The 72089-nt window shown below is 33.5% G+C and overlaps 2 protein-coding genes across 2 annotated transcripts; one reads left to right on the forward strand and one right to left on the reverse strand.

Annotated features, from left to right (window-relative positions):
• Positions 1-2823: 2823 nt before the first annotated feature.
• Positions 2824-24827, reverse strand: LOC129800236 (long-chain fatty acid transport protein 1). The gene is made up of 7 exons (XM_055844502.1): positions 24554-24827; positions 19225-19448; positions 18776-19164; positions 18096-18547; positions 7434-7626; positions 7154-7371; positions 2824-3526 (listed from the first exon to the last, which is right to left on the reverse strand). Exons 2-7 carry the CDS (start codon positions 19428-19430, stop codon positions 2996-2998), a joined length of 1989 nt encoding a protein of 662 aa, XP_055700477.1. The 5' UTR covers positions 19431-19448; positions 24554-24827; the 3' UTR covers positions 2824-2995.
• A 14033-nt stretch (positions 24828-38860) lies between these two features.
• On the forward strand, positions 38861-44760 carry LOC129800237 (CCAAT/enhancer-binding protein). Its single transcript, XM_055844504.1, has one exon. The coding sequence runs from the start codon at positions 39706-39708 to the stop codon at positions 40837-40839; it is 1134 nt and encodes a 377-aa protein (XP_055700479.1). The 5' UTR covers positions 38861-39705; the 3' UTR covers positions 40840-44760.
• The last annotated feature ends 27329 nt before the right edge of the window (positions 44761-72089 follow it).

Below are 72089 nucleotides of genomic sequence, written 5' to 3' on the forward strand. Positions count from 1 at the left end.
AAATGCTCGTGAACACACAGAAAAGTGTTCGTAAAATTTTGTCATTTGTTCGTAAATCTTTGTCAGACAAATAAAAATGTGCGAACAAATGTTAATAAAGGAACAAAATGTGCTTAACAAGTGCTCAAGTTACGAACATTGTTCGTATAAAATGTTCAAAATTTTACGAAATTTTTTGTGGTCTATACGATTTGCGAGCATTCTGTAAGTCTCCAGTAGGAATACACAAACATTTACGAAATATATTTTTTCTGTGTAAACGGATTAATGTGATCCATTTTATGAGAAATTAACCATATGAACTTCTGCTGTAATTCAGAAATAATAATAATAGTGGCACAACGTTACATAGAGGAACTTGGGCGTTTTCGTAATATCAAGGGCAGTGAAGCTCCCTGGATGCAATTCGAAATTCGAAGACCTTTAACGTTGGAAAAATTCCCGGTAAGCTAGAGTGCATTCGAACCCGAGACTTTTGCATTACAGAGCGAGTGCTCTACCATTTGACCCATTGAGTTCCCCTTATAAGTCAGTATTATAATTAATAAAATAATTAGTTCAAGGACAGCCAAGTTTTACATTTTCAATTTCATTATGTAATAAATAATACAGGCTCTTCTCAGCTAAAGAATGCTTCGACTTTAATATTGCAATCGTATATGAGTAATTCAATCGCTGGGTATAATACTCTAAATTTTGATTTAATTTCGAAATTTCGAATTTTTAAGGGGTCTATCTGAAATGAATTAGGGGTCTATCCATGAATACTTGCAATTTTGATCGAATAGTATTTAAAGTCAATAGCAAAAACTAATCCGTTAGAGGCTCTCGGAGCAGGAATGATCATGAAGGCTAAACTGTCAAAGTCGATAATGCCTAATTTAAAACAGTATTTTCATTAACTTAAAATTTCAAAGTATATCTTATGGATCAATCAATTAAAAAATAAGCAATATACTCTTTCCGTACAGAAGTAGATCTTGAAAAATTCGAAAATCTATTTGAAGATCCAAAAAAGAGACTTTCTTACTTCTTCATACTTTCGCAAGGTGGCGGAAGTTATATCCTGTTCGAATTTCGAAGTGCTCAAGTGTCAAAATGTGACAGTCTTCACATTGTTGTGAGGAAAAAAACTAAACAACGACGTTTACTGTTCTTGTCCCAGTATTTAATCACTCCATAATCACTGAGTAACTCTTTTGCGAGCTTTTTAGTGTGATATTTGATAAATTTTCCCCACCATGTTCGAAAATTTAGTATGGAAATTCGAAATTGAATTTGAATTCTTCGAACTTAAACGACTTTTTGTGCAAATAGAGTTCCATTTACCTTTCATCCAAGACACTATTGGACAATCAAAATCTACTTCTGATCGGGCTCACTAAAGATTTTTAAATTGTAAAATGCGTTTAAAAATATACCATAAATTAATACTCTCTTCAAGATGGAAGGCGAAAAACTCATTAGGAAAGTTTCGAACGACATTGCGATTGATACACACTGAGACCAAACAGAAGTAGATTTTTATTCTCCAATAGTGTCTTGGATAAAAGGTAAATAGAACTCTATTTGCGCAAAAAGTCGTTGAAGTTCGAAGAATTCTAATTCAATTTCGAATTTTCATACTAAATTTTCGAACAAGGTGGGGAAAATTTATCAAATATCACATTAAAAAGCCGGCAAAAGAGTTACTCAGTGATTATGGAGTGATTAAATACTGTGGCAAGGACAGTAAGTCGTTGTTCTGTTTTTTTCCTCACAACAATGTGAAGACCGTCAAATTTTGACACTTAGCACTTCGAAATATGAACAGGATGTAACTTCCGCCACCTTACGAAAGTATTAAGTGCGAAAGAAGTAAGAAAGTGTCTTTTTTGGATCTTCAAATAGATTTTCGAATTTTTCAATATCTACTTCTGAACGGAAAACTAACTTTACAGCAGGAGTTTGAATCGCGAATAATGTTTTGTATAAAAAATAAATGGAACTCTATTTGCAGAAAATGTCGTTGATGCTCGTTGAATTCAAACTCAATTTTGAATTTTCTAGAATCACACCCTGACCGACAGAATGCCGTGAAAAAATGGTTTTCCAATTATCGCAAAAACATCTTTTGGAAAAATAGCGCAAAAGACAAAAGTGATTTTAAAACGCGTGATACCTTTTATAAATGGTTAAAACAAGTAGATGGAAATTCCGTCTAAACACTGATATGCACTTTTTTGTGTATGGTGTAGTTTACTTATTAATTAAATTAGCAATTTTAGTGTTAGCCTATGTATTTCCCTATAGTTACACAAATTATCGATATACATAGGTGATGAGGAAGTTACGACAAGTCCTGATCCAAACGACGAAATGTTTGCCTAGGAAAAAATTAGCAAAGATTCCTAAGATTTTAGCACACGAAATTAGTTCAAAGTAAAACACAAATCACCAATGCCTAAAGATAGACTTCCAAGTAAATGAATACCTTTCCCTAGACTTTGTCAATGTTTTCAATATCCTTTCAATTCGCTGTTCTTCCGATTTTCCAGTCAAAGTGGAGTTTAAAGATTTTGAGAGACTAAAAGATGAGGCAGATGCTTGTGGTTTTCCCTCAATCTATTTGACGTTTTCAATTCAAAAATCAACTCTCAGACACAGTCTGTGTGTTTGTGACAAAAAAGGATATTAACTTCCCTCTCCTTGTGCATATTAAATTTTCCTCCATCTACCGCACATCACTCGCAGCACTTTTCCCCCACTCTGTGATCCTTTTGTGCAGCATTTTACCAGTGAAAATTGAATTTATTCGCTTCTCTATAAAAATTCTCGGCTGAATTTTTTTCTATATACATTTTTTAAGTGTTTTTATTTATTAACTACCTCTTCATCACCATACAAAAAAATTATGTAGTTCACCAGAAATACTCTTGTACAAGTCACTTAAAAATAAGTCCTTGTGCAACTGAGTAACAACAAAAACAGTGACCAAGTAGGGAAGAAATTAAAGTCACAGCCTGGCATTTCCACTCTGGATCTTCTCGTAGTCGTCCTTCGTGAAAAGCCTATAAACTCCGTCTGGATGGAGGAAGTAAATTGGATCTTGAACTTTCTCAAGATCAAACCCGTCAGTTTGTAGTCCTAACTTCTTCATCTTAAACGTCCCAGTCATTGACAGTTCATTCATTAGACGAACAAAAACTGGCCTAGCGTATGCCGGAAGACATCCTCTGACACCATTTGATAGATTCTCCAAGCTGATTTCTCTCTGAGGATCTACTATAGCTGCCATTCCAGCTCGACCTTCAACATGAGGGATCTCTACACCGTACACAACACAATCGTGCAGGCCTACAATATTGCTTATGACAGCTTCAACTTCAGACGTTGACACATTTTCACCTCGCCACCTGAAGGTGTCTCCAGTTCGGTCCCGGAAGAAGAAGTAACCGTAGATATCACGAACTAAGATGTCTCCAGAATTGAAGTAAGCATCGCCTTTCTTGAAGACATCCCTCAAAATCTTTTTCTCTGATGCTTTCTGAAAAAAGAAATGATACAAGTCTCAATTCTGTATTCAATAACAGGGTCTACAAATATATTATTTAAGGACATGCGTCTGTATCTCATTTTTACAATATCTACACTTTATACTTAAGCTTGTTCTAGGCTACCCCATACTATCTGGTGTTCAATCTTATTAGTGATTTATGAATTTCAAGATATTCAGTCTTTCAGATTGTAGCCAAGGCGTTCGATATACTACGACAAAACGGTCATAAAACTTAAACTAAGCTCGTCTAATGATTTCCAGTAAATCTTTGAACCTAACCTATCTAAGGTAATCCAATATGTGGACTACAAATATGTTAAATTAGAAATATAAATGTATTACAGTCAAATAGACTCAGATGAACTCAGACGGATCTTCGTGAATATTTAGTCTAAAAGAATTTGGCAGCAAAGATTTATCACGAACTCTTGTACACAGGGCCTACGGTCATAGAAGCCCTTTGCATAAATTTCCTTTACCTAATTCTTTAATTCATTTTCAATTGCTTATCCTAATTAGAGTTGCGGGCCTATGACATCCAGATTAGCAGCCTAGGATTCAAGGCAACATCCTGAATTTGATTCAGTCACATTGCCCTACGTCTGCCACGAGGTCGCTATGTATATACTGTATGTATACTGTATGTATACTGTAATGTATATACATACTATATACTATGACAGGGCAATACTAGGCAATATGACTATACTATCGAAGTCAGGGGGGTGACATTAGCTCTGAAAAATGTGACCAGATTTAGTGTAATTTTTTTTCCTGTTTTCGTACACATTTCATGAGATATCGCCAAAATTTCGTAGATTGCCAATTTAGGGTTTTCGGTTGCCTCTTCGTTATTAAATTGGCTTTTATTTTGTATTGGTATTTTTTGCTAATTTATTCTACAATGACAGTAAACAGCTAATAAACTCAAAACTTTTTTCGGCTCGCTAGAAACATATGGGAAACATAGGAAATGTCATGCCCGTGATCGAAGTTGTGATCTCTCAATCCAACGGAGCAACTCGATTTCTATTAGCTCCTCAGGAACGGCTAGATTCCCTTTCGTTTCGAACGGATAGATTCGATCTCGGTAAGCGATTTTGGAGATTTCTAATCTCGGCAGCTTATACTTGCAATCTTACTCCTTCATTCATTACCCCAATCTCATGACCAGGTGAGAATAGGAATGAACAAGGCTTTGAAAACCGATAATGCAGTAGAACGACTAAGCTCTGCCTTCCTAATCACGCTTCTGCCAATCTTCCTCAATACGGTAGAAGGCTGACCAATGCTGTACGAGAGTTCTGTGTCTATCCTGTAAACTACATGTCGAAGTTTTATGTTAGAAGGAGTGAGAGAGTATGGTCTCTCTTAAGAAAATTAGGCGCCACACGTTCTAGCATCCAACCAGATTCCTCTGAGAGACCAAAAATCCACACGCCTTCTTCTCTGACGTTCTAGACCGTACTAGCTCTTTTGGCTCTCCAACTTAAAGGTATTCTTACAAGGACCCAGAAGGCAATTACACCGCAGCAGCTTAGTAGCGGCCCAAGAACATATTTACGTAATCGTTCACTGCCAAATATTGTAGGCTAAATATTCTCGAGGCTAAACCTGGGTTTATTAGAAATTGAAGGGAAAGTAATTTTGCAGCTCACGGATCGTACCGATTTGTCGATGTTTGCAAGGATCGCTCCGATTTGTTTATTTTTTGCAAAAACCGAGCCAAGCTTCGTATTTATGCAAAAATCATACCATTCTCTTGATCATTCGATCTCTCGAAAGATCGAACCGATCTTTTTCAAACTTTTTGGCTATCATTCGAACTGTCGTCAAGGTAATTAAGATTAAGCTTTGTCAATGGGTTAGCTTAATTCTTTCAGATCAGCTGCGTCCAAGCTACTTGTTTAGAACTGTTATTCAACCCCATTCCTTCACTCTATCTTTACCCCCAAGGCGGACCTCCAGCTCTAAATCTCGACATCTATGTGCCAATTGCAAACACATAGTGCCGTTACTATATCATAATAAATCAGCCTTGGTTGGACCAGTTTCAGTGAATGTGTATATGTATATTTGTATTGATAGATCTCATGCCGAAACTCGTTTATCCAGGGGGCTGACATTAGCTCTGAAAAATGTGACCGGTTTTAGTGTAAATTTTTCCCTGTTTTCGTACACATTTCACAAGATATCTCCAAAAAACGTAGGTTGCAAATTTGGTGTTTTTGGTTGCATATTCTATATTAAATTGGCTTTCATTTTGTATTTGTATTATTTTCTAATTCATTCTACAATGACAGAAAACAACTACTAAACTCAAAAGTTTTTTCGGCACACTAGGAACATGTGGAAGACATAGGAAACGTCATGCCCCTGCGTTTATCTATCACCCTCTTTATTTAGGCGGATCATTGTCAATGCATTGGCATTACTTTTCATTCATTCACTGGACTAATTTGATACGGCAGTTGAAAAATCTGCAACTGTCGAATTTCGAACCCGAGGCTTCATACTAATCGACCGACTTACTAATCTGTCGGTCTCTGCAAAGACCGTACTGGTCTTATAATTTTTGGTACCAAATTGTCTACCGATTTATCTAATTGCCGTTCATAGTTCACTACTACAGACCCTTATCTACATCTCTTGTATGTCTAAAATAGGAAAATTTGTTCACGCAAAAATGACGTGAAATATCTTTAAATTCACCTACAAAAAATTGCAAAAAATCACCTGAAAGCTAAGGTAAAGCTTATGATAACGCTCTTTGAGCTTTTCTGGTATTTCGGTCATCATCATAAGGTACTTCTTTCATTCAATGTATTTATCAGCAAAGTTGTATTAAAACGTATTGGGACCTACGGGATGCGAATTTAGATAACGGCCCATAAATCTATTTTAAGCCCCCTACACAGATTTGAGTCCAAATTATTGCGAATCTCTATCTATGCTCTGCACCACCTTATATCAGAAACGAGGTAATCCATTGAGACCTAGACTTTGATATCGTAGAAGATTAAATTCATAAAGCTTGCCGCAAGTAAATTTTCCTTCAGATAAAAATTGATAGGACGCTCAGAAGTATTGACGTGCAAATTTTGTTCAACGCGTTCAACGTAACAGTCAACTTTCGACATAAAACCTTGTGGTATATAATCTTAATAACGGTTTCTAAAAGTTAAAGATTGAAAAGACTTCAAAGTGCTTTTTTTCTCACTAGATTTGGACAAGTTTAAATACCTTTTGATTTTTTTGGAAGCCTAGAACTTTCTAAATCGTTTTCAAAAACGGTTATGAAGAACCGATAAAAATATTTTATCCATAATTATTCAATTGTATGACTTTCGCGCGTTTATGGACAATTAATAGACATGTCTCTAAATCATGGAAACGATTCAAATCGGTTATATTCCACAACAATTTCGAGATTACCAAAATATTTGCGAATCAATGCACTTGGTTTTAGTTGTTTGAATATGTTTAAGCTTCTGACAACTAAAAAATGCGATTGGGCCAAAATAATTAAATTGATTAAATATTCAATTATTGTACATCTGGATTATGCCTAATAAATTCTCTTCTAATACAAATCTTACTCAACGATTGACGTACCTTATCAGAGTATCCCCCAAAAGCTCTCAATGGATTTTTTCTTGCAATTTTACCAAGGAAAACTCCGGCTTCTCCTGGCTTGCATTTAATGCACCAGCCCTCTTTATTCCTCAGGGGCTCCCCTGTATCTTCGTCGCATTTTATCAATGCAACAGGATACAAAAATGCTGCATACTCTGGAAGAAATCCAACAGCTCCCACCGTATTGTCGATATTGGCTGCAAAATCAAAAGAAAACCTTTAAAATCTCTTTCAGTCAGAGGGAAATCATTCAAGAGACCTAAATTGGAGTTTCCCTCCGTAGACCCGTACACCTCTCCGATATCTTGGATATTGAATCTAGCCACAAATTGTGGCCAGATTTGTGGTCTTAATCCATTTCCAAACATCAATCGCACAGAGTGGCCAGTGTCATGAGGTTTATCTGGCATCGACAGGAGATATCGGCAAATTTCTCCGATGTACTGGGCAGCCTGTTGGGAGATACAAGTGGCAAATCCTTCAGTGTCATCCTCATTTTAACCCATATATTGGCAATTTTTGCGACAATCGAAAACAGATATACAAGGAAAGTGGCATGGCGTGGAAATTGATGGGAGAGAGTCACGTTTCCATGAAGAACATGAACTTGAACTCGACAATTGAATGATTGGTCCGGTGATACATTAAGTGAATTCTTGATTATTGATACAGCTATACTTAGAACATGTGTCTGTTCTATATAAAACTCTAAAAAAAAGACAATCAATGGGCTGGGTGGAATATCTTTCTATAATTTTTTTTATTGTGTATACTGAACAGTTTATAATGATATTTATTTATGACTAATGATATTCATATTTTGCACCTATTATAACGTAAGATATTTGAAATGACTTGAACAAGTTTAAAAATACTTTTTTTGTTTACTCATATTTTTTTTAGCAGTTAACTGAAAATTTAATATTTGAGCTTAAATACGTTAAAGTGTGACTCTCAAACGAAAGGGAAGCTACAATTAAAAAAAAGTAGGAGAAGTCTTTCAGGCTTCACACACTCTGGCTTCGAACATTTCATATTTTTTTCCATATTCATTTAATGTATCTGACCTATCTATAGCAATATTGGTCAATAATAAATCAAATTTGATCATTGCTCAATTTAAGATCTTTAGAAAGAAAAAGTTCATAATTAAAGTCATAGTAAAGGGAAAGAAAATAGTCTTATTTTACTTTAAAAGAAGAATCACTAACCAAAGTTTAAACTCTTGCTCATTTATTTTTTGCAAAAAGTGATTCAGCCAGGGTCTGGCTTAAGGAACTAGTAAGTTAATAGGAATGTTTACTATTCAATGCACTGCGAACATCTCAATAAAATTGTTCATAAAACTATTCAGGCTATAACATTTATATAAACGCTTGTACTACCTCCGCTAGAGAGGCTAGTATCCTAGAAATAAGTATCACAATACAATTAAATTGTGATACTTATCAACGTCTGATGTATTCAATTTTTTAAAGAGTTTCAGGACTAGACTCTTTGACTCATTCTTTCTACTGATTTTATAAAGCTGATGATTAGTATAAAGCTGTTCAAACTTGTCAGACCTTCCAAAACTTTTTAATGTGCCCAAATATGATATCATTCGCGTAAAAAATACGTTCTCTAGAGATTTTTAACCATTGATCTTGGAAAATATTAAGAAGTCGCGTCGGTCACGTAGTTTGACCTTTAAAAACCGTTATAAGGAACGAGTCAATGGTATTTTCATATAAAAACGAAACGTCTACCTAGGTAACCTCTAAAAAAAATATATCCTAAAACGAAAAAGGGTGGAAGAGCCTCCCAGGCTTTGCGAAATGCTTGAATTCGTGACTTAGATACTATACCTTAAAAGTATTTTCCCATCATCAACGGTTTACCGGTTGTCAACCGATATAAACCGATTCTTAAAATACACAAAAGATTCCCAAAATAGTTTTAAGAGTAATAGAATTGATTTTCGTGCGAAAATTACTTATCGCTTCATTACCTGTTTAGGTTTAGAACCGTTTTGAACCGATTCACAAATCACTCAAAATATTCTTCAAAATACACCTCAAGAGCAATATAATTGAGTTTCGAAAAAAATTTGTATTAGATTGGAATTCATTGGAACCGGGTTAGTTTTATCAGAAATTCCAATACCTTTCCTACAAGACTAAACATGATACCATTAGGTAAAAAAAATACGCTCTCTAGAGCCTTTTTTGCTTTTGACTTTGAAAAACCGGTATTAGGAATGATTTAACTGTATTATCGTTTAAGGACAAAATGTCCACCTGGATGATCTCTAAAACATACCCCAATATTAAATAATATCGCACGACGCGTTTTCGAGCAGTGCTAAAAGAAACTTGGTTTTGGAGGGGAAGGAGAGCGGCGGGCGAAAAATAAGTGGCATGTGAATGATCCTTGGGTCGTCTTATATGGGGGTCCCCCGAAGGTATCAAGTTTTTATTTCTAAGCGCTTGGGATCTAGGCGTATAGTAACTGCCGGATGGACAGACCGACAAACAGCATGACGTCAGATAACTCAATACTTCATATTTACAAAATTCTACCACAATGTGACTCCTTAAGGGATAAGGAGTGGAAAGTCGAAATACATTTAAATGAAAATATCAGTAAATGAAGCTTACTTGTTGTACTTTTAGTGCTTAACCCTTTAACGACGAGATACTTTTTACGGACTGAAAATCAACAATAAAAATTAAACTGGGAAAAATAATCAACGATAAGTCTTACATCGAACCTTGGAAAGTCCAACAGAGTCTGATTCGGTCTATTTTGTGCTTCTACACTGAGAAAAAAAAGGGGGTGCGATTAACTTACTTTCCTCATAAATTTAACACTTTTTAGGTGTAAAAATATATCAACATTTTTTAATGTTAATTTTACACCTTTTTAAGGGTAAAAAACATAGAAATGGGTAACTTTAACCCATAATACACCTAAAAAGCATAATATTAACACCGATTTCTGATCAATACTGCAGGATAAAACAAACATTTCCGGAATGTTATTTTAACTTTTTCTGATTTCCCTCAGTGTATGAATGATAGGGACAAAAATACCCCAAAAATGTAAGTAATTTTTTTGACAATACCAATGAATTGTTGTGTTACCAAATTGGGCACAACACTGTATGAGATAATACAATTATTTTGCATTGTATCCCAACCGGGCTCACCAGATCTGGGATTAATAAAGTACGGCACTCTAAAACCAGACCTGGAGCTGGTTACATCTTTTTTTCTTCCACTCTCTCCCAAAAATTATCGCCTCATTTTCCATCATTGGTGTCAGAAGTGTTAGTGCAAAAAAACCCACAAATTATAATTATTCATTAAAGAAAGTGCAACAATCTTAATGAATAATAAGCGCACAAGCTTCCACCTAAGAGATAAGGTGATTAAAGTGAGTGAAAATCAAAAATCCTCCTCCGAAAAGGCCCACGTGCCGACACAGGCCCACGTGCCCACTCCAGAACAATCTCAGGGTTCCACAAGCGATCCTGAAACCACAGCTTTTAATAAAAGCAAAAAAACCCTCCGCTCACCACCATCTACACGTGCTACATCAGAAAGCGCAATAAATATCACATCCACCTCCATCTCTACATCCAACTCTCTCATCTCGACTACCAGTATCTTCAGCTCCAATTTCTTCAGTTCAACACTTCAAAGAACTCCTGAAAAAGCCATCCCTCTCTCATTGGGAGTTACACCTATCATCGAACAAATAAAAGCTCTCTCCGACAGTCAAATTCCTATTTCGGCATCTTCAACGGATACAGTCTTCAGCTACGACGAACACCCCACCATCCTTGAGCTCACCGGTGATAACAACGCATCTACCATGGCTTTAGTACCGTTTTCAGACATATACAAAGATATTCCAAAATGTACAGGTGAGCCCCATGTCGTATATCATTTTGTTTCCATTTGTGATGGGCTTTATGATCAATTTTTTGCTGAAAGTGCTCCTTCAAAAGATAAAGAATTTATTCGATTGTTAATGATTAAATTAAGCCCTGATTTATATCTAAATATTCGCGGAGAGTCACTTTCTACATATCCGGAATTCAAGGCTGCTCTTCTTTCTGCAGTCTCCCCGGAAGTCTCTCTTCCTGACGCAATAACTGCTTTGCAAAAAATATCCATTGGTGCGAAAGAGACCCTCAAACTTTTTGGACAAAGAGTTACTGAGGCTCTCTCCGTACTTAACATTGCTTATTCTTCTCAATTGGGTGGAAATTTACCACAGACACTAAGAGAGAGTAATGTGAGATTGGCGATCGATGCCTATGCAAATAATATCCGTGATAACGATACTCGCATCTTGCTATTGGCAAAGAATTTTTCAAACCTTTCTTCTGCGATTTTGTTCGCCGAAAGCCGTCTCAAGGTGCATGGGCAACAGAACGAAACGCGAGATTCCAATAAAGTCTCTCCGAATAATTCTAATCTCGATCAGACTAATCCTACTAATACTCCGCAATTCTCACAGAATGTCTCTAATAGAAATGTCGGTGGAATTCCCTTTTTTCGATCCAATTGGCCCAATACAAGTGGAGCACAACAGAACTCAAGTTCGAGAAATTTTTCTTCCACAAATATTGGAAACGGTGGAAACCAAACCCAAAATTTATCACAAAATCGCGGTTTCAACAATTCCAGACAAAATCTGAATAATTCCGGACAGGGATTAAATAGTTCTGCTCAGGCTTCAGGAAATCGAGAACGTACAGTTTTCATTCCCAGGGGTGGTCAATTCGACTCCACTGCGCTGTATAATGAGCAAGAAATTTTTGCTCAAGACGATTGTCCGGATGCGGGAAACGTGACTCGGTCGGCAGGCCAACTGCTGGATTACCTGCCGACCGAGAGGGATTAATAATTGTTCCAAGCTACTTTGTGGAGAATCCACCCAATCCTCATCTCATACACATATTTTCTTCTGCGAATCCAAATAAGACTTTTACGATCCTTATTGATAATGGCTCGTCATTATCATTTTTTAAAATAAATTGTCTTCACCCTGACACTCTAGTTAGTGTGAACGAACGTCATATGATTGGAGGTATAACTGAAGGAAAAACAATTACCTTGGGGACTATCAGTACCAAGATTGGATTTGATTCGCCAGAAATTCTCCCAATTATAGCCAAATTTCACATTCTCCCTGAAAGTCACTTTCCATTCGACGGAATTATTGGACGTGACCTTTTGCACCTATGGGATGCCGTTATATATATGAGAGAGAAACGCGTATTCTTTAAGAGTTTGCAAATCGCCGTGCCATTTATTGAAATCGATCAAATGCGAGAAGTCCCGTCGTCTAATGCAAAGACAAATTTATCTGGCGTTAAAAAAGACCCCAAAAGCATTCCGCCGAATCAGTGCCAAGAAAACGCGAATCATCCGCCATCAATGTTACAAAAGACTGTAGAGAAGAACTTGTATACCACCCCAACGGATTTGGTAGGATACTCTCAACAAGTTTCAAAGTTTCATCTTCATCCTAATGGAGAAACCCTAGTAGAATTTACATTTTCTACCAATTCACCCTTGGTTTGTCACCAAAAAGCGTTGGATGAAGACAATACTATTTTTATTCCCGATTGTGTCATTGCGCCGGTGAACTACAAGGCCAAAGTTCCGATAATTAATACCAATGGCTACGCAATTGATTTGCTCAATATAAATCCCCCTTCGACAGAACCCTTATCAAATTATGAATCCTTTACCATGGATAGTCAGCTGGTAAATCATTCGTTAGTAGAAAGAAACCGAGGAGATATTATATTTGAGCAAATTCAGTTAAATCGATCTCTGGATTCCCAGTATAAGGGTAGATTACGCGAAATGTGTGAAAAGTATAACGCGACTTTTCATTTAGAAGGAGATGCATTGTCTCATGTAATCGGTGAAGAATACAAGATAGAGACTTATCCAGAAGCAGATATCGTGAATGAAAAATCTTATCGTATACCATTTCACCAGCGTCCAGAAGCGAAAAGGCAATTACAAACAATGCTTGATAGCAAAATCATTCGACCTAGCTGTAGCCCTTATAACTCTCCGTTGCTACTCGTCCCAAAAAAACCTGATGCTCACGGAAATAAACAATGGCGGATAGTAGTGGACTTTAGAAGACTAAATGATATCACGGTCAAGGATAAATATCCCTTAGCTTCGATTGAAGATATTTTCGATCAATTGGGTAATAGCAAATATTACAGTACATTGGATCTGGCTTCTGGCTTTTTCCAGATGAAGCTATCTGAAGATAGTAAACATAAGACGGCATTTAATGCTCTCGGACAGCATTTTGAATTTGAACGTCTTGCATTCGGATTAAGTTGTGCACCAGCAGCCTTTTCTCGTCTAATTCGGAATGCTTTGGGAGATTTACTGGAAGGGACATGCTTCGCTTATATCGACGATATAGTAGTTTATTCCTCGTCAGTCTCGGACCACCTTTCAAAGTTAGAGACCGTTCTACAACGTTTAAGTGAGCATAAACTACAACTAAATCCAGGGAAATGTAAGATTCTCGAGACAAAACTAGTTTATTTGGGGTTCGTCATTTCTTCCGAAGGGCTTAGGCCAGATCCGAAAAAGACAGAAGCAGTTTCGAACTTTCCGGTACCGACGTGTGTTAAGGAAGTCAAGTCTTTTTTGGGGTTGGCGTCGTATTATCGTAGGTTTATTGCAGACTTTGCGGAGATCGCGTACCCCCTCACCAACCTCATTCACTTATGTAACGAGGCCAAGAAGAATCAAGATCTTACAAACCCGAAAAGAAATAATTTTCCTTGGACACCTGATTGCCAATCTAGTTTTGACTCCTTGAAAGAAAAACTGACCTCCTTCCCCGTGCTAGCCTACCCAGATTTCGATAAAGAGTTTACCCTAACTACAGACGCCAGCAATTACGCGATTGGAGCCATTCTATCACAGGAGGGTAAAGTTATTTCTTATGGAAGTAGGGTTCTGAAAAAGGCGGAAAAGAACTATTCAACTATAGAAAAGGAGGCGTTAGCGGTGTACTTTTTCATAACGTATTATCGGGTCTATCTGTTAGGAAAGGAATTCACAGTAGTTTCCGATCACCAACCCCTGCAATGGATTTATAATAAGAAAAATCCTTCTAGTAGAATCATTCGCTGGAGATTGCAGTTGTCAGAATTCACGTTTAAAGTGGTTTATAAAAAAGGCGAGTTGAATACAAATGCTGATGCACTCTCCCGTCTGCCGATCAAAGATTCCGAAAAGTTGGACCTCGAATGTCTCTTTTGTGGCGAAAACCCTAACATTAATACCGTACCAATCACTTCCTCACATGAATTAGACTCGCATGTAGTAACTCGATCTCAAACTCGTGCATTGGAGAAAATAATAAAACCTGAAGAAGACTCCCCTAGTTCTTACGAAGATTATGAAAAATTTGTTTCGCTTCGAGAAGTTGACGTTCCTGATATTGTGACAGAACAACAGGAAGAATTCATAGGTATGAAAGAAAAAGGCCATCAGTTTCTTGTTATCTGTAGCGATAACACGATCGAGGACTTTCCAAATTTCAATAAAACATTAGTTGATGACGCCCTGGGCAAGTTACAAAAATATAAACTTAACATGGTAGAAGTTCGTGGAGTTCATTTTATATTCGGAAAACTAGGCCAGATCTCGAAAGTAACTTACCCATCGCTGTTCCGTCTCCTTATCGAATTAAAAGAATTCTGCATTGCACAAAACATTCGAGAGATAAAATTATGTAAAAGTAATATAACTTTCCCACAATTCGAGTATTTACTCGTGAAAAGGATGATAAATTACGTCTTTAAGGCAGCGAATATTCAAATAACAATCTATTTTAACCAAGTTAAACGGCTTCACGATCCCGAAGAAATTCAAGATGTCATCAAGGAGTTTCACGAAAACCCACTATATGGCCATCGAGGGGTAACGGGCACTCATTTACGAATTAAGGATAAATATATTTTCAAGAACATGCGTCGAATCGTAGCTAGGTACATTAATCGTTGCGAGACGTGTCAGAAAAATAAAATATCCCGTAGCACTCGTATGCCGCTTAAACTAACAACGACTCCACCGTATCCATTTTTTCGTATCACAATGGATGTTTTAGGACCGTTATCCGAAACACACAAACAGAACAAATATATATTAGTGATTCAAGACGAGTTATCTAAATATCTCGTTGCAGAATCTATGACAGACCAAACTGCTAATACCGTCGCGGAAACATTCGTAAATCGATTTGTTTGCGTGTTCGGAGCGCCCATCCAGATATGCAGTGATCAAGGGGGCTGCTTCAATTCGGCTACTTTTAAACATGTTTGCAAATTATTAAATATCAACAAAAAGTTTGCAACCCCTTTCCATCCCCAAACGTCTGGAACTGTTGAGCGATCAAACAGAACTATTGGCGAGTACCTTAGAATTTATACTAAAAATGGTAAAAGGGATTGGGATACCATTCTACCGATGGCAGTAGCCGCCTACAATTCCGCTGTACACCAGTCGCACAATATGACCCCTCACGAGATTATTTTTGGCGAAAAATTCGACATCACGTCTTTCAATCAACCTCACGTCGAGCCCAATTATTGCTATGATGATTTTGTCACAGAATTAAGACGAAAACTAAGCTATTCTCAAAAAATTGCTGCAGAACGATTGAATATCGTAAAAGAAAAAAGTAAGACCTACTACGATAACTCTACTAACCCAGTGACCTTCAAAGTGGGAGATCAAGTCCTGCTTCTTAACAAATCGCTACCAAAAATTGGAGAAAGCTCTAAACTACTTGAACGTCGTAAAGGTCCATACACCGTAACTAAAATAGTTACTCCCCTGACCACTACTATCAAAATAAATAACAAGGAGAAGACTTACCACAATAACCTTTTAAAACTATATAAAGAGTAAAGGAAAATAGCATAGATTGCCAGTCTTGTATTCTCTTAAGGTGTACGTGTGAAATGGTACTCCATTGGGATGCTCTAAATTCGCGATGATCGAAACTATTTGAAATGAAAAGCTGAACGATGAGCAATTTTGAACACCTCAAATTTTATAATTATTTTTCGTTTAATCGATTTGCACAAATTTTAATTGTTGGTGAAGGTATAAAAAGGGGCTTATTGACAACAAAAAATACATGAATTGATAAGTAAAAACAAAATTGAAAGGAAAATATTATTTGTAACTGAAATGAGGAAATAAAATAAAATAAAATAAATAATAAAATAAAGAATATTAAGGGAAGTTTAATATAACTGAAATTTATTTGATTAGTTAAGAAAATTGTAATACTAAAATTAATAAATACAGAATACTAAAATTATGTATAATTACAAAAAAGGAGCAGGAAAAAAAACATAACAATATTGTAAAAAAAAGCCCAAGTAGGTACTAATGATGTAAAAAAAATGTAATACTTTTTTTCCGATGCCCTCTGCATCTTCCTAAGAAGGGAGAGGTGTTGTGTTACCAAATTGGGCACAACACTGTATGAGATAATACAATTATTTTGCATTGTATCCCAACCGGGCTCACCAGATCTGGGATTAATAAAGTACGGCACTCTAAAACCAGACCTGGAGCTGGTTACATCTTTTTTTCTTCCACTCTCTCCCAAAAATTATCGCCTCATTTTCCATCAGAATAATATTTTTCGCTTTAATGAAAAATATTACGTATGAGTATTGTAGTTTTTATTGCCAAAAAGATTTTGCTTAAGAAAATTGGAAGTATAAAAAATAAATAAAATCAATTATGAATTTGAGAATTTAAAAATTCGCCATTTTTAAGCTTAAATATTTACTACATTGCAAATAGGTAGGGACTTGCAAAAAATATTCTAGATTCTTTCTACCTTCTACTTTACAATTATGTACAGACATTAGAAAAAAATAACTTTAGGTAGTCAGGAAAAATTATGTTCTTTATGGGACACCGGTGTTCCAATCGTCCTTACGGCGTTATCACACTTGCACATTAAAATTTTTATGTGATTCACATTAATTGTCGCTTGTGAGCGTCCAAATATGTTATTTGTGTCTTTGAGTCACTTAATATTTGGGTTTTTTTTCTATTTAATGATAAAGAAGTGGACTTGGCCTGCAAAAATAAGTTTAAATTTACCGAAAGCATAAATATTTTTCACATTAAAAAATTAAAGAGAAAATTGCATTAATTTTTCGCATTAATTCTATAAATCAATTTATATCAAATTTTGCGGGCCAAGTCTACCTTTTTATCAAGAAATAGATCAAATTTTGAGTATTTTAAATATAAAATGATTCAAACACACAAATTGCACATTTGAACTCTCACCAGCGACAATTTATGTGAAACATATTAAAATTTTAATGTGCAAGTGTGATAACACAGTTAAAGGGTTAAGAGCTTTAATAAAATATAAATACGGAAAATAAAGCTGTTTTTTTTTAGTGTTGGTGACACAAGTCACCTTCTATCAACTACAGGGTATTTTTGTGTTCTTTAAAATCTGTTATAAGTCGGTAATCATAAGAAATACGGTAAGCTATACCACACTTTTCGTAATGCTCGAATCATTATTTCCAATTACCTAGATATATTATATTAATTTTTGAAATATTCTGTTTTTTATCTAGGTTCTAGAGTTCTAGAGCTTTTTTTTACATATTTTTATATGCCCACTTTTGCCCACTTCAGGATCAGTGTGGTTGACCTGAAAGCCTGTGATTGACTAAGACTGAATGTGTTAGTCTCTCGAACTTTAAAAACTATCAGCCCATCAACAGCAATTACGACAGTTACACTCTCGTGCTCTTGACACGTGAGGTCAGGCAATTAGCAACTGAACCTTCACTTATTAGTTTTTTTTGTTTATTATTCACACTTACCGTTGCTTTGCACTTTATGCAGTCAGTCCAAAAGTTTGAAGCTGAGAATCTCTTTCGTAGCACCATCGTCGTTCCCAGAAGGAAAACCGTTCCTAGACCAACCATTCCACCAGCCGTATGGTAGAGCGGCAAAGGATTGTAGATAATATCGGAACGTCTTACGCCATTCATAAATCCACATCCACAAACGAAGAACATGTACCTAGCGTTAGTTATGACTGCAGCTTTGGGGAGCCCTGTGGTTCCTGATGTGTAAATGTAGACCATCTTATCCACTGCCTTGCCTTTGTTCATCTGCTCAGTTGGAGAATCCGTTGATGCAGCAGTCAAAGCATCTGTTAAGCCTATGGTACCGGACATCTGAGGTAGGTTTTGCTTAACCTGCATCGGATCGTGATGCTGATAGATCGGTAGTTTAGCTATATCTTCCTCATTTCGGATCTCTTCCATTGCTGTGCGAAATCTTGGTTTTAGTATTTAATCGGATTTTAGCCAACGTAAGGCCGGCTTCAGACCTAAGGTTTAGCCCAGTTCCCAATGGTCTCCAAGTTCAAAATAGCAACCAATTTTATTGGTTTTTCAAAAGTGACAATTTTTAAAAAAAAATCTTGATTAAGAAGAAATTAGAGAAGTTAAGCCATATGGCTAAGCCTTAGGTCTGCAGCCCGTATAACTCTTACCATCGATTAATTCAGTTCCAACGATCACTGCTTTTGCGTCAGCAATTCTAATCGAATGAAGAAGAACATCTCGACGGAGGTTTGTATTGATAAGCGCAGTGATAACACCAATCTTAGATAATCCAAGCCACATGCACCCATACTCCGGTTTATTCTCCATTAGCAGGGCTATTGTATCTCCTCGATGGAAGCCCAACGCGTGGAAGTAGTTAGCCACTTGATTGCTAAGATTTTCAACATCCTGGAAGGTCATAATGTGATCGTCGATTTGCAGAGCTTTCTTGTTTGGATGACGACGGACAACGCTCTGGAAGACATGGCCTACAGTCCAACCAGCCCTGTCCCATTTCTTCAAGTAGTAGTTAAGCTTAACATAACGAACTAGAAGTCTGAAATAAAGCAATGTTTGAATAAATCTTCAAATCTTTGTTTTACACACAATTACTTACTTAAGATCTCTCGGGAGGGTTTTCCCGATGACGAATACGATTGTTGGACGGTTTCCCGTAAGAAGAAACCAACCGATTAGGAACACAATGGCCTGGGCTATAAGATTTTCACCACAAAGGAGGGAAATAGTCACAGACACGGCTAAAATCACGCCGATCGACACGGCTTTCTGCTTATCGCTCAGTTGCGTTATCACCTCAACCATTTCGTCGTGTCTCACAATCTGCAAATATGAAGAATACTTGAAATTGTTTCACTTAAGAAGACATAAAAGGCTAAAATGAAGAAAAAATCACCCAACTCTGCGAAGAAATCATCAGGTAGTTGTAAAAAATGAATTTTATGTGATCATGAACTTTCGGGAGATTTTATTGTTAAAGTGTTGAGCTTGTTGGATTGTGAGATATTGAAGAAAAATGTCCAAAAAGTAAACAAATAACTCAACCGAGACTCATAAATTAATACTCAGAAGACCGCACTTAGCATTAGATAGTGACACATTTAGTTAACTCTAAACTTACCACGTGTATAAAGAGCTTAAAATTAAGTTAGAAAAAGTTTTTCATTTTTCTTCCAGAAAAACTGCTTAAAAAATCTACTTTTATGCACACTAAGAAACAATAAATAAAGCCATAAACAATGATAATGGACCGACTGCTAGGTAATTACGATATAAATATTAAGATAATTTAAGTAAGTAGCGTGATAATGCTGGTTTTACATCTTTGTTTAATGATTCTTTTTATATATGATTTTTTATTCCTTTCTTTTTAATCGCTCGACAAAGTTAATATACATTTGCTTGACTAATTTAGAGCATAAACTTCCGTACAAATTATTCAGATTGTGTTCAAGCGTAAAATGTCATTCGATTAAAAAACTAAACACTGTAGAGGAAAGTACTCTACCTTCGAACGTTCATGCCTTCGAATAAAGTGAATTTCTTTTGTTTTTCGTAAGAGATTTACACTAAATCATCACGAAATTATCAACAATTGATAATAAGCTATCTAATATTTAATAGAAATGTGTAAGTCTCTTAGGAAAACTAAAAGAAAATTCACATTATTCGAAGGCATGAACGTTCGAAGGGAGAGTACTTTCCCCTACTAAATTCCTGTGTCTGGGTCGATAGGAAGGATCTAAAAAAATATTAACTTTAACATGAAAAGAAAACTAACGCTCTGAATTAATAAGATTTTTTTTTAAATTATAAGTTTTAATTAATGAATTAATGGATTAGAAAAAATATACTAAAAAAGATTCTGTAATATAACAAATTTTTTTAAAAAAGGAACTCTAGGAAAAAGAAAGTTATCAGCTATGGCTTTAGTTGGAATAATAAAAGATCACAGATATTTTCATCGAAGATGAAATGAATTTCATACAACCTAAAAATAAAATAATCTTATATTACCAATACTAGGGGTGAAGAAGTGTGATTAGCGAGCGAACTAGTGAGTGCAAGATCGGTTGATCGTACCGATCAATTTTGATGAACGGCTGATTGTCCGATTATACTCCATGATCGGCTGACCTACAGCCATAGTAAATTGTGAGTGGTAGATTTGTTTACTCTCTAATCTATACGATGATAATTTTAAAGTTTACCTAATTCCATATAAGGCGTTAGGAGTCTTATTAGGTTACTATAGGGCGTAGCGGTTAGTCGACTTAGCGTTCCATAGCTTTTCTGACCTTTAAACCTAACGAAACTGAATCAATTTATTTTTAGATTTTTTTTTATTTTCGTTCATTTTCAGAAAAAAAACAGTTCAAATTTATTTTTCTAGGATCTAAGATCCTTTATTGGTGAAGATCCAGTAGGACGGAGGAATCACGTGTTATGTAACGGTAAACCACAGTATTTAAATTGATATCACGGATATCTCTAGAATCGGCACCGATTACTCCCATAAGCATTCCTACACTGAGAAAAAAAGAGGATGCGATTAACTTTTTTCCTCATAAATTTAACACTTTTTAGGTGTAAAAATATATCAACATTTTTTAATGTTAATTTTATACCTTTTTTAGGGTAAAATTAACATGAATAAGGGTAATTTTAACCCCCAATTACACCTAAAAAGGGTAATATTTAAACCGATTTTAGATCAATACTGCAGGATAAAATTAACATTTCCGAAATGTTATTTTAACTTTTTCAGATTTCTCTCAGTGTAATGTTAGACAAATACTTACTCCAACTAAGGAATATCATAGGCAGGAGTAACGGGTGTTAGCTTAGTTAATGTTGATGCTCGATAGGATGTAGTCGTGTTCAGAGGAACTTTATGAGTTCTGAGAGGGTCACTGACGGCCTACCTTTAACTCACTGAGATAAATCCTAAAAAGTTAAAATAACTTTCCGAAAATGTTTATTTTACCCTGCAGTATTGATCCGAAATCGGTGTAAATATTATGCTTTTTAGGTGTTTTAGGGGTTAAAGTTACTCTTTTTCATGATAATTTTATCCTTAAAAAGGTGTAAAATTAACATTGAAAAATGTTGATATATTTTTACACATAAAAAGTGTTAAAATTATAAAAAAAAAGTTAATCGCACCCTCTTTTTTTCTCAGTGCTCAAGGAATCGGTCTTTATTGTACGATACCAGATCTTAATAAGTTGTTCTAATTAAAATTTGATATTTCCCGAAAATATCAAAAACCAAGCTTCTGATAGAGTACAATTTCAAGGTTCAAGTTAAGAAAAAAAAATAGGCTTGTCCGAAAGTATAGAAGTAAAATTATCCTTTATTTTTACTGCTAGAACTCAACTCAATTTATATAATCCACTATTTTCGACCTGAAGCACAAACGGTAAGAGATATCGACTTCCGATTTTCGTTGACCCTTCAAAAAAAAAACATTTTATCTCCAGACTTTTTTCTATTTCGGTTCCTAGATTTTTTTTCCATTTTCGAATACGTTTTGGAGGTAGTCAAGGTGAATATTTCGTTCATAGCCACATTACAGAAAAACCTTTCGACTTTGAAATTACGAAGGTCCAAACTTACTTTGGATGGCCTATTTTTCAACGGATTTCATGAAGTTTGGATTTTTTTTACATTCCTTAAAAATTATAACCCAGCTGTACGAGATTTAATCGGTACTGAATCGGTAAAGTACCCGTAAATGATTTACCAAGGGGGAGATATTAGGGTTGGAAGTGGTGTACGGTTGAGAATGAAGTGCTTGGAAGTCTTTGGAAGTGGAAGTGCCCGGTTATAAAATATTTTCTGCCTAATTCCATATTTTTAAGACTACGCTACTTTTAGTTAAGATTTTTAATTCAAGCGGCAGTGTAATTTGAAAAGATCTTTTTTGACATTTTACAAGTTCGGTTATGACAATGCAATGGAGCAAGTATGCTCAAATTTATTACAGCTTAATTTATGTTGTAATTTTTCCGAGGAAATATTCAGCTGAGTAATAATTTTCTTTAATTTTTACAGGTATTTCGAATTCATATAATTGCTCACAAATATTGACATAGCTATTGTAATTGACTTTGAATCAATTTGATATTCTTTTTTGTTTAATAATTTATCGTAATATGTATTGGATGATTGCATAAATTCGTGGGACTTTTTCGCGCGACTTCCGGGACTTTTGGGGTGTCCCATAGAACACATCGATCATTTTTTTGTTTACGTTTTTGTATATGCTGGAAAGGTTTTAGTGTATTACGCCTCTTCAAAAGTATTCTTCAAGAAGATCGATTTGTGCTATTGAGAACTTTAACAAAATTTAATTAATGTTTGCGTAATTTAGAATAAATCTAAGTGATGGACTTTTTTAGAGACTCTATTTTCCAAAAGTAGCTTCACTGGTCTATTAGGAAAATTCAAAATATGTTGATACCCCTTCGTAAAACAAATCTAATATTAAATTACTGAAAGTTATGCAAGAATATTCTGTCACTAGAAATTAAAATATAAGCAAAATGTTAGAAATATGCGGAATAATAAATTTCTTCAGATATTTTTTAATGTTTTCCTTATTAGATTTCTCATAAGATTAAATAAATTTTTGATTAGTGAGTGTAAGAAGTGCATGAAGTGCAGGAAGTGCTGGAAGTATTGCAGCATTTTCGAGAGTGTTGCGAAGTTTTGGAAGTTCGCAGGGCTATTCCATGCAAATTGTGGAAGTGCCTGGAAGTGGTGTACACATTTTCACCCTAATATCTCCCCCTTATGATTTATCTTTCTTAAATATACATTTTTATTTGTCCGTATACTTGTTACTCATGCCAAATCATTCTGAAATGCATTCTTCTTAAACAAATTTCTATTTCGGAATGGTTTTTTTTTTGCATCAACTTAATCAGTTGTAAACAGATAATGCACCCAAAAACCATGCAAAAAGTTAATTCACGAAGAACTCTTTGTCGTGAGTTCGAGCACTCTGCAAAGCTAGAACGCTTTGCATTTTTTTTTAATTATACTTACATTTTCTCATCTGAATTTTTTTAAGGAACACCTGTGGTAATGTGGCAAATCAAAGATTTTGAAATTCAGTTGAAGTTTTTTTAGCTAAAGTAAAGTTAATGTTTAATTTTATAAAAAAAAATATAACCCCATTTGCAATTCATTGGCATCAATAATGTTCATCAGTAAAGTTACCATCATTCTCATTATTTCTCTTCTTTTTTTTATAATTTGTATACAAAAAGTAATAATTTGTAAGATTTTTTTTGTTTTAAAAATTGTGCCATTAATAACAGCAATGAGCAATTCATTCACAAGTCTCAGTTGAAATTCTTCATTTCACCTTCTGAACCATCCATCTCAATACCTACAACTTCTGAATCGCCTTGAATACCACCTTAAAACCTCATTGTCGGCAAACAAAAAACCCGTGGAAAGAGTAATGAAATCGTTCCTTTTCACAATAAAATAGAACTACATACAGTTGCTTTGCAATTCAAATAAACTGTTTAGGAGCGTCATAAGAACATCAAGAGCAAGTGATAATTATGAAGGGTTCAAAATGGAATTGGTGCTGGAAAAATGGGAAATTTTGCGGGAGAAATTGCAAAACTGAAAGCATTAATGAATCTCGGATTATCTGGTTTATTGTGATCACTGACTGGGCTGTTTATTTTGTGAACAAGCTTTAATGTGTGAATGTATATTAACACAGAAAAAAAAATCGGCATGAGATGATTGAGGAAGCAACTTTGGACTTAAATTATCACTTCAATGGCTATGAAATACTTTTTTTGTCACAACATCAATCATATTTTTGAGCACTAGCGAAAGCTGATAGTGAAAGGAGACCGCGGAAAAAAATTTCTGGAGGAATTATCTCAAATTTCACTTACATTTCATATTAAAACACAGAGAGAAAAGGGTTTAAGATCCCTATGCACTGATAGAAAATCCTTCACTCAACTCTATTTTCTGGCACAAGAGTGACGAATGGTTTGAGTTCATGGACTCAATGAGATGCTGTGAGAGGTACAGCTGAGATATTCCCTTTCTCTTTCACTCTTATCAAATTTGTCAATGGAACTGAAAGAGATGGAAGTTCCCCTCACAACTTGTTGCTCCTTCGCGACCGACGCAAAATACACTAAAAACATGCTTCCAAATACTTCAGTGTTATTCCCATTGTGGGAATATTTAATACATTCGCTCTCCCTCTCTTCTAAATATTCTCTCATATGACAGGGTGAGAACAAAATGTCAAAATATTTTTGTTTAAAGAAATTTTGGAAAATATCGTTACCGTTGGATTTTATGACCAATATTCAAATTTGAAATATTCCCATTTATTGATTTCACTTATCTCAGCGCCATCTAGTGTTATCAATGTGACGGGAAACTATCATTAAAAGTTGTCATAAATAAACTCTCTACTCAGAAATTTTTTCACAGTTTTGCTCTGATGAATATAACATTATTAGTTGAAATACTAGAAACATTTTTATTATCTTGAATTTTAGGTTATTTTCTTAATTTGCATTGTGTCATAATCTGACAAAAGATTTCATAATTCAAATCTCAAATAACAAAATCCGTTATTCATTTAATTCCACCATTCATTCAATAAAATCTTTGAATGAAACCACCCTGTTTATAAACAGAGAGGAATTGAAAGAGATTAAAGAGTGGGGAAAATGAAGAGAGAAAGAGAGAGAGAGAGAGAGAGAGAGAAGTTTCCATTTAGCTTTAACGAAAAAAAAACAACAGCAAAAAAAAAACATGAAAAAAGTGTGGAACATGAATTTTGGAAAGATTTCTATTTGACTTACACATTTAACCAAAATTGATATGAGCTTCTTATCGTAAAACGATTTATGGCAAAGGTAGAGTCCCCTGGAAAATCTTCCATATCAATCATACATTTACCTGCTTAATGGCTATGTAGTACACCAAGTCCACCTACTGCATTATACAATATTCTATTTATACACAGAATAAACCCCGAGATAATTGCCAAGTGATAAGAATCGCGACGAAATTTCTGCATGTTCGCGACTTCATTTTATTCTCTATTCACTCTATTTTCTGAAAGTTCATTGATTCTCTGAGGAAATATGTGAGGGAGAGGTATAAGTAGACATTCTTTTTTGTTCTTTCGTCACAACAAAGTAGCTAAAAATAAGGTAGGATGAGGGAAACAGGAGAAGTACGAAGAGGCTAATCATTTACAGGAATTTTGAAAATTTTATTTACTTAAATTATTTAATTTATTTGTCAACAAAGCTTCAAAAGTGCTCAAAAAATTTGGCAGTACTGAAGGCTTTGTGCTTTAGCGTCCACCGTCATCTTAGCGTTGGTATACCACTTCTGACATACAGTGCCCGCTTTGTAATCCGGATGATTGGGAGACAAAATGACAGATGTCCGCTTCGTAATCCGGATGGATTTTTTGAATTTGTTCAACGTCTCGAAAATATAATTCAAATTTTTTTTTATAGAATTAGAATAAAACTTTTAAAGAAGATTGAAAAGACATAATTGGAGAAGTCTATTCTATTATACTTCATTTATTAAACAAAAACATCACAGGATAGTTCATTTTCATTGCTGAACACGCATGCATACATAAACTCAAAAGAATTTTAAATGTAACCGTCGAGAACTTGCCCGGATTACGGCGATCCGGATTAGAAAGCGGGCACTGTAAAACTGTTCCAGTATGCCTTACCTACTAAACATTAACATTCTAATAAGGATCTCACTGGAATAATAAAGGGGGGAGGGAAATAAAGAAAGAGAGATTAGTTTTAAAATGTCATTTCATCGGTCATCGCGGTTCATTCGAGATGTCATTTTCAATTGTCGGTCAACGAAGATCGGAAATCGATATCACATTACCGTTGATTTTTATGGTCCAGCTCCAGAAGACCGGAAAACGCGAAACCAGTTTTTTAAAAATGGAAATTACTGTTACTTTCCCAATTCATTGCCGATTGCGACAAATGTAGTCGGGTTTGGACTTACAAGACCTTTCAAAAAAATTCAAATTTAACCAAATCGGTTGAAGAATATTCCCTCTAGAGTGGTTGACCTCTGATCTTGAATAATTCAAGATCGTGATTTTTTCAGTGAGTGTCTGTAGATTGGTGATCCTTCTCTGGCTTTATATGTACCATCGGTGCCATCACATTGCCCAGGGGTACACTGGGGTAAAATTTCCCCAAAAAAGGGCTCCCAGATACCGCAAAAGCCATTGGAGTACTTGAAAATCGGACGTAAAAACTCGATTTTGAGTTGAATTTTGGGGCAGAGAACCTTGTCGATCCAATTTTATCCCTATTGATATTTCGATATTTCGATTACCGCACTTTAAAGGGTAGTCTCGATGTATTGTTGACAGGAAGGAAAACGAAATGCGTGTGAAAACCGCGAGAAGCGCTCACGTCCATTTTTTTTATTAGCGTAATGCCTTAGTTACACTTACGACTTAAGCCGAGACGCGGATTTACGTGATTATATCAAAATAATGATCAGATTTTATTTCCATCAGTTTCTGACTAATTCGTCTCTCGTTTTAAGTCGTGAAACGGCTGAGTTAGTTGGAAACTGATGTGAGTTTCTTTAAATCATTATTTTGATTATAATTACGTTAAGCCGTCTCTCGGCTTAGGTCGTATGTTTGTCTAGACTAGAGCATAAGGTGTTCGCTTTGTATAACGCGACGAAATTAGTAGACATTTTTAGATGAGCTTCAAAATTTTGAAAATGGTTGCACACCAAGTCAACGCTTTTGAATTTTGAAAATCATGTTGTAATGAAATGTCAAGGACATGCAACTGATATTGCTTATGTTTATCCGCCCAGATATGGGTGCTAATTCCTGTATGTCCTAATTTTCGAGGGATTTCAAGTACTACTTCTTTCGAATTATTCCTCACCAGCTGATCATGTTTTCGGGTAATCTTTCCGAATAAGATTATTAACTTCGTCATCATCATTTTTGCCAGATAAGAAAATTCCTTCTTTCTTCTCGCATAAGCATGTGTGCAAGTATACCTCTGAAAAGTTTAGAAGTCTCTGTTATATTTATCACGATATATTACTGTGCCTTTTTACTATTGTTAAACTCAAAGAGAGAGAGAGAGAGAGAGCAATATATCGTTGTCGCTTGGATCAGTAACTGGGCTATCAGTACTTGCTTTGTACCTGTATTTATTGAAACTGACACATCATCTCCTAGTCGTTTGCAACAAATGCAGATACGAAGAAAATAGGTGAGATTGTTGAGAATCTCGCCTTATACATATAGCTCAGATCTTGATATAAGTTACCAGGCGAGAGGTCAGACGGTGAGGGATATCAACTTCCGGTCTTCGGTGACACCCAATAATGGAACATTATCTAGAACCAGCATGGATTGGTGTATAGGGCAAATTAGAAAAATAAGCTTTTCCCAAAGCTATCAGCTCAGACTTTAAACCTTTAAACTTTTAAATAATCAATACATAGGTGGATAAATTTTGTACGCAGCTGAGATAATTGGGGCAGCTTTGTAAAAATTGCTACACTGAGAGAAGGTTGAGTGTTACCAGGACACGAAATGAGTGTTATCACAACTAAAATCCTACACTCGAATCAACCAACCCTCATATGAGGCTTGGTATTACGCTTAAGACTTGTTCCGACACTCTAATGAGAAAATCAAGCCTCATCGAGTGTGAGAACTTTCCAGCGATTTCCAGTGTTGCTGGAATTGTCAAATAGCAGACAAATCACTAATACACAGTGCAATTACTTTGCAAAGTTGTAATAGTTTTCGCGTGTTTTTCAATAATTATAATAGTGGAAATTGGGAGGAAAGGCTCCTCCGGTAGAGAATTGTGTTGTGATTCGGAAAAGACAGTGCCGAAGAAATAGATTGAAAATTAAGGAGTGTTTTGCGTGAAATTTGCACGTACTATATTTTTGGAAAATTGAATTTTGTGGTTCAGCGGGCTTGCTTAAGTCTCTGGATTGTTGTGTAACAAAAATTTTGTGTCAAAAAGACCTGATTAGTGAAATGTTTGAAAGATTTGTTTGCGATGTTGCATCCAAATAAAAAAGTTTTTGACACGTCGGACATTTCACTTAACAATAGTCGGACGCCTAAAATTCTTGAAAAAGTGTGTCTTGAATTTGGTAAAAATCGAGAAAATTTGCTAATAAATTAGATAATAGTAGCAAATGAAAAGAATTTAGTGCGAAAAAATCGTGTGCAGTGGTAGTAACATTAAAATTATTAAGTGCAATTAACTTCTGTATTGAGAGTTCGAGTACGTCGATTTTGTGACTATGCGGCAGGCGAGTGTTCAACACTCACGAGTGTTTATGGGATACTCGATGAACACTTACTTGAGCGTTGGGGTTAGTCTCTTCAAAGAAAGGTTTGTACCAACACTCATACGCTCAAGAAAGATGGGAGTTTACCCAAGCCTTAGTGCGATTTATTACAACACTTATTTTAAAAAAATGACCTTAAATTCAACACTCAATGTAAAGAATGTGTGTATCATCAAGTCTCATTTCGGGCGGAGTTATTTCAACACTCATTTCCACACTTATTTATTTGAAGACCTTCTCTCAGTGTACTAAATTTTCATTTGCTGTACAGGAAAATCCAAGGATTTCCAAGGATTTTGTGAGGTGGAATTATGAATATAGTAAGTCTAAGCCTGTAGGAACTTAACCTGTTGAAGTATCTAGTGAACAGTTATCGAACATCATCTTCTGATGAGACAAATTTTTATTTGAACAAATTTCCCAAGGACCGAAACGTTGCTAAACTTATTGCAGATTAAGAAATCAAGACCGATAATCCGAATTTTGACATAGTATATACAGTAGAATCTCTCAAATTTAAATCTGTCAAACTCGAACGACGACGTTTGGATTCAAAATGCCATTTGTGGGGTTATGTTATAAATTCTTCCTGAATGTTTACATAATCTTATAAAATGAAAAGGCAGTATGTTACCACTAAGACTTGTGAGAAAGTACAGGAATTTGATTCAAAGTACAATTTAAATTCACATAAATTTCGTTAGTTTTGAAAAAAATTGTTCGAATTTGAGAGGTGAGAAATGTCAAAAATAACCTCCGATCGTTCGAATTTAGAAGACTCTACTGTATTGTAACGGTCGACATCCAAAAGGATCGAATTTACCTGAGAGTCAAAGGTCATACGAAAATTAAGTTTTCCGATCTTCGACATTTTGGCTGTCATCGATTCGATTACATCGCTTTCGTAACGCCTGATGACCACTCTATGCTTATGCATATGGATGGTGGTGTCAAAATTAATGCCAATTTATATTGCGGAAATGTTTTGGTAGGAGCTGTGAAGCATTGATTATGCAATCATTTTCGTGGAATGGACTGGACATTCCAACGTCTCAAAAATAACACGCTAAAAAAGATTGTTTCGATGATAAGTTCGAGCACACAAGAGGACCTGAATGATTAATTTGGCAGATAGAATAATGGGGGCGTGGTTTATTTTTCAGTTTTCGTTTTTATCAAACCATTGAACCTTGTCGAAAATCTCTGCAAATAAATCTGATTTAAAGTTTAATCAAAGAAATCTAATACATTAGTCTAGATTTTCTAGAATATCTATTTACAGATTTCTCTAATCTTTTAAAAGAACATTTTTTGGGATACTCAGATAATTTTATAATTTCCGATTGTCATTGCTAGACTTTTTGTTTTCTTCTATAACGATTTTTTCCTTAAACCACATGATAAGATATGTATTAACATACTTTTATATAATAGGAATGTAATCAGTTGTCTAAAAACCAAAAACAAAATCCAGAGATTTCCTAAATTATGGTTCGGGTTCAAAATAGATTAAACGCATTTTCTTAGCTTATTCCAAAGGTTAAATTGATTATGATTTAGGTTCAGGTGAACTTTTTAAAGATTCCGATATAATGGAATGTGGCAGGAAGTATCATAAACTTTTCTTAAACGATAGGATTAAATAAATAAACAAAAAAACAAGAAATTTCATAATAAATAATTGTATTTGTATAAAAAAAAGCTTATCTAATTCCTTTTCCTGCTTCAGGTGAACTATTAGCCCATAGTTGGCGCTCCTACCTGTGATTCATGGAAAAATATTTTCCTTATCAATTGAAATTACTTTCTCAAGATTTTAATTTGCAAGATAAGAACTCCATTGACGCCCGTAAAAGAGCTCAAAAAATTCCACTGAGTCACCCTCTCAATCAAGTTTTCCGCCTTTTGCGCACTTAACTCTACCGCTTTGTAGTTGGCGCTCTGGTCGTGCTACTCAAGGCGCTGCTTTTGCCTCGTGTAATAATAGTGATGAGTAGTTGAGAGATATTTTGGAGGGAAACCCAATAACATTGCACTACTGGCGGGAAAAGTAGTAAAGAAATGAGGTGAAATGCTGAGTGCTTCTAGGCAAAAATGCTTATTTTACATTATCAATCGGCAAATTAACCTCCGTTTGCATTTTGTGATGGCCTCATTTGCCAGAAAAAGGTGACATGCAATCAATTTTTTGTCTGTTTTGATGCCAAAAAACCACCAAAATATGGTCTGTATTTGCACTTAAGTCGTCATAAGTTCTTCTTCGGAGAATTTATTTCACTTGCCATATAGATCATCACGTGGTAACCTCTCAATATGATGTAAAATAATGGCTATAAATTGCCTCGATTGATCGGATATTTGCTAATATCAATGGGAGATAATAATCATGGAGGATTGGAATAATTTTTGGGCGTCATTATTGAGGTAGATAACGTCGAAAATATGGCAAAAACAGTTGAATTCACTGAGTCACAGCGGTTTTATGACGTAAAGCGGTATGCTCTGAAAGACACGCGCGAAAAAAACGCGAAATTCTCGACGGACAAAACAAACTTCAAGATATATCTTATCGTTCAGAGGCACACACAAGAAAAAAAACTAAACCAATTTGCCAATAATTTCAAGAGTGAACTGGTTTGGTAATGCCGTTGGCTATTTTTGGAACCTCCAACGATGATGATGTGGACTTGCGAATCAGGTGAGTGAAATCTCGTGACTTCGGGATAACACTTTTCCGTGTGGTCATACAAATACCTTGCTGAAGGTCTCGTGAGGGAGAAAGTGATGGGTTTTTGGATGATTTTACAATACAATCCGGAGCTTACCAGACAATTAAATGTGATATTTTCTCCCGGATTGTCGGGAATATCTTGGAGGAGATATTAAGAAGACAATTTTATAAAGCGGATTTTACAAGTAATCCGGTTAAGACTTCTATTGAAAATTCAATAAGGGATTTTTTTAATAAAATATTTTATAAAATGTCGATCTTTTGATCAAAATGAAAACTTTACTACTTTCGGACCTCATTTCCTAATGTATATAGCGTTTTGAAATAAATATTAAAATTTCAGTAACTCGATTTTATTGTCATACAATACTTTTTTAAAAACAACATTTAAATTATAAATTAAAATAAATTTAACAATAAAAACATTTAAAATTGCTTGTAAAAAACCTCAACAACCATAAGTTTATCTGAACATCAGAAATTATCACTGGTTTTCAATTTTAGTTAGAAAAAACAAAAAAAAATTGTTATTTCAAATTTCAGTAAATAAATATCCATTTAAATAATTATTGAATAAAAATTAAAAACAAAAAATAAAAATGAAAATTAAATTAATTTATTATATTTCCTTTACAGTTTTTTCACAAATTTGTAATAATTTTTATCCTAAATTTCTAAAGTATTAATAATATTGAAATAGAATTTGTTATTTGCATTAGCGATTAACATAACTTCCTCATCATCTTATATTAGAATTTCTTGTAACAATATAGAAATACGGGTTCCGGAAAAAATAGCAGAGCAAAAATCCCGAATGAATCGAAATCCCGAATAGTCAAAATTCTGAATTAACCAAAATTCAGAAAAGTCAATATCCCGAATGAATCGAAACCCTGAATAGTCGAAATTCGGAATGGACCAAAATTCAGAAAAGCCAAAATCCCGAAAAGAGCAAAATCTCGAGGTCCAAAATCCCGAATCAATCGAAATCACGAAAAGCTTATGAATCAAAATTGAGCAAAGCCTAAATCGCCAAAAGACCAAAATCTCGAAAGCCAAAATCCTGAATGAATCGAGATCCCGAATAGCCAAAATTCTGAATAAAATAAAATTCATAAAACCAAAGTTTTGAAAGCCAAAATCCTGAATGAATTGAAATTTCGAAAAAACAAAATTCCGAATGGACCAAAATTCAGATAAACCAAAATCCCGAAAAGTCTAAATCTTGAAAGCCAAAATCCTAAATAAATCAAAAAATCTCGATAAGCCAAAATTCCGAATAGACCAAATTTCAGGAAAGCCAAAATCACGAACACTAAATCAAAGTTTTTATTCGACAAAACTTAAAAAAAAATGCTTTATATGAACTGCTACCAAAAAAGTTAACTTCATTGAATTTTTCGTATTTTTTTACTTCCCGATGGCTCATGTCTTGATTAATTGTTTCCTAATTTATGGTGTATTAGCCCTAATTGGAAGTTCGATTGTGACTGTTACTTCCATTTTGTAATTAATATTGCTTATGTAACATGAAAACTAATATCCTCTTCGGGTCCCGGTCAAAATCCCGAAAACCAAAATCACGAAAGGAAAAATCCCGAAAGCCAAAATCCCGAATACTTAAGTGTCATAGCTACTCCCACGATTGTAGGGGGAAGTGGGGCACCTTTGAAGGTGGGGCACCTTTGAAATTGGGATTTTTCACCTATTTTTAAATAAAATTGAGCCTTATCGTGATATAATTTAGCTTCTCAATCTGTTTGTGCAGCTACCTTATATCACAATAAGTCTCAATTTTATATAAAAATAGGTGAAAAATCCCAATTTCAAAGATGCCCCACTTTCAAAGGTGCCTCACTTCCCCCTACCCGCGCTTGCTGGAGTCAAAGGGAAATCTGTGTCTTGGAAAATTATTCTAAACATTTTGCTCCATATATTTTATCAGGATCTTGAACAGGATTTTGAACATTCGGGATTTTGGCTTTCGGGATTTTGGCCTTTTCGGGATTTTGGCGTTCGGGATTTTGGCTTTCGGGATTTTGGCTTTCGGGATTTTAGCTTTCGGGATTTTGGCTGACACCGATCCTCTTCAATTATAAAAAATTATCAAATGTGATAAAGATTTTTTTTTCAGATCGTACTTTTGCAAAATAAATTAAATTTGAAGTGAATGAAAAAAAACATGAATAGTTTTTCAAGATAAACTTCCCAACATGATTCTCAAAATATTGAGTTATATTTCTGTGATTTTGAAAATTTAAACTAAGATAGGAAGAAGTGGGGCACCTTTGAATTGGAGATGATTTGAAATTGGGCATTTTTCACTTATTTTTAAATGAAACTTAGATCTTACCATCGTATAATTTAACTACAGAAACCAATTGCGAGGCTGAATTACTTTATAATAAAGTTCAATTTCTTTTAAAATTACTAGAAAAATGCCTTATTTCAAAGTAGCCCAATTCGAAGGTGTCCCACTTCCCCCTATGGATCGTGCATTGGGTTAAGTATAAAGAATCTGCTTCTACAGAAGTAATATTTCAAGATTAAATTCCATCATACAATTAAAAAATAATTCCTTGTTTTCTTCTCTATTTTTTTAATAAAATATATTTGAAGCTCATTGAAATTTAATTAAATTAAGAACATAAAAACAGATTGAGTTTCTTTTTATAGAATTCAACGAAAATACAAATAGAATATTATATAACTGCTTTCTCTTTGAATTCCAGCAGTAATATTTTTCTTGGACAACTCAAAACTGACTAATCTTTAACAGATTCAAGATTTAAGGAATAACATTTTTTTATTTTACACCACTACTACGGTTGTAAAGTTCCAAAGATTTTGAATAAGGTATTTGGTTTTGTCCCATTTTTTCTAATACTCACAAATTATATGATATCTCCACAAAATGGTCCTTAAATATTTAGAAATCAAAAGTAAGGAGCTCGATATAATTTGTGTTTTATTGAATATCACCTGAAATTGTCACCAAATGGCCAAAGAGTCATGGTAAATGAGGTAAAAAGTGACAGAGACCGAGTAAATAGAACAGAAATGGTTAAATTTCACTTTCATTATCATCCAAGCAGAGCGAGAAAAAATACATATAATTGTGAGCATAAAATTGGGTCTTTTTTGTGGCACTTAATCTCACGCACAATGGAAAGGGTAATTAATTTTCGTTGCATAATTTGCAGAAAATTCACTGAAAAAAAAATAATCTTGATATTTTGAAGAAAAAAAAAATGCGCGATTTAGTTGTTTTTTTCTTAGTGTAAAAGGGCTCTATGTGTTGCACTGTACGCAGTCGTAAAGTACTTGGAATTGGAATATAGAGAAGTCAAGAAAAAGAGGCAAAAAGTGAATTAATCCAACACGATAGTTGACCCATTTTTCTTCCTCGTCTATTTCACACACACTCCTCACTTGTAAGTCTATAAAAATTCTTTTTCGAGTGCCACTTACAACTTACAATTTAATACAATTTATTTCACTAAATGATTTTATTAATTCTCAATGGTAGAAAAATGTTCAAGTGGACTCTTCTCCCAACTGCACTCAACCATAATACTCCTCCTCCATTTCGATACATGGATTTACATGGATTTTTGCCACTGAATTGCAATCAATCTAGTCCTAAGAAAAATATTCAGAGAATTTGTGTTATAAGACTTTTTTTTGAGAAAATTTTCCGCGCGATGATAAATGTTCTAAGCAGAGAAAAAAGAGTGATGTTGGAAGTTGAAAAAAAAACGACAAGAAATGTAGGTCATCATTTTGGCTTGTGTCTCAGTGGAGCCCTTTGAGAGCATCTCGTGGCATTATTTTTGGCTCAATATGGAACATCCAATGCGTAGATGCTCAAACAGCCCAGAGAAAAGTTAATCTAATTAACTTCTTTGAAGAAGCTTCTGCGTCTTTTCGTGGGATGCTTTTTTTTCTACTAATCTCAGTTGATGGAAAATGAGAAAACAGTTTTAGAATTTTATGGATTTTCCCGCCAAAAACGGGTTATTAGAAAGATTTTTCGTAGAACTAAATTTTAGTAATTTTCCGTGTATTTGTATTTTGTTAGTACTAAATTTTAGTACTAAGAAATTTTAAATACTCTCTCTTGAGTGTACTTACACTCGACTAAGTGCCACCTGATGTTTAGTCAGTAGTAGAATGGGCTTTCATGTTCAAGAATGCAAGAGTTTTTATATTAAATTAAATTTTTAGTACTTCAAAATACGTTTTGGTTAAACTATAACCCTTTAACTCTTTCGCGTCCCACTTTTATTCAGCAGATGAATTCATGCAAAATTGAGTTTTTCCTAATGCTTTATGATCAAATATAATAGTTCAGAGAGGAAAAAAAATTTCCATTGCGTGAAAACTCGGAAAAACCCCGGGTCATATATGACCCTGTTGTCCTCAAGGGAAGTGTATTTACCATTTTCAAAATCTATATCACGGGCTTTTTAAGAGTTTTTTTTTGCTTGAAGTCACTAATTTGGCCAAAACCATGGCAAATTGGATTGTCTTGATGAACACTGTACTCCTGGTGTTCAAGGAATCTTCCTGGTAATCCCTTGAACAGTCACTGTCACAATATTTTGAGTGGTATTTGGCAAAAATAAACTTATCTACACATTTATTCACACACAATACAATTGCACAATATGAGACGCTTGCAGAATACTCTAAAATATTGCAAAATATGTTATAATTCATCAGATATAAGATGAAATGTCCAGGAGCAAGATGTCCCACCTGCATTTCACAAAGAAAAACAATGTCCCAACTACATTTCGCTGCAGGTTTGGGACGAAAACACTGTTACCCTTGGGGACTATAGGGTCATATATGACCCGGAAAATTCTACACGCTTTTCTGGAAAATTGAGAGTAATTTATTATATCAAAATATGCAATATACAATCTTTGGATATTCTATTTTGTATTTCTAAAGAACTTTTTGCTGAAAAAAATAAATGAATATAAAAATTTTTGAAAAAGAAAAGTCATTTCACAAAGTTCGAAATTCGTGATTTTTGATCTCAAATATTTTCTTTTCCTGAATATCTGGAGTCTTGAGAAAATTAGCCAAGAATCTTACATCCTTCTATTATGATGTCGTGCACAAACCGATAGATTTCAATTAATGTAAATAGTCAAAAAAAATTGTTTTTTCCCCGGGTCATATATGACCCTAATGACGCGAAAGAGTTAAGGACAAATGGGACACCGTCGTCCTAAAGACAAAAAAAAATTTTTTTTTTACTATAGAAAGTTATTTTTTTCTTCTAAATAGTCCGTAAAAAATAGTTTTTAATTTTGGGACACCGGTGTACCATTCATCCTTAAAGGGTTAATGAATATTAAACTAAGCTATTTATAATAAAATAAAAAGATATTTTTAAAATTCTTCTAAAGCACCGATCCTATTCTTGTACTAAAAATACTCGTTAAGAATTAAGTTAATATGACGAAAGAAAGTTGAGCATACATTATGGTACTATTCCAATGAAAAAGTAAACTGGAAAATCTTTCTCCTGAACAGGTTTTTTTTTTGTACAACATTATCGACTTTTCAATGTGTTGGTTTCAGCATAGACTGTTTTCCCCAGTTCTTGCCATGTTCTAAAACCGCCCAACAGCTATGACAAAAATCAACGCAAAGAAATGTCAATTGTAGAAGTACTTTAGAACAGTCATGTGCTAAAAAGTTGTTCCAGAGAAAGGTTTCTTCTTTAAATTTTTCGTTGAAATAGCACCATTAAACTCATTTAAAATTATTAAACTTAATTCTAAAATGTAGAAACTTCAAGAAAGTTAATTTTTTAATTTAAAACTTTAAGGTTTGCTATCCTGAACTAAGGATAATGGCATATCGTAACAAGGTCATATCAAAATCTTCAATACACACAGAAAAATGGAAAATTCTTAAACAGAAATACCCAAGAATTTAATTTCAAATCCCATACAATGAATGCCAATGCCCTAATTCTAAATCCTTGATCATTTAGTTTTAGTTGGAATTTCCAAATCTGTAGACATTTTTCATTTTTCAGCTAATGCTGAACTTAAGTTACCGATCTCTTAACTTGAAAGAGCTAGGGATTCTAGCCCATTTCTTCCGCTCCCGAGCTTGTAAAATTAAACGCCTCGGGGATTCACGTCCAATTTAAGTTCCCAGGATCTTATATATTCTTAAATTCAGAGTCAACATTTTTCTGTGTGTACTAGAAAACTTAAAATTCAAGCCAATTTAAAATAAATTTGACATTTTTATTTGAAGTTTGTTAGATTTTCAAAAGTTTCAGTAAATTTAACACTTTTAATTAAAATAATGTTTTGAAGCGAAATCTATCCGGTCCCTATAAAAGCTTTAAAAAAAAAAAGAAGAAGTGAAGAAGAAAAATCTCATTTTAAAATTTAAACTTCTTAAAATTTATCCAACAATTCAAAATTTATGGGATGTTTTTTAGAACAAAAGTCAAGATATGAAATTAAGAAAAAACGTTTTATATTAATACTAATTATGAGGATTGTTAGTACTAACATAAATACAGTTTATGAGAACATTTTCAGTTTGATCGTAAGATCAATAAACTAATTAAGTCGATAAACAAAGAATACGATGTATGAATCCGAATTATTTATTCGTCAAAGTTTTACATTAGCACATATTGAACTATTTACATAAACATGCGTATATGTATGTAGATATGTATATACATGAAGGTACTTCAATTTAAAATATCATACGTATCTCTTTAATCAGTTTAAGTATATATATTAAGAAGTGGAGCTTTCGAGATCAGGAGTGGTACATCTTGAGAGATTTTACTAAGAGAGCTTTTCCGGTGCCAAAGCTCCAACTGAAGGACTTCCTTAAGGTAGTCTATATGCTTCTTGGCAGGATTTCCGCGATAGCTCTCTGGTTCTCTCTGTCGCACCCACAGATGTTTGCTGAATAGCGCTAATGTGTGCAGTGAAAGTGACGTCGACGAGTGTGTGTAGCTGCGCGCGCAGTCCGCGAAACGTCATACATTTCCATTGATTCATAAATTTGTGGTGTTAGTGAACTTATGCTAGTGAGCGTATTTTGAAGTGGGATTTGTGCTAAAGTGGCGTACATCGTAAATTCAGTCAGTGCTCAGCATATCAACTGCCCAGACGTGTTTCAGGTGGAGAGCTTCCACGGAGCCACTTAAGCTCGAGCTTTTTTTTTCGGGGGCAAACACTGCATTCGGATAGTGTGGTGACTGGTTGTATATAACCAGTTGCATCATAGATCCAAGACTTCAGTCGAATGAAAGTAAAGCGCGAGGGCACATCATTTGCCTGTGACACAATCAGGATTTGAGATTTTATGTTTTGAGGACTTTTTTTTCTAAAAAACATTTTCTTGAGAAAACTTTTTTGAACTTTAAAAAAATAGTTTCTAGAACTTTTTTTCTGGAATTATTAAGTGAAAGATTTCAGACCAAGTGGTTTCTCTGCTCAAAAGGAGGGATTCTCAGTGGAAGTGTTGTGACCTGAGAGACTTTGTGAATCAAATGGATTATTCCTGGATAATAGACAAGTGATTTGGATGAAGTGGTTAATAAAAAGTCCGAAGGAAGTGAATGTGACAGGTGATAGTTCGAAAAAGAAATTGGTGCAATTTCAGACATTTTTTTATTCTTCAACTGTAAGAAGATAAGATATAGGAATAGAAACTTTTTTTTAAAAAAATCCGAAACTCTTAGGAGAGGAGTGCAATTAATCGTACCAAGTGCAATAAAAGGACTTTTTCACTGAACTTTTAATTTGGAAAGTCCAACTGTGAAGTTCCTTAGTGTCTTGTGCAAAATCAACATATATAGTAAAGGGTGTGATCTGGAAGATAGAGACTTTAATTAAAGGGTCTAACTGACCCGGAATATGACGTTGTGTCTTCGATATGGAATCGCCACAGATGTATGACAATTCTCAGCCGATGGTCCAAATTGAAGTGAAGAAGATAAGCACAATGGCAACAAATAGTGGTGCTAATGTCACCAACAACAACAACACATCAACAATCAATCACAACACCTTGGTCAAGCATCAGCAACATCATCTGCAGCAGCAGCAGCAGCAACAGCAACCGACCAATGGAAGTAGCATTCTGCAAAAGCACATGCTGCAGCAGTACTCACAGAGTGACTTGGAAGAGCTCACATCCCAGGAGATCAGCCTGGATCTGCAACATCTCATTGACGATCAGTTCCGTGATCAGGAATCCATGGGGATCTTCACGGAAATGGTCACGCCCACAAATGGGACGACAAATGGTGGGGTTAATGCTGCCGCCAAGGCATTGCAGCTGCAGCAGAGTCGACTGCAGGCACCCCAAGGATACCCCAGAACAACCCTAGCATACATGCCCCAACCGGTTCACTCGGGGGCGACCTATACCAACAACTCCAGCGATGAGAACAGCAGCGTAGGGTCAGATGCAACAACGAGTATCAAGGAGGAGCCAGTAGATCCGGCTGAGTACCGGAGGCAACTGGCAGCAGCCAATGGTGGTCAGTTCATGGGACCAGCCGCTGCAAATCCTGCTGTACAAAATGGCGGGAATGGCACGACAATCTATCCCAACCTGCCACCTAATTACGCGAGTAACGGCTCAGGAAATACCTTCACCACCCTTACCCCGTCCACAGTGCTCCACCATCAGGCGTTACCTCATCTGCCCTCAGCCGCCCACCTGGCCAACCTCAAGCACAAACAGATGATGTCACACCGGAAACAGAGCACCAAGCACGTCGACAAAGGAACCGATGAGTACCGGAGACGACGGGAAAGGAACAATATTGCCGTACGAAAGAGTCGAGAGAAGGCAAAGGTGCGATCACGGGAAGTTGAGGAGAAGGTTAAAACACTGATCAAGGAGAAAGAAGTCCTTATTCGTCGTCTCGAAGAGATGACCAATGAGATTCAGCTCCACAAGCAACTCTACATGCACCTCATCAACCACAGCAATCCAGAGATCAATCAGATCTGCCGAAGTGTCCTCAGTGTGGTAAATATGAGCGATCACGGGATGTAAATCCAGGGTGTAACGATGGCGTGGGCTAGAGGAGCCAAAGATGACCGCAAGACATCGCGATCCCCTCAGTCGCTCGTAAGTGAGATCCACAGACTTTCTTCATCCCCCATCCTGTCCATCTTTCCCGGATCTAACAAATCCTAAAAGGGTGTGTCTTTTGAAAGATCCAGTGCTAAAGCTTCACATAGACTGGTAGCTTAAATCTAAGACCCTAATAGAGTTTAATAGTGTTCTTTAAGATTTTTCAGAGTCAAAATCAAATGCAAAAACTTAACGTTCAAATTGTGTATTTTTTAAAGATAAATATCGATAGATATTGAAGACTATCAGGGTTGAAAATTTACAAATATAACTGAAAAAAAAATTCTAAAGACTGAAACAATGGATCCTATATCAAAACACTGGTTTGAAATTAAAGCTTAACAAAAGAAGATTGAAGAGATTTGAATATTAAAAAAAAGCATTTTGGACTGGTTTTGGACGTAAAAATTGAAATCCAAGATTGGTTTTTAGAAGTAGAGTTTTCTATTTCATTTATAAGAACCCATTAAATTGACCGAAGATATTCATCGTAACCAAGTGGAACTTCAAGCGACGTTGACGAACTTAATATTAATTAAAGTTAATCGTACATTTAGATTAATTTGCTATTGATCTTACTGCCATTGCCTCATTTTTGAATTCTAAACTATTATTGAAAAATATCAAGATTTTTTTTCGTAAATTTATAATTAAAACTTCAAATAATAATTTAAATAAAAATAATAATTTTTAGAAAACCTTAAAACTTAAGTGATACTAAGATTACTTTGAAGAAATAAAATAAAGAATCAGTTCTTAAATTTGCTTCTGAATTTACAAATAGAGAGAACGAAATTTTATTTCCGTCATCTAACTCATATAACCTTTCAAAAACAAGTTTACAAAATATTGGTATATGTATATTTTTCTCAAGTTTTAAGATTTTTGTATCAAATCAAGATTATGACTTGTATAAAACTAAACTCTAAATCCGAAATAAATGTTTTAAATTTTATAAAATCTTCAAAACCCAAACTTGATCATAGTTAATGTTACAGGTTTATCTATTAAAAACAAAAAGATTTTGGCTTTACCTTAAGTAGAATCAGATTTGTTTAATTTGAAAGATTTCTTGATCCATCATAATAATTCCAGTTTCTTAAATATTTTTTAAACATCCGTTGAATATTGTAAAATTTTCAAAAATCACAATTTAACAATCTATATTTTTTTCAATATCAGAACCGTTTCTAAGTATCAATTTAATAAAAAAATATGAACTGAGCAAAAAGAGAGGATACGATTAACTTTGTTTTTTATAATAATGGTAACATTTTTAAGTGTAAAAATATATCAACATTTTTCATGTTAATTTTACATCTGTTTAGGGGTAAAACGTACAGGAAAAATGGTAACTTTGACACCTAATGTACCTAAAAAGTGTAATATTTACACCAATCTCAGATCAAAACCGCAGGGTAAAATTAACACTTCCCGAATATTATTTTAATTCGGATTTCTCTCATATTGTCTAAAACATACTCTCTTTATTCCGAAAAAGGTCGTACGTTGGCTAGTACATTTTGTATGAAAAGTGTACGACATTTTTCTGAACATGGGAGTATATATTATTTGAAATTTTGATTTCATTTCTACTTGAAATATTTTTTTCTAAATTTTAACTGCTAATTCATAAATACAAAGTCACAATTGCGATGTAAATAAATATTATTTCAAATTTATTCCAAAATTCAATTTTGAAAATAAGCTTTTTTTAAATTTGCTATTGTAGAAAAAGTATACTGAACTTTTTTTACTATTTCAATATGAACATGTATTATCCCACTTCTCTTAAACTTTTATTACTAATTCCTGTATATAAGATCGAAACTCAAAATCTAAGTCTAAATTCGTAAAATCAAAAATTTTAAAAATAGAAATACAACATCAAAATTGTGGCTCAAACCGGTTTTTAAAATGGTCCAAAGTGCTAATTATTCAAGTTTCTTCCATCAAATTAAATCATAGTGAAGCCTTTGCAAATACCTGACAAAATCTTTAAAGACACACTTTCACCATTAAACTTAGAAGAATAAGAAGCATCCAACAAAATAGTTTAAATACAGCGACTTTGTACAAATTAATAAGGATATTTGTAACGGAGAAATCACCCGAATGCTACAAAAATCTTTAATGTTTAATTTATAAAGTAAGACTTGAAAGCAATATTTTCTTTTATAATTCTCTACTTTAGATGGTCAGTCTGCTACTAAGCAAACAACTTTTTTATTAAGTTTACCAACTGTTTTTCCTGTATAGAAAACGAATGACTTTCCTCCAGAAAATTCACCTATTTATTCCCCATTTTTTCACTTGGAAATGTGGTAGCTTATGAATTTAAAACTTTCATGCAATAATGACAAAATGTACCAAATAGTTTGCTTCATAGGGTTAAGATTTAATTCTCATATCAAGTAAAGAGGTTTTAAAATTAAAAATTGAAATGAGATTTAAACCTGCCATCTGTGACGCATTTAAGGAGAAAACATAATTTACTTAGATGAATTTTGTACGCAACGAAAACAACAATGATTTAGGAGGAAAATTCACACAAGAAACGATCATAGAATTTAACCATTTAAAAAACAAGAAAAAGAAAAAAACTTTATCTGTATATAGTGAAATTTTACTGTAAATAGAACTTAAAATTATTTTTTTAGTTCAAGTGCTAAGACTAATTGTAAATCAATCTTACACTCTTTAGGGCTAAGCCCTATAAAGAGATCATGAGAAGCTGCCCTAACTATATTTTTTGCAACTCTAAACTTGTAATATTGCTCTAATGTTAAGGTCTGAAAATGTGTAATACTTTCGATTGTATGAGGAAAATATTGTGATGATTATAAACAAACGTGTCTATTTAAATCCCTTCATTTGTACATTTTTACACCCAAAATAAAAACAAAAGAAGAAAATCTAAATAACAAATTTTCATTGTGAAGAGCACAGGGGAAAATGACAGTGATACGATGCATTAATAATTTAAAGAAAAAAGAGAAAAATAATGAAAACTAATATAATTATTAACATTTTTCCCCTGGGATTTATCTAAAGTTACCAGAAAACACGGGTATAAATTGTTTGTGTAACTCTGAGGTTTATTTCTGCATCTATTATTTTCAAAAATTTGAAAAATTTGAACTGACGCCATCTCAAGGCATCACACATTTTTCATGCAAATAAAAGCCTCTTTAATCACTTGAGTGCTGTACTAAGAAAAATGGTAAATAAAGAAAACAATATGCAAAACTTTTAGAGAATTGCTAATGAAACCAACTAAGACAATATTAAGGTTTAACAAGGTATATGTAACTAGGAAAAGTTTTAACTATTTACAAATTGGTTGCATTTATATTTTTTTTCACAAATGTACTAAACAGATGTTGAAGAAAACGGGAATGAGAAATGTATGTTAAATATATTAATTGTATTTATTTTCACCGATCCCTTCCTTCCCAAAAACAAAGAAATTATCCCTAAAATTTTCTTCAATAAAGAGAATTGTTAAAAATATTATACTTCTGTTGGCTGCAATATTATTGTAATAAAAAAAATCCAATTTATTTAAGTGTGGAGATAGACCTGCTAAAATTAGGAGTTGGCGAATGATATTTCACGACGGTTAAGTTACCAATTACAAATTTTCTTGTGTAGTGAGAAAATTGAAAGATAAAATTATGACTTTTTTTTTATTAAAAATGTTTTATTTTATAAGGATGAGAGAATATTTTTTTTAGTAAGATGTGCGAAGCATTGTGTAAAAATAAAAAAGGAAAAGAAAATGTGTACATTAAGAGAGAAATTGAGAAAAAAATAAAGAAAAAAATCTTGAAAAAAAAATCTTTTATTTGCCAAGGAAATTCTTCAGTTGAAAAAGAAGTATTCTGGCCATTTTCCCACATTTGTAGTACTTTGTTACAGAAAATGCATTATACCAAAAGAGAAAATTTCGGTAGGAACAACATGTGGCATCCGCTTCCCTTTCAGCAGGGCCAGGCCTGAATGCGCATATTTCGAGCATTTTGGCACACGGTGCCACCGTGAAAAGCTCAATGGTGAGGAAAAAGTAGGTTCACATCCACCCAAAAATAGAACAAGAGTTTATTCTCCATCTCTTTTGCTGGCGCAAAGGGAATACGACGAATGCAATTGGCATCTTGCACTCTGTCTCGACGTTTTGTTCAAATATCATCTGCGTCTTATGCATTTTTGCAGTGACCGTGAAGATCACGATGGTGAGAGCCAACAATGAGACAAATGTGCAGAAGGTAACACCCAAAATTTCCCTTTTCACCTATTGTCACACAGAGAATATTAAAATTGTTGCCAAAGAAATTTGCCGACTGACATTAAAAGGCGAATGACACGAAAATTTTCTCACCAAATGCCTCATTAGTTGATCATGTTTCAGGAAATTTATGAAAATTTTGAAAATTTGTTAAATTTCACACAGAAAAATGGAAAATTCTTAAACAGAAACACCCAGGAATTTAATTTCAAATCCCATCCAATGAATGCCAATGCCCTAATTCTAGATCCTTGATCATTTAGTTTTAGTTGCAATTTGCAAATCTGTAGACATTTTTCATTTTCCAGCTAATGCTGAACATAAGTTCCCGATCTCTTAACTTGAAAGAGCTAAGGATTCTAACCCATTTCTTTCGCTCAGAGCTTCTAAACTTAAACGCCTCGGGGATTCACGTCCAATTTAAGTTCCCAGGATCTTATATATTCTTAAATTTAGAGTCAAAATTTTTCTGTGTGTTGCGATCTGCCATAAGAACTTTGAGTTGTAGCTTTAATGCCTTAAAAGAAGAAAAAAACAAAAACAGAAATCTAAATCTTATGTTAAATAAAAAAAATATTAGTCTATTTCATGAAAGTTAACACATAATAGCCTATTTTTGTGATAGCAAAAATCCAGTTTTTGGCTTTTAGATTTCGTAATTTTTATCCTTTCAGAATTTTGGAGTTGTGGCATTTTGGCTGTCGGTAAATTAATCGGTATCAATTTATTTATATTAATGATATAACTTATGGTAAATTTTTATAACAATTTTCAACTTTTTATATTAGCAAATAGGAGATGGCTTATAAAAATTTCAGTGAATTTTTGTTCAACTTGGCCGAATTTTTCAACTAAAAGCTTAAGAATTAGAAACTGAGAACAATTATCAACTCCGTAAGCAAAAGAAAACAACAGGTCTAGCATGCAGAAAATCTTTACCTATCCTTTTGAGTATACTCAGCTATTTTATTTTTATGACACTAAAGAAAACTTTCTATTTAAATTAAGACAGTCAATATTGAAGATAGTTGAAATATTGTAAAAGCTTGAACAACACTATGCTTTATTTTTTTATTGTAAAAATATAAATTTTTGAGCAAGCTCTTTCTACTTCATACTATTTTATAGAATTCTCTTAGTAATGCCTAATAACTTTTTAATTTAAATAAATTTTCAAAATTTCCTGTGAGAGAGAACGAGATGACTAGATCTATATTTCATTCACTCTCACTGAAATTTCAAAATATTTACATGTTTACAAAACAAAAGTTATTGTGCGTTGGGCATAAAACATCATATTTCACGAAACAATAATACGAAGAAAATGCTACTTTAATCCAGAATTAAAATTTTTTAATTTCCAAAACTGATCAAAAATGTCAAAAATTACAACCGTAGATATAGTGCCGTCATTTCTTAACTTTGATTCCAACTTTGACCTACTCCTATCCAAATTCCTCCAAGACCATTTTTTTGAATTTTGATCGAAGCTTTTTCAATGATTTTCGGATATGTTTTAGAGGTAATCTAAACGAACATTTCGTCCATACATACCTTTAACCAGAAAATTCGACATTTTCAAATTTTGATATTCAATGTTCGAACACTTTTGAGAGCTTATGTTTCAATCAATTTCCATAAATTTAGATTTTTTGGAAAGGTTTTGAAATTTCTTATCCGGCTATATCAGTTCAAATTGGTAGGGGAAAGTGGGGCAAGAAGTCACAAATCGAAAACTCCATAATAAAATATCTTCCAAGATAAAAAAGATAGGGACTTAAATTTGTTTCCATAGATAGCCTCCACAGATCTTCTTCATTGTCGTAAGTTTCTTAGAATTATAACAAGGAATTTAAAAAAAAAATATTGAAATTATTAGCCCTGATTTTGAAACATTTTCCTCACAGCCCATATGAATTTTTACCAACTTATTTTCCAAAATTGATGCAGTGTTGAATATTTCTTAAATAATTTGGATTCTTTGAATATGAAGCCGCTCTCCATTTTAGCATTTTCCAAAAATTCTTTTTTCCAGAAACTGTTTCATTAAAAATGACCACTTGGGGTAAAAAGTAACAAAAGGTATGGGACAAAATTAACAAAACCCGAAACTATTTCTGATGTCTCACGGCGAAAAGAAACAGCATTGCCATGTGTCACCGCTTTGTAGAAAGCGATAGTGATGAAGAGCCAAAAAAATTAAATAATACGCAATGTATACACTTTCGAGGATAACAATTCTGTTCATTTTTACTAAATTCTAAAATATATAGTTGAAAAAAGATACAAAACACTTTTTTCTATTATTTATTTGTTTCGTTTTTATTCTGCAGTTAAGCCACAATTCATCTCGTCCAATTCGCCATTTCGCCTTTTCATAACGGTTGAATAAAATTTTCTTGCCAAAAATAACCTTTTGGAAATACCTTGAAAAGCGCTTTTCTCGTTCCGATAGAGAAAACGCCGTTATACAAAGGTGTCTTAGAAATAAATTTCCTATGAAAATACGTCATCTAATTTTTTTTTTAATTTACGGAAGCCCGTAATAAAGCGAATCAAAATATGATAATTTTACCCCATTTGTGATACTATTTGCCCCAGCATTTTTGACAATGGTTAGAAAATTACCTTTTAGAAAACGGCTCGATAAATATATTTCTTTAGAAAATAGAGGAAAATGACTTTCAGTAAATCGTAGACCGGTAAATTTTCTGTAAAACTGCGCTAATTAGAAATTACTCGGGCGCTCGGGTGGCTTGTAAAAAAAAAAACCGTTTTGTGACTTTTTGCCCCAGTCGCCTCTGAAGAGTAAAGTCAAATAATGGTAAATTATTTATTTTTTAAATATTCTTTTTTATCTCTTTAGGTTCTCTGATTCAATATAATTCATAGATACCTAGTAAATTAGTATCATAAAATGTTAATATAAATATTTTGCTCTCTAAAATATGGAATTGGTTAAATATACATTATTACAATTGGGGGCATGATGACAGTTGAAAAAATGGCTATTATACCTCTCTATAATTAAGTGAATTTTACTTATCTTATAACTTTTAATACTAATTTGTTAAATTATTTAAGAATATCTAAGTCTTTCGATTTTACTGTTTTCACACCGTGTATTAATGTTAATTTAAGTAAGTAATGGGTATAAATAAATAAAAAATTATACAATTTAGATCCGATTTTAGAATGAATTCGTCATAAATTTGATATTATAATATAATATCATCTAATGATCATATTTTTACTAAATTGTACTAATTTTATCCATCTGAAACTTCTTCAGTGATTTTGTATGTAGTTTTTTAATGTTAAATATTTTCAATTAAATATTCCAGAACCAATGGTTCTTCAATCGTTTAAAGTTATTGTATTTCCAAGAGAAAAAAATTCAATATCTTTTATAAATGGAAAAGTCCCAAATGGAATGGGGCACCAAGCCACGAGACAATGGGCAGAAAAAGAGTCAATGGAATGTGTGGCTTTTATTTTCATTTTTAAAACTATGTTCTGGCATTTTGGAATTATGAAAAGCCAACACTTTCGCTTCGGCTTTTGCTGTTACGCTTCGTGCATTTGAAATCGAATTTCCAAGAGTTTGGACTGTAGTCGTCAGAGAAAAGATTTTCTTTTCTATTCGCTCTAGTCAAGAATTGTTCTACAACCTTCATTTGACTTGGGAGAAAGCTCTTTTACCTTATCGTAAAAAATTAATGGTAGAATTTGGTAAGAAAGAAATAGAGTTGGGAGTGAATTTTCACGGAATAGAGGTAATGTTTTCTCAGGGAGCAGTCAAACAGAGCTATTTTCGTATGAATTTTCAATCGGGCTGGTACAATTGCAAAATTCTTGAAGTATTGCTGAATTTAATATGGTGAAAATGCAGCATGGGATTCGAAGCACACTCGAAAAGTTACTTCATCAACCAATGTACAAAGTTTATGTAAAAGGCAACGCTCTAATTAATCTCAAACCGATTCTCACTTTTCCAGCTCTCTGCCTTTCTGCGGACTTTCGGCTAGATTTTGGATAGTGATGATTTAAAAAAAATGTATCTAATTTTGCAGTTTTTGGCCTAAAACAATTCCAAAAACAAGCAAACGCAATTATGACAATACAAGTGCGTTGGAGATTTATGGAGTGTCTCCGGCGTAGCATATTGATGAGTCGGTGAGGCCATATTAACACTTTGGCTATTATTATTCAAATATTTAAATTCTTTTTTTTTTGTTGTAAGCACACGGGAGACAAGGGAAAAATTTTCATACACCAAAAACTTTCACTTTGCTTTGGGAGGACGTGGTGCTAAAAAAGAGCCAGCATGTTGGGAGAAGAACATGGATTGCGGGTGTCTGAAATACACTTTTATGGATTATTAAATTTTTTTCCTAACACCACAGAAAAGTTTTTAATGATGCTGTTGGTGATACATTAAGTGGGTATATCTAAAATTGCAGAGGAGCTCGAGAAAAACTCAGAATAACTCTAGAGCTAGAGTAATCTGTATTGGAAAAAAACAATATATTAATCAATGAAAAAATATTTTTACCTACGAGCTAGTAAATTTTTTCATTCAAAATGTACTAGCATATCGGAACGGAGGGAGTAATAAGTTATTCATTATAACTTCGTAGTGATTTCTCAACTTAATCACACCACTATAATTTTTGTGTCAAAAAATGAAGAAGGAAAAACTTGCGATATTCGGGAAATATTCTTATAACGAATCTTTCGAACTCTTTTAAAATAAGAGAATTTCGTATCCTAATTGGCTTCGAAATAAGCTTGTAAAACTAAATTCTAAAATATTAAAAAATGTAAATGAATTAAATAATTTTCAAATATTAGAAAAATACTGCAAAATCTTAATGTTTTATTTTCTTTTATTAGGTATTTTATTATCTATATTATTTATTTAATTTATTTATTTATTTTAACGCGCTTTTGAGACAAAAATCTCTTGGAAGCATTGTGTAATAGCATGGGAATGTGAAGAGAATCCCCAAGCGTCCATTGCCGTCTTAACGTTGATGAAGTTTTTATGAAGTTTTCATTTCAAATTTTCTTCTTCATTATTTTTCTAAACAAAAAACTTTATAAAAACAATTCATGTAAAAACTTTTGAATGTAAGTTGAAAAGTGTAGTAACACTGAACACTAATGTTATTGTTAAAAATGTTGTAATGTTATCAATATAATTTATAAATAAATCGTTGATGAAAAAAAATTAAGACAAAAAATAAAATTTTTGACTTACTAAAAATAAGCAAGAATTAGAATTTTTAAATTTCAAAATGAATTTTAAAATTTTTATGTTAAAAACAGAATCTTCCGGAAGAACACTCGTGTCCTGTCTTCACATTATATTTTTTTATGAAGGCCGAATAACAGAATTTAATTTTTATTACACGTTTCATTCTTGAAATTGAAATTAAAAAATAAATAAATATCAAAATGCTTAGGGTAAGTGTCCCAAATTCCGGCCAGCTTGCAATTTCGGCCACCTTTTTTGTTCCTCGAATTTCCATGAACTTTTAGATTTTATATACTCTAAAGATCATACAATGCAAAAGAATAACAAAAAATGTAGCTTCGACAAACGAGATGACGTGAATAAGATATTGGAAGAATTCCCGAAGGGCAAGTAACTATGAGAATGAAGGTGGCCGAAATAGGGCACCAAAGCTATGTCTATATTTTTATTCATTTTAAAATGTATTAAGAGTGATTTTAGAGTAAATAAAGACGGTAAACTCTTTGCAAGGCTCCCAGCAACACTCTTTCAGAAGAAAGAATAAAAAAATCAATTTATATTTAAAATATTACATTTCACACTTGAGACTTTGACGCTTGAATGCAACTATGCCGCAATTTGGCACACTTACCCTATTTAGTGCAAGATATTTTTTATAGGTGCAGATTTACGAAATATTTCAACTTCACTTCTGATTGTCGACCGTAAGAAGATCCCATACAGAATCTAAGCTTGTGCTGATAAAATTAATTGAAGGACGAGAAGCAGATCAACTCCCGTCTTAACACTTACCTTGTATTTCAACATCTTAATTTATAATAATTAATACTTTATTATTTATTTCAACAAAAAGATTAGAAAATATATTGTTAATTATTTAATATTATAATTATTTATAAGTAATTAATTATTTAAGTTATAATATCAGAAAATGTTAATAGGCGGAGGTGGGGCTACTTCGAGCAGTCGGGTCACATTATCATACGATTTTTTCGCATATTTCTTAAAGAAACTGGGTTTTAGCATGATGTAATTTGGATAGACAAAACAATTGTGGATCTAATTTAAATTATTGTAAGGTCCAGTTTTATTTGGAGATTTGCGAAAAAGCGTATATCAATTTAGCCCCACAGCTCAAAGTAGCCCTACCTACCCCTAACTTGTTCTTCCTTAACAAATTAATTTCAATCTTATTTAATTAGAAATTAACTTAAATTCTTTCTAGACTCATTAAGAATTTCAGTTTTATCGCGCTGTCAAATTTTCAAATGGGTTTAAAATACTAAATTGTAATTGAATTATAAATTCCAACTTCTTCATTAAACTTTCGAACAAATAAACTTACCTTTACGGAGAGATGACTGCAGCACTCAACAGATAACGACCAATTTCATTGCAAAATACTGCTTTTTACATAAGATTGCGAAATTAATTCATATTACCAAAAATGAATCATTTCAAGTGGAAAGTGATTTTTGGGTGAGAAAGTGTTCCGGTTTAGGGTTAAAGGGTTCAAGACAAAAAAAAATTCCATTGCCTGGGATTGGGAAACACCTTCCTCAGTAATTTTCCTGCCAAGTTTAAGAGGGAGAAAACCATATCCTATTGGTTGTACAAAAAAAAGGAAAAAGTCAAGGGGTGAAAGTCAAACCTGTGAATTGTCTCATAGATTTAATGGTTGAGTTATTTCGAGAGGGAGTTAAATTGAAAGTGGATAATTTGCGTGTCGCAACATCAATTACCACTAAAATGAAATTGAGAAATATACATCGAGAGGGTTAGCCAATTGAGGGCTATGGCTTTTCCTCATCAAGTGCATTATTAATGAGGTCATCAATTTTAGAAAAAAAACATGGAAGTATTTTTTAGGAAGAAGGGTTTTTTATGGGAAGTCTTAATTCTAGAAAACTAGTTAATTGTACTGCTTTGTTGCCAAGATTTTTTAAGTGGCGAATATTTGCACAGAATGGGTTTCATTGATGCATTAAATAAACGATAAACGAGATTGTTCAGAATCTCAAATAATGAACCTTCTGTACCAATTAGGATTAATATTTAAACAGTTGGAGGAAGAAGTACATGTTAAACTCGTCACTTGAGATTTTTTTTTTAATTTCATTTACCGAGATTTCTATGAGTAGGGTTGCGGCATTGATTATGGTCTGTCCATACTCCTCTTGGCTCAAATCTTCATTTTTTGTCGTAAAATGATTTTAAAGAAATACAAAATTAAGAATATTTAAATTTATTGCATTATGATAGTTTACGCAATTTTGTGGGTCTTCGAAATCATTTTTTGAGTAAAATTCCACAGAAATGACAGAACATAAGTATAGACAGTCCATAAGTAGTGCTACCACCCTATGACGATATATATTTCACCTTTAACTGTGCTTCATTTCATTGAAATCTTAACTTTATAATGCAGAAAATTCTTTTTATTTTTTGGGAACTAATTTAAACGGATTCATAAATGATCTAAAATTAATCAAAAATAGCTTAGAAATGAAATTGAAATTCGGATAGAAAATAATTATCGGTATATAAATAAATCGGTATATAAATAATTATTGGAACCGATAAATTTCTGGTAGAATGAAGATCATATTAATTGATCTTAAGTGGACTTATAAAAGGGCAAGATCTTAGAATATGCCAGATTAATATCTTTGAACCTTTAGCTTCTGTTATTGATGAAAATCTAACGGATAGACAGGCGGAAAATATCACGTAAAAATTCGAAAATTTAGATTTCTGAAAATCTGCTACAATATAATAAAAGATGCCTTAGGGGCTGAAGTGTCTAAATATAAATATAGCTCAAAGTCGAGGGATTATAAACTTACATTTCCCACTCGGAAGTGTTAGTGCAATAAAACTAATCACGGGCTCAAAACAATCAAATTAATCATCACAATGAATCATTTTATGTATAACATAATATATATAATATCATACAATAAACAATTGTAATAATAATACTAAAAATAGTACAATCTTAATTAGGTCAGTACAAAATAAAACATAATAAAAATTTATTAATAAATGAAAATTTTAGAATAAAAAATGCAAAAAAATGCAATTATATGAAGTTAATAAATGAATAAAAAAGAATTTACTAATAAATTTGAGTCCTTTATGTTTTATATATTATATTATAGGTAAAATACCTAATATTCCAGAATGAACTGTATTAGAGGAGTAAAATGCAATTTTCTTTTATATTTTCTTTGCAAAGACTTCATTTTTCCATCAAAATTAATAAAAGAAAGTTCCAGCTTATTTTACAGTAACTTCCTCACTGTATTGTATTCTTTTGCTAATGCAGGTCTTAAGATTGAAGCAGGATGGTAATATCATGTCTGGCATTTTTATTTAGACACTACCCAGAAGGATTTAGTAGAGGAAGTCACTCACAGAAACTTTAATCAACTGTGAGAGCTTCAAGCATATCAAATGCTAAATGAAAACGTCTTGAGAGAGTTTTCATGAAGGAGTTTTCTGGGCAGATAGAGAGCTGGGCGAGAGCTGAGAAAAAAACACGATAACTTAATATAAATGTTTAAGGTCATAAATAGCCCAGCGCGACCTAAATACCATAAAAACCTTCCAAAATAATAAACAGCAAACAGACACACAGACTTTTGGTGCAGATAGTTTTGTGGACCTTCTTTCGCGCTGCTCTAAAATAAAAGTTTTTTTTCTCTTCTCAATTGGAGCACGCAGGCACACTCTCGAGGAATTTTCCGTGTTTAAGAAACTTATGGTGAGAGTGTTAGGGGGCCCTTTGTGCGACCAGAGAAAACACTATTATTCGGTGGGAGGAAAGTGTGTCAGGGAAGTGTGAGAGGTTTTTTTTGTGTGTGAGACAGACTTGTTATCAGTATCTGAATTTTTTTTTTTGGTTCGGTGATACCCAAAAAAGCTGTAGGTACAACAAGAGACTAATAGATCCCACGCTAAACACCCCCACTTAATGCAAGTTTCCAACTTTGGGCACAAAATACAACAGCACTTTCGCTTTCGCAGCGGCTATGAGATCGTCTTCAGCAACTATAAAGTTGTAGGGGCCCAATATGAATAAGAAAACCAGCATAAGTCATAAAATGTTATTGCTCGTATAATATAATATATTTGACTGTTTTTATATTTTCCTTATATCTATGAGTCTATTAAGAATATAGAGGCCAAACGGTTAAAGATATCAACTTTAAGTCTTCAATTATCCACTCCATATTTGCTTTTATCCAGAGAAATGCAATACACTTCTCGCGTAACAATTTATTTTTAATTATTTAACATACGTTTTCTTATAAACTGGATCAAACAAACGTTCAAAACTAATCATGGTTAATATTTGTACAATTGGAGGGAAAACTACGCAAATCTCGTCAATAGAGAATTTTTTCAAATGTTGCGTTTTCTGAGATTTTATGGGGATAATTTCTTATAAGGTAAGGGGCTGTATGTCGGCCACTTAAGGATGGGTTTTATGAAAAACTTATGTAAAAGGACATTTAATTTGCCTGTTTTGATCAAATTTTCACCCTAAGTTGTAGTATAGATCTTTGTCCATCTGATTGTACACTTTATTTGGAGATAAAATAATTTTAGATTATTAAAAAATTAAAATGTTTTAAAAATGTAGAGTGTTCCTCAATTCGGCCACTTCAATATAAGCGTTTCTCTACTCGGCCACCTGGGGTTCCTCTAGTCGGCCACCCATTTTTCAAATTTTAAAAGCCCGTAACGTTTTTACGGACTAGAAAAGGATATTGAGAAAGAAAGAAAGAAAACCTTTAAATAATAGTAATTTTAAGAAAACAAAAAATTGTAAGAGAAAAATTCTTTTTATTCTTTTATTTAGCCGGCCGAATTGAGGATCATGGCTTTAAAATTTCACACCTTCACATTTAAGACAGAAAATTAATATTTTTATCAATAATGAAAATAAATTTATTGCACAGTGAGTTAGTTAAAGTTCTCAACTTGCGGTTTGACTCAAAATTTGACTGCTAAAGTAATCTGTACAGGTAATAAATTGAATAACTCTTTGTGAAAAAATGTCGTGAATATTATAAAGAACATCAAAATATGCTGAAAAATGACCAATATTGCTTAAGGTAAATTTGAATCCTCTGACTTTTAATAATTTTTTTAATGTTTTGTGTCTAATTTAATTTGTATTCTCGGTCATTTGTGTTAATTATACAATTATTGACCTTATGATGTTATAAAACTCCTGGAATATTATTGCAAAATTATATAATATGAATAAATAATTCCACCGGCCGACTTGAAGAACACATAGTGGCCGACTTGTTAAACGGCCGACTAGAGAGTACCTTACCTTAGATTGCCTCGATTAAACCGATCAAATTTTATTTACTATGTAAACTTTATATACGCGAAATTTGAAAATTAAAGGTATTTTAGGCAAAACTTTAGCGAAACAAGAAAACTAAGAATAAACTTTAACTGAAACTGAAACAAATCCCTGGTACCGTAAATACAAGTGGCTTTCACTCTGAAGGTGAGTATTCCCCATGCTTTTTGTAAGCCTATCTTTAATTCTAGCACTTAAGAATGGGCTTCATCAACCCAATATATCGTTTCCAATCGATGAAGACCATTCTTAAGAGTTAGAATTAAAGAAAAACTTATGAATAGCAGTAGCAAAGTCAACCGCATCTACGGTAGTTATTTTTAACAAAGTGTATCATCTTCTAAGGATTATTCATACACATAACTCAATGATCCCTGTCCTTACTATTTGTTTCATATTATCATAATAGCATTTAAAAATCATAATTGAATTTTGGACTCATGTGTCATGGTCATGAGGATTTATGAGAACATGACTGTTAATTGCCAGTTTAATATTATTTCACCTCAAGAAGACAAACTATTTTTTCTATTCAGCCCATTGCTTTCGGTCCGGATGTGGATCTTTTTTAGTGATCAAATAAACTATTTTTTTTATTTCTTGAAGAAAATTACTATAAAAAGTTTTATTTAGAAGATTTGTTTCACTTTTCCTTTTTCTTTAGTTTTCCTTGATAACAAATTCTTACGTGACTTCATTAAGTGTTTCTTAGTACCATTCCTGTCTATTAGGCTTTAGAACACAACTAATCTCATTATAAACAGTATACTTCCTAATAAGATCTTCATGCCTTTCTTTCCCAAAGTACACTGGTAAAAATAAAGGGATTAAATTGCTCTTTTGCAAGAGATGGATCAAATTAACATATTTTACTATGATAAATGTGCATGCAGATGTCGAAATTTGATCCATCCTTTGCAAAAGGATTAAATTTGGATCAATTTGATCCCTTTATTTTAGCCAGTGTATGAGCTTAACTGTTCCCTTTAATCTCTTTGAAACGGCCAAATTATAGAAGCTTACAAAAATTCGCTATACTTAATTATTCATCCTGCATTACAACCAACTACTAACCTTAGCATGATTCAGGACCCGTCACCACTCGAACTGTTTTTCAACTCCGCATCGCACCCTTAATGAGCCAATGCTTGATCCATTCTGTCAGTCCATCCTATACTAGTCCGGCTTCGTTTGTTCAAGGCATATAGTCTACCTTTAAACACTCTTCAGGCTAGGCTAGATCGTCCTTACCTTGAGAACCACATAACCAGTTCACTATAGCTCCTCTGATCTATTAAATAAAGCCTTATGGGCCCTAATCACAGCCGACAACAACACATCAACAGACGTTCGCTCAGTCCGTTCACGGTTACTGAAAGCTAAAAAGACCTATTTGAGTGCATCGAGAACGGTTTGGCCCAGAGACTTCCTCAAGCATCACTGTATACAGAAAAATTTTTTTTTGTAAAACTGTTCGTAAATGTTTGTGAATTCCTATGGGGAAGTTACGAAATGCTCGTGAATCGTATAACCCACAAATAATGTTCGTAAAAGTTTGTACTTTTTTCACAAACATTGTTCGTAACATGATCGTTTGAAGAACATTTTTTTTGTAATTTTACAAACATTTGTTCGTAAATGTTCGTAAACACACAAAAAATGTTCGTAAAATTTTGTCATTTGTTCGTAAATGTTTGATTTCCTGTCGATCATTCTACGAACATTTACGAACAAATGACAAAATTTTACGAACATTTTTTGTGTATTTACGAACATTTACGAACAAATGTTTGTAAAATTACAAAAAATGTTCGTCAAATGATCATGTTACGAACAATGTTTGTGAAAAAAGTACAAACTACTACTAGTGCACTTTTCATTGGTAACAAAAATGTAAGAATACATGTGCATGTAGGAGCAATCAAGAGAAACATCTGGATTTGTTCTAAGAAACCTATAGAATTAAGAGCAAAAAAATCACTGAATGCAATTAAATCATGTGCATTATCTCATATTTTGTTATGTTACAAAAAAATCGTGTAAAAAAATACCATTAACATTATTTGTGGTGTTTTAAAAACTAATTCTTATTGATTCTTAGTTGAAAATTTCATAAATTGTGTTGTCGTATCTTGACGAAGTTTCTCTTCGATAAAATGTAACGAGCACTCTAGCATTTACTACATTAAGTTATAAGATCTTATGTATCAATTGAATTAAATAAAATTAAATTTGTTTCAAAGCTCTCGAAGTTGCCCTTAGCTTTGAACCGGTTCAAACCGATAAACAGTCGATGAAGAACACTTGTTAATCCTAATATCTATTTTATTCAAGTACATTTTATCGCTCGAACTCCACGGTAATTGTAAAAAAGAAATATTATTTTTATTCTGTTTCTCTGTCTAACGATTACCAGACTTGAAAGCTAAATGCTTAAAAATAATAAATTGGGGACTTAAGATCTCAGTTTTTCAAGGGCCAAAGGTAACAGCTCCATATGGATAATGTATTCATCAACAGATTAAAACAACTTTGAATTTATTGGAAAGGTTTTTTTTTTAACCCTGACTAATCATAACTAGTTCCGAACGATGAACCGGGAACGGAAATACTGGTAAATCAACTAGAAATACTGTGCACTGTGAGAGAAATGTGAAATTCTTAAAATAACACTCCAGTAAATGGAGCAAATGTGTTTTTACCCTTATGGGACCAAAGTCGTTGTAAATATTAGCTTTTTGGGTCACTTACCCCTACTCAGGGACATGACGTTTCCTATATTTTCCATATGTTTCTAGCGTGCCGAAAAAACTTTCGAGTTTATTAGCGGTTTTCTGTCACTGTAGAATGAATTAGCATATTATTATACATACAAAATAAAAGCCAATTTAATATAGAATAGGCAACCGAAAACCCTAAATTAGCAACCAACGTAGCTTTGGAGATATCTCGTGAAATGTGTACGAAAACAGGAAAAAATTTACACTAAAACTGGTCGCATTTTTTAGAGCTAATGTCATCCCCCTGCCCCTACTAGACAAAGTTGTAAAGTTGTAAAATGAAGAAGAAAAACTGTGTTTTAATGTGCAAACCGTTTGGAGAAAATACGTTAATTTCAGCATGTTACATTCTTATTGTGTTATCATAACGGCATTTAGAGAAATACTGCAGGTATTCTATGAATTAGCCTAAAATCCTGACCAAATTCTCGAACTTGTAGATGCTGAAATCTTTTCTGATAAATAAGTTGGAATGCTAAGTAACTTTAAGTACACCAATACTTTAATTACTAATTAAGTATTTAATAAGTTCTTAACTTTATGACTTTTAGTGTTAAAACTGAGCCATACCATACTATTTTCAAACCCTTATAATTAAATACTTAATAAAGACCTTTATTAAAGTCCTTAATTAAGGAGTTTTTGACTAAACCGTTTTTAAGTACTTAGTCTAACGGTTATAAAATATTTTTTAATTATTCTAATGACGGAATACAATCATTGCAATAAACAGAAAGCAGCTTCTAAAATTAGGATCCTCATCACTTGCAAAAACTATATAGTGCCTATGTTGATGCTTTATGAGCCATTAAAAAAAATCTGTGTACAAAGCTCCTGTCCAAAAAAAAAGTTTCCACTAGGAATTTACAAGAAAGTGACTCGAACTGAAAGGCAATCATAGTCTTTTAATTGGACAAATGAGGCGCAAGAAAAAACACTCAATTTCCTTCAATATCGCACTGAAGCCAAAGCACTAAGTTTTTTTTTTCTTCTTCTTTGGCTGAAAAACTGTCTGAAAGTGAAGTTGGTTAGAAAAAATAAGGAAATGTGAAATCTGGGTCAGTTTGTTAATTTAGAGAGATAGAGTGAGACAGTGTGAGATAAATTAAAACTATTTTCGTTTTTTTTTACACACCACTATGAACTGTTCAAATCTCCAATAATGACGTTATATAACAGCTGTGAAGAGGTTTTTCTCTATTTCTTCAGCACGGCGCTTCAGTGTTGAGCTTTGTGCATTCAACGACTCTCTTGGAGGTTTAATTCAAGAGTTTACATGGAACTTGTTGAGGAAATTTAAGCACTAGCTCTTTGCTAAAACGACTAGGGGAATGTAGGCATGGTTCGCACAGAGTGAGCCTTCAAACAACGCAAATTTTCTCTCTGTTTGCAAAGAGCTAGTTCGTCGTTTTTTAGCCATAAGACAGATCATTATTAAGCTCATGAAACGAGATGAGAAATGGTAGGTCAGCTCTTTGCAAACAAAGAAAAAATTCGCATCGTTTGAAGGTTCACTCTGTGCGAACCATGCCTAAATTCCCCTACATGGGACTGTTATTAAAACTAGTGAATCAAACAAGTAAGCGTGTGTTTTAAAGAAAACTATTGTTATACGGGTTTCAGTCCTAACGCTTAGCTATCTGGCTTAACTTCTCTAATCCCTCATCAAGCATGATTTTTTAGAAAATTGTTGTTTAGGATTGAATATTAAGGGAAAATGATTCATTAGATTTTGAAAAATCAGTAAAATTGCTTGTTATTAAGATTTTTAAGACCTTACGGAACTGGACTAAACCTCCAGTCTGATGCAGGCATTACATTTAAAGGTTTTGCCGGCCAATAGGGTTAACGATAAGTCAAGTAGCTAGTAATCCCGCCTGTGTAAGGCGAGTAACAAACTCTCTTAGGTTTTAATTAAGAAATGCAAGACGGGAGCACATTAACTATGAATTTATATCGTCTTCGTTAAAGCCTAATGCCCTAGATACACTTACAACTTAAGCTGAGAGACGGCTTAACGTAATTATAATCAAAATAAGAATCAGATTACAGTTCCATCATTTTCTGACAAATTCGTCTCTCTGATTAAGCCTAGAAACGGTTTAGTTAGTGGGAAACTGATGGGAACTTGGTCATATCATTATTTTGATAATAATTGCGTTAAGCCGTCTCTCGGCTTAGGAGGTATGTGTGTCTAGGAGAGAACCGTGCTTTTCACATTTAAATCTCGCTATTCTAATTCCCAGATAAATCTAAAGTGAATCCTTATACATCTAAAGCTTTTTGCAAAGCCCCGGCTGCGCCCACAGCTTTCATCGTATTTGGTGGCTCTCTTGAGTGTGTATGGCGCACACCTTTATTATCGGGACCTAGTTTAGTAAAAATTAACACTTTTTCTCATTGTACAACGCATAATGACAATGTAGAAAAGTACACTCTCGATGCTCTTTCCTTCCCACTCCCTCCCCATATGGCATTTAATTTCCCATACCGCGGAGTCTCATTTGGACGGATTGTATAACCTAAGCGCCACAATTTTTCGGTGCCACACTGAAGGAACATTGTCTGTGGTTCGAGGGTTTATCAATCAACAAATCAGACGTCGTGAGAGATTGGGTCACATTCATCGGGTCAGACTGATCGGGTAGGTCAATGCAATGGAGTCCACCAGAGATCGGAGCTTTGAGTGTGACCCAGCCCCGGATGTCAAGGGAAGACCCTTCCCTTTTTTTGTGTTTCTGAAGATTATTTTAAAATTCCAAATACGACCTAAACTTGAATTCAAATGTAACGAGCATAGGGCAAATTTTCAATCAGTGTGATAATTCCACATGCCAGATCCTTAAATGTGATAAATTCGTGAAAAAATTTCGAAAAGAGATCTTCAAATCTGAACTCCTGCTCCTGAATTGTGGCGGTTAACCCTTGAGGATGATTAGGGCGCATATGACGTGAATTTCACTCGGTCTTCTAACACATTCACCGTCAAAAGACTGTTTTTCTCAAGAATACATTTACAATTTTTTCTGTTTTCTTTAGAAATTCATCGAAAATTTCGAATTTGAAGAAGTTTTATCTTAAAATTTAAAAACATAATATAACTACGCAATCCATTCAAACCATTCAAATCAACTTTTAAAAGAAAATCAAAAGATTTTCATCTCGAAAACTCAATCGACAAGCAAATTGTGCAAAACAAAACAACACCAATTCACTCAATTTTCCCAGTTAAAAAAGAGTCGCTAAATGAAAGACACTTCGCGTAACGCTCGATCTTGTGAAGAAAGCTGATGTAAAAATACCGAAAATACATTTCACATTGATTATTAATTTACAGTCTACTTCATGAGTCAAAATATCACGATTGTGATTCCGTTCCGAGTAATTGCAAAGCTTTCGCAATGACTACCATAGCTTTTCTAGGGAATCACATGAAATCACCTTAAATTATGATGAAAGGATATACGTTACCGGTCTATAAATCATTGGAATTTATCCCAATCGAATTAGAAAATCATTTTCTACAATTGGAACAGTTTTTACGGTTTAGGTTTGGGAATTCAATTTTGGTCTCACCTGTACATAAAATACTACATCTTCATGTTCTTAATATGCTATTCCTAGTGAAAACTTTACCAGGAATTATGCATAGAGCATGGTTAAGCCTTAAACCTTAAGTCTAGATATAGTTATACATTCCTAGCTTGGAGTAGTCATCGGATAGGGGGAAATGAGGTGAATTTGAATTATGATACCTTTGAAATAGAGTTTTTCACTTTTTTTTAAGAAATCGACATTATGATATTAACTCGACTCGAATCAATTGAAGATCACAACACAAGGCCATAATTCCAAATTTTAATTTTGATTTTTCGTATGTCTTACAAATGGGAAAAACCAGATATTGAACATAATTCTCAGTGCTTAAGCTTTGTACCTTAGAATGAATAATGATCTTTATGCTGTATGGTAAAATTTGAAATTTCGGACAACATAGAATTCCGGACAAATCAATTTGAAGTATAGACAACTCTTATACAATTCGTTAAAAGTCAATTAAATGTTCTTTAAAATCCTCTAGAATTACATAATTACTCTTCTTACTAGATAATCAATGTCCGAACTTCTAAATTAGTTTTTCCGGAATATTGCGTTGTCCGGAATTTTAAATTTTGTACTTTAAAGCTTGTTCTTTTCCGTAGTCTTCTTTTTCCAAGTTACTCCAAAGTACTCTATATGGTCGGAATGCCAGCACGAGGTCCAAAAATCATCGAATCCTGTTAAATATTGGATTGGCATAGGTATCTCTGAGAGATTAGTTCGCTTTTGGCAGCGAAAGAGAAAGGTTACCTTCATTTGAGTATTTCGAGCTTTTCTCCACTTGGATAAGGAAAGACGTGATTTAAAACGAATACTACCTATCCTCGATTTTTTTAAAATATCGGAAAATTATTTTCTGAATAGGGACCCCTCACAATCTATGCGATTGCCCTCCAAATGATCTATGGAAAACATCATATTGACCATCTCAACGGCCTTTCTTACAACTTTAAGCTTTCCAAAGACCCCAAGTCGGTATCACCTACCGTGTGGCTATATTTCATAAAAGACAGACAGATAACCAAACAGTGCGTTACATTTTATTATCCCCATAACGTCATATTTACGAAATTATGTCAAATTTGACTCCTTGATGAGTGAAAAACAAAAATTTATAGATATCGAAAAAGATGATGACTTTTACATTACTCTCTCTGCAGAGTCCGAGCAGTAAAAAGAAGAAGTGTGTATGTTTTTGTTGGCTGTGAAAGAAGATCGAAGCGTGTGAAGAGATCATATTTTCATAAAAATCATATAAATTGCAATTTCTTGCATAACATCTTGACACCATTTTTTTCCTCTGGCTCAATTATCTCATTTCTTGTTTTCTCCACTCAAAGTAGCAAAAAAATAAAGAAACACGAAGGCGATTTATTCATTCCAGATACATTTATTAAGTTGCTTGGAAAAAAAAATTCGAGTCATCTTCTTGGTTTCAGTGAAAGAAACACGCAATGTTGAGTTGAAATCGAAAGTGAAGTGATTTCACTTTCAAGGCCGTGATCGATGAAAAAAAAAACGTTGAAATGATTATACGATGAACTTTTCTACAGAATTCCCCGGAGATAGAGCGTGAAGAACTGAGAAGATTCTCTTGACTATTCCCACTTCTCTCATGCCAGTGATAAACAATTAAATTGGACAGATAGGAAGAGAGAATTTCGCAAAAACACCAGACACTCCGTCGGTCATTGGCTGAGGTCAGGGTAGAAACTTTGATGGCGTCAATCGCGAATTTTTCTCGTGTTGGCTGGCTCCAAAAGTTCTGACGATAGAACACCTCACGCGCGACTTCTCTGACGGCTATTCTGCGATGTTTTTTTCTCACGAGGTCAGTCATCTCGTAGATCGAGCAATTAGCTGGCGATTGATCAATGATGTTCTGTGAATGACTGCTTGAGTAATTGATTTGTTCGCACATTTTCTTCTGATTTACTGAATTGTAGCAATATTTCGTGGTGTGATTTCATTGAGAAAACCTCAATCAACTGAATTCTTTTATCTAAAATGGCACACTTCATAAACAAATTAAAGTGAAAAAGAATAACTTGGACCATCAGGTTTTTATTACTAAAATGATAGCTTTTAAGCTATTTTTTTTTTAAAGTCTTATGTAATAAAAAAAATTATAAACAATTATTGATTTAGAATCAAAGTTTCATTTTCCTAATAAGATTCTAAATCTAAAAATATTTCCAAAATAAAAGATTTACTTTCGGCTATTATGCCCTATACAGACGTATGGCTTAAGCCGAGGGACGGGAGGGACGGCCCAGTGGGAAACTGATGGGAATTTAGTCAAATCATTATTAGGATTATAATTACGTTAAGCCTTCTCTCAGCTTAAACCGTAGGTGTAGCCAGTTTGTTTAAGATGATAGCTTAGGGTAAAATATCGGGTTATTAGAGAGCAATATATGTATAAAATTTCTAGTTTGTATACCATCATAATTTAGTAAGCAATTTACTAATAGAAAGCTCGCCTTTTGATGCAATGGTCCCGGGTTCTCATTTTCTTTGTCGCCAGATATTTTCCAACATTGAAGATGTTTATCATTCATAAGCTTTACAAAGCTTAATATAATAAGAATTAGGATACGAAAATCAAATAATATTAAACAGAGATGTTGCTAGAGAGAAAGCCTAGTTCCACTTTCAGATGTTGTGCTGTTATAATTTTTTATGATTATTATTATGATTATGATTATGATTATGATTGTTATAATTTTGAGAGCAAAATTGTGTCACACTGTGTCCATCTGTACGTTATGAGATGTTGAGGCTAAACCGCTAAACGGTAAGAGATATTGTATAAGAATCTTGCGAAAAATAGGTTAGATGTGGTAATTTGGAATCATGTCTAATTTGGAACATTCAAATTTCCTAAAAGATTTGGATAGCAAAAGAAAAAAAAACAACAAGGAAATACTATCGAATGTGAAATCTTGTACTTCTTCGTGGTTTTCTTTTTCAATTTGACCATCTGAAACTGTGAAAAAATCTCAAAATTCCAAAATAGACTTGATTTTGAATAAGCCCATCTTACCCTACTTCATTTTAAATCGAAAATACCTGGTGGAGTTGTGTCAAATTCCGGACATGTTGCATATAAACATCAAAGTTCTAAGTTTGAAATGTAATATTTTTAATACAAATTGTATTTTTGTTGCTTGTTTTTTCAGGAGTGTTCTTTTAATTCTAAATAAAAATACAGGTATTACTTGGTATACAATATAGGACATCAAGTTTCTCGAAATCCTTGATCGATTTTGGACTTGTCCTATGCTTTTTTAGAGCATATCGTTCGTAAATTGAAATGGAAAAACTAGAAAATTATGAAATTTTGAGAAGCAAGAGAAATGTCTGATATTGGAAGCTGTCCAAAATTTAGCACAGTTGCCCTTAAACTAATATTTTTATTTTCGAATATTTTTTTAAATATTCATGTAATGTATATTTTATCGTGCTTTCGCATCTATCAATAAGAATAGCAGTACTTTATTTTGTAGAAAGTTTCTCAAAATTGAATAGAAGAAGTTCCATAACTTTTTATTAAAAAACTAATTCACGTTTTAATAAATATACGCATTCTGAAATCTGAAATAGTGAGAAGACTTATAAATTTTCTCTTGATCATTTTTTTTGGAACATTCTGTTCTAAAGTGATTCTGTTTTATTCACTTTTCGTTGTGTTGGCTCCTGTCTCGACTATTTTCCTTGGTCCTCGCCGTTTTCTAAAACCACCAAACAGTCCTGACAGGAGTCAACATAAAGAAAAATCGAATATGTAGAAACACTTGAGCATAAGTAAATAAAATTGAGCATCAATATTTATCAGTCTTATACGATAATATCAATTTGATCACTTTGTTACCTTGAAAAGCTAATAACGCTTCCAAAAAAAATCTAGACTATTAAAAATACAGGAGTCGAACTATTAGGGAAACCCCTATGACGCTTTACGACATGAATACAGCTCAAATTTTATTCATCTTGTACTTCGATATTAGGACTTATACCCTAGACAGACTTACAACTTATACCGAGAGACGGCTTAGTGAAAAATGATAGAAAAGTAGTTTAATTATTATTGCGACCCTAATTGCGCTAAGCCGTCTCTCGGCCAATCCTCAGGTCTGTCGAGGCCCTTACAATTGTTGTAGAGATATGTATTTCTTACAGTGGAAACTCAAGATTTATATTCGTTTTTTTTTATTTTTTCTCAAGCATCCATTACTAATTTAATATAACAACACAAATAAAAGATTTCTTATAATTTTCTGCAACCCTTAGTAGAACTTCATTCGAGTAAAGATAGTTGAGCGAAAATCACAAAACTAATTCTAGAACCCATAAATATATTATCTCAAAAATTGGATTATTGAATTTCACTGAATTTCTAGTATTTTATATAATTTTACGCTACCTTAAAGCTAAATACAAACCTATATTTGAAGTTCATCAAACTTATTTAATTTATTTGTTTTTGCATTATATCGCAGAAGAAAAGCAAAACAGTCAACTTTCTGCGATATATTTTACATCTCAATTGCATAGTCAGTGTCGGTGTATTTCAATCGTTCAAAAATTGAGAAATATCAGATATTGATATTCAGTCTTCTAGTGTAATGGCTCATAAAGAATATTCAAGTAAATTGTGACACTTGCATGGATCACCTCCCTATTTCGAGTAAGAAGATTAAGGTTTAGTTTATAGTTCAACAACTTTTCATAATAAAATATTGTTTTTCAAATAATAAAGTCCGTTCATTATGACTTTTTTCTTAAATATAATATCTATATGCTAAAATACAATATAATAAATGAAAATAATTAAAATTTTATGTTTTTCCATGGTGCAAAAAAACAGAAAAGAATCATCAAGACTAAGAAATTAAATCTTGTAGCATATGCCAAAACACAGTGGTTAAACCTGATGAATGACACTAATATCAAAGTGTTGAATCAGCTATATCAGTATTTAGAGTCGTTGCAATTAATCACACGGTCCCTCAAACTTGTTCCGCTAGAAGAAAAAAGTCACCAATCGGCGAATTGCAGACCGGCTTGAAAAAATTGTGCCTTAGGTGACTGACATAGTGAGTTTAATGACCAGCTCTTGAAGTATCTCATACAATTTTTATCATCTGCAGGTGAATGAATTTGATAAAAGTGCCAGTTTTGTTCACTGGAATGCACGCAACGAATAACTGTATTCGAGAACTTTGAAAGCTTTCGGAATCTTTAGGTAATTTAAGGAGCGAAGAGGTTTAAAAGGGGTAAATATGAGGGTCATTGGCACTTTTTTTTAATAAATACTCATGCTCAGATATCTCAGACGTAGTCATATTTGCACTCCTGTGCATTTTTATCAGCCTTATCACATTTCTCTTCAGTCGCATTTTTTATTCCGATGATTTTTTTCGCGATATTAATGCGGAAATTGACGAATAAAGACTTATTTTAGACCACAATCAATTTCATTCAATTCTACGCGGATTTAAAGACTTCCGGAACTTGTAAGTTCATTGAAATTTGAGGACAATCATTTGAAATTAATCGACGCATGTTATTTGAAGTCTTACTTGTAGTAAAAAAAAATTACCTGACATAGAAAAATAAAAATTTTTCCTTTTTCTGTAGAAGTTGAAAATAACTGGGAAAGCTTTTTGCAATACATGAATAATCTGTAAGGTAGAAAATACTTTTTAGTGATTAAGACACCTTTAAAAATTAAATTAGTTAAAATTTTAATGTAGTTTCAGAGAAGTCTGTTACGGCTAAGAACAAAACTTCTGGGAAGCCTCTATAAAATATTAATTAGTTCATTCTCAAATGTATTCATTACTTTCAATATGTATATATGATATTAATTTATTAGACAGTTTTAGACATTTGCAGCAAACAAGATTTATTATATTTTGGTTTTGTCAAAAGAAAATGCACCTAAAACCCCTAAAACTTTAATTATTTCAATCCATCATCTGCAAAGAAAATTGCAACATTTTTCACCTTTAATCCTAAATAATTTTTCATACTTTCTGCCTTGTTTTATCTTAATTCTGGTTAAAACCTATTTCATTTTATTACTATTTTACAATTACGTTTTGCCACCGACCGTTTTACTACTCGAACTAGAGAGCAATATTTCGATTTTTGCACCTGCTAAAATTTCCACCTTCCACCACCGGGGACTACTTTTCTCAACATATCCTCGCGTTTCAGATGATTTCTGAAAAGTGGTGTCACGCATGTCACGCTGTTAGTCTGTTCGTACGTACGGCTGTTACCACGCCTAGAAGCAAAACTGGTAGAGATAGACATTTGAGACCTTTAATGGATCTCCCTTAATTCGACCACGGGACCATTAGCATGCCCCTCATTTCCATCCCACCCACCCCCGTCCCCTTAAATACCGTTTTTTTGGGATCAAAAAGGCCCTAGAAACCGTATTTCGTAACCGAATGGGTCATGTAAAGCGGTCTTTAGGCTAGAGCTTTAGCCCAGTTCCCGAAGATCTTAAATCCTAAATAACAAGCAATTTTATTGAATCATAAAATTTTAATGGACCATTTACTTTTATTATCCAATCCTAAGACATAATTTCTCAAAAAATCTTGATTGATAAAAAATTGAAGAAGTTAAGCTATATGGCTAAGTCTTAGGTCTGAAGCTAAGCCCATATAAGGCCCTTGACAAAACTGAGGAGTAGCCGAGAGACAGCTTAGCGTAATTATATTAGAAATAATGGTTAAACTACATTTCTATAATTTGTCACTAAGTCATCTCTCGGCTTAAGTCGTAAGTGTGTCTAGGGCATAAGAGTTTGTTGGAAAGGTATTGAAACTTGTGATAATAATGAACCGGTTCCAAGTTCCGATCGGTTATAAACTCGTATTGAACCTGTTATGAAAAGTAATCGTTGTCCGAAAATCAATTGAATTATTCCTAAGCTATTTTGAGATATCTTGTAAGAGAGTCATTATTATTATAGATTTAAATCACTTGTGAACCAAAAACGATAATCGTTTAGTTTAGAATATAATGAAATCGAAACTCACATCCTTTTCTTTCTTTCTCGACGATTTTGGATATGTTTATCCCATTCTTTCGCACCTCTTAAATTAGATTGACCCAAATTGAATTTATTGTGATATTTAAAAGAACAAAAAGTGTGAAATAGTGGGATAGACATATGTAGTAAGTTTTAAAAAGAAATGGACGTGATTTTTTAATTCTTGAAATATTTGCTGATCTAAAAAGGGTGCTGAAGCCATAAAAAATTAAATTTGATCAGTAAGCAAATTTTATCAGTACACAATTTAGAAGTTGAGTGGGATAGGCATATACAAAAGGTTTGACAAAAAGAGGGATGGTAATTTTGAATTTATTACACTTTCCTGAACAAAATGCTGAAGCAAATAGCTTCAGGGTATGAGCAGATTGTGGGTTTAGTGATATGGGGCGCATTGATATCGAATGTTAAAAATAAATAAATAAAAAATTAAAAAAAAAGAATAACAGATCAATTTTCTTGAGTTAGTTCTATATTACACCAAAAATATAAACATTAAATCACTTTTGCACTTGCTTTTGCGCCTATTTTTCGAAGGAGCGATATGTAGGGGAGACAGGGGTAGAATTAGCCAGCAAATGAAGTTTTTTTTTCGCGAGTGACTTGTGAAAAAATGATAAGTTTTGTCTAATATTTTTATGTTTCATAAGTAGCATTAGGATATTGGCTATACGAAACAGTGTAGTTCAAAGCTCTAAAATCCTTGGCTTTTTCTTGAGAGGATAATGAAAAAAGTATGGCACATTGGCTACACTTGCCCCTGCCTGGGTAGAAATAGCCACTTTTGGGGTACTAATTGCCACTAGTTTCCCAGATGAAATTTTAAACTGGAGATACCAAATATTGTTTCACTTGATACACTGAAGCCCACTGATGCTAAATATGTTACTTAAACCTTAAGAAAAGGGCTTTAGCCAACTTTTTTATGACATTTTTGTAATTGCGGCAAAATTAATGCAAACATTCTAAAAAAAATCTATTTCTCAAATTGCTCATACAAATGGCAATATTGCTTGGAATATCAATAGTACTTTTTCATCTAACAATTATCCATGTATTAGTGAAAAATCATTGATAGTTTTAGCCCGCCACGGAAGAGTGACTACAACTGCCCCGAGGGCTGTTTCAGTGCTTATCATCTTATATAAAAAAGTGGATAATTATTATCCAAGTGAAAAATATTTTTTAATTAGGTTTATTAAACAAGAAACGAGGTAAAACTATGAAATCTTGACTAGAAACTCAGAAAACCAAATGCTGGTCCAAAAACTGTAACATCAAAACTACAATTTTATACCCATTTTATAAAAATGCTTCTAAATTGTAGGATAACAGGATCAGAGTTATAAATATTTCTGGGAATATGGGGATGTGTTCCTACTTTCATTAAAAAATACTTTGCTCGATGTACATTTTAAGAAAAACGAGGAAAATCCACTGTCTACTTTTACCCCTGGCTATAGGTACCCCGGTCTCCCCTACTACTTAATTTTATAAATCTTTCTTTGAAACGGAATTTTGTATTAGGAAAGTATCTCATTGGCATTTATTTCTCTTTTTATTACTTTTTATCATAAAAATGAATAAATTCGTTTTTACTAAAATGATATTTTTACAGAATAATCTTACACTAGGCAATAATTTTCTCCGTATGATGGCACTGTTTTCTCCCACGAGTGGCGCTAAAAACTGTTCTTAATTCTAAATTCTTAAGCTTTTAATCGTAAAGTTTGGAAAAAATGCACAAACTACTCACTTTCAAAAAAAAATCTCTTATCTGAATAAACCAGTAATGTGAACTTCATTTTTCCATTAAAAAAATTAAGATAAGATTGCTTTACTAAGTTCTTCTTTTTATAATTCGGATAATATGAAAAATCCTTATCTTTAATCATAGCACAGAAAATATGTCTCCAGACTTATCAAAGGGTGCATAAAAGTGCGACACGCGTAAGATTTCAGGAAGAAATCGCATGATTATCTATTTTCAAGAGACTTAAGATTTGTTCAAACAATACTTTAAAAACAGACAATCGTGACAATTTATTCTTTGTAAAGTGGTTAAAAATACTCTAGTGCATTTTGCTCATACTTTTGCGCGCTAATCCTTCTTTGCCCACTTTTCTTACTTGCTAATTGCATTTAGGCCAATATTTGTTCAATTGTTGTATCATTTTAATTACAATCTGACTGTCAGAAGCTGAAGTGGTGGTGCTCGGGGGCACAAAATTGCACAGAAAGTGTGACACATTGTAAATGGCAAATACAGATCGTCTGGCGTTATATCAAGGAAATGCACATAAAGGTGTTGGATGTGAGTGAGGAATTTACCTTCGCATTTGATAGCGCGTCTCCTGATACAATGTGATAATGGCTTTAGTTCTTTATCACAACATTGGCCTCTCGCACGCTCTCAACTCTTTCTTAAGACACTCTCACTTCTCCCTTCTTCGTCAATTTTCATTTTATATTTGCACGCGATTTTATAACTCTCGCCAGTGCGAAATATAAACAACTGACTTTCAATAAAAAAAAGTGAACGAGAAGGAGAGAGAGAAGCATTGATAAATTATTTACATTTCCCCTTACACTTGAACTTGGCACTTGATTGAAAGTGTGTGAGTATCTCGTGTCGCGATTTTATGTCGCCATCCAACAATTTGCCGAGAATGTAGCTCGCCAGAATGATTCTCAGGGACACAAGTAAGGTACCTCAGAATACAAATGCCTGAGAACTTTTTTTGTGACCACCAGAGTGAAATGATATTACTAAAATATCA

Source organism: Phlebotomus papatasi, chromosome 2, assembly GCF_024763615.1.
Source record: "Phlebotomus papatasi isolate M1 chromosome 2, Ppap_2.1, whole genome shotgun sequence".
Classification (NCBI taxonomy): Eukaryota; Metazoa; Arthropoda; class Insecta; order Diptera; family Psychodidae; genus Phlebotomus; species Phlebotomus papatasi.

Bases quoted from the DNA above. Each gene is read 5' to 3' on its own strand.
- LOC129800236 (XM_055844502.1), bottom strand. From the start codon at position 19,430: ATGGTTGAGGTGATAACGCAACTGAGCGATAAGCAGAAAGCCGTGTCG. The intron at 18,548-18,775 runs GTAAGAGTTATA...GATTTCGCACAG, and splicing joins TGGAACTGAATTAATCGATG to CAATGGAAGAGATCCGAAAT. The intron at 7,372-7,433 runs GTCTCTTGAATG...TTGATTTTGCAG, and splicing joins GGAGGGAAACTCCAATTTAG to CCAATATCGACAATACGGTG.
- LOC129800237 (XM_055844504.1), top strand. From the start codon at position 39,706: ATGGAATCGCCACAGATGTATGACAATTCTCAGCCGATGGTCCAAATT.